The sequence below is a fragment of the Chenopodium quinoa genome, unplaced genomic scaffold (assembly GCF_001683475.1).
Source record: "Chenopodium quinoa cultivar QQ74 unplaced genomic scaffold, ASM168347v1, whole genome shotgun sequence".
Classification (NCBI taxonomy): Eukaryota; Viridiplantae; Streptophyta; class Magnoliopsida; order Caryophyllales; family Amaranthaceae; genus Chenopodium; species Chenopodium quinoa.
The window spans coordinates 21395584-21452649 of record NW_018742204.1 but is presented as its reverse complement, the minus strand read 5'-3'; the positions used below and the strand labels follow the sequence as shown (position 1 = coordinate 21452649).

The following is a 57066-nucleotide window of genomic DNA, read 5'->3' as shown; positions in this document are numbered from 1 at the left end:
GATAGAAGGAAATGGAAGGAAAAGAAGGGGAGGGAAATGGAGAGATGTGATATCTTTCATTTGGATAATAAATGAGGAAGTAAAGGAATAATTAGATGGGAGAGAAATGGAGAGATTAAATTGTAAGAAATTGATCCCTCCAACAATGGAGAGATTTGAAAGGAAAACTAATCATTCTTCTCTCCCCTCCCTTTCCCTCCCCTCCTCTTCTCCTCCATCCCCTTCTTTTCCTTCCACTTTTGTTATCCAAACACACTGTTAGGGTCTGTTCTCATTGATTGAACTCAGCTGAACTGAACTGAACTTATTAGAGTTGAACTGGAATGAAATGAATATTTTATAAGAGCACAAAATTAAGAGCTGGACTGAACTAAACTGAACTTATTAGAGTTGAACTAAACTTATTAGAGTTGAAATGAACTGAAAATAATCGTATGAGAACAGACCCTAAGTCATGAACCTCCAACCTAATGGTTGGAAGGTACTCTCCTTTCCACTCTTCCAAAATTATGATGGTTGACAGGGGCTTAAAATGGAAAGGTAGAATAGTCTACATACTCCACAATATGCATACATGCATGACTATGTTTTTTTTTTTTTTGGGTTTTTTTTTTATTTTATTTTATTTCTTATTTTATTAAAATATATTGTTGTATGCATAAATATAAGTTATAAAAATCTAATACTTCTATTAGATATATAGAAATGAATTTAGTAATATACCTCACTTGTTAACTTTCTTGTTATAATATTTTTTTTGCATGAATAATAAGTTATAAAAATTTAATTCTTGTATTACATATATATTTTGTGTATATAGAAATGACTTTAGTAATAGACCTCACATGTTTATTTTTTTAGTAAAAAATCATAAATATATATAGTTGCTTTTTTCATATATATATACTTCGTATATTTTACCACGAGTAATAATTAAGTGGGTAGAACCTCAAGGAATGAGGAAGAAGTTTATACACTAAATAATCATTGATGCTTGAGAATTTGACTTGGAATACAAGTGTAGAATAGTCTACACTACTTTACTTGAGTGAGGTAATCACACATTATGATACATGAAATAATTTTAACAACTGAAACAAGTCGACTAATTGGTATATAATGTTGTTGGCATTGTTACCACTCAATTGATATCTATGTTAAATATAATCGATTGAATAAACATGTTTATTTTGTAAGCTACAAAAAGTATATCATGGGTTCAAGGTGATGGTTAGATACTCAAGATTCATTTTTTTTTTTTATATATATTTTTCATCTCTCCATCCATTATTATTACAAGATATCTTGAATAAAAAAAAACCCAAAAAATAATGGCCATAAGTATTTATGGAGATGACGTTCTTAACCATTCATGCATGTTATCACAATATCACGTAATAAGAATGAAAGACTAGTCTACACTGGATAGTTTGACATCATTAAGAAAAGACATGATAATTTTGTATATTTCACAATTTTCATGCAAGTTGTACAAAATTCTAATTTCAATTAATACTTGTATCAGATCTTCAAAAACATTCTTTAAAAATAATAATAATTTATAATATCTAATATTAAAATTAATATACAAATGTTTTACTTAACAAAATTTGACCTAAAGAGTATTTCAGAAATTTTTATTTTCATTGCATAGAATTCTGACAAAGCTTCATTAAAATAAGATTATTCTAATGTATTTCCAATTCAATCTTCTTTTACCTCCAAAATTAATTTGAACATAATTATACTTTCAAAGAAGTAACTAAAATAAAGTATTTAATGATAATCCACTTATACAACATTTTTTTTTTAAAAGTAATTCCACTTTAAATGACATATTTGTTAACACTCGACTTTAAACTTAAGTAATTTTTTATAGAAAACTAGAGTTATTATATTTGAATAACACTGTATTATAGAAAAAATAGTATAAATTGTGAGTATATTAATTTCGTACAGATTAGTACATAATACTGTTGAAGTGAGTTTTGTTAAGTGTTAAAAAGTAAATTAAAGTGAATTCATAAAAAAATAGATAAGAGTGTATAATATTACCAATGTTTTTATAGTTTAAATGAAACAACAATTTGTCGATCTCTTATATAAAAAGTTTTAAATAAGAGATATCTTTTCAACATCCTCAATTCCTTAGTTTCCACCGATATATAGTGAGTATAGAGATAAAAAATAATAATAATAATAATAATAATAAAATAATTCCAATGGAGAGAACGCCATATTTGACAATTAATGATCATTTGTCTTATAATCTTACATGATGGCATACTTCTTTCCAAGAGGGGCTCAATCGATCAGTTCATATTCAAAGTAGATTCAGGATTGATCCATCTTCAATATTTAACAGTTGTTTTGAAGTAAAAGGTCCCATAATTGTGTACCATTCATATATACTTTGGGTCTGTTCTCATTCACTGAACTGAACTGAACTGAACTCAGCTGAACGGAACTGAACTGAACTGAAATGAATATTTTATAAGAGAAGGAAATTAGGAATTGAACTGAACTAAGCTGAGCTGAGCCGAACTGAACTGAACTGAAAATAAACGTATGAGAACAGACCCTTAATCATCCATTTCTAATCTAATGCACGCACAATATATTGATATATAACTTTTTGCTGATTTGAGGTTTTTTTTCCTTTGGTTTACAAGTAGTGAACTAGATAGTAGCTAACAGATAGAGTTATAGGCCGCTTAAGCCATGTGCTTACAAACTTATCCCCCATTTTTAAGAAGGATGTACAAATTAAAAGTGATGAGTTTACACCCAACCTCTACACTATGTTTGAATAGAGAGATATGGAGGGAATACAAGAGAAAAGAAAATAAGGGTTTCGACATCCTTTCTTGGATACCTAATACAAGGAGGGAAGGGAATAAAATGGAATTGGAAGGAACACTCAATTTTCTTCCCTCGCTCCCCTCCCCGGCCTTCACCTCCCTCGAGTCCCTCCCCTTCTTTTCTTTCCTATTTCATAATCCAGACACACCGAATCAACCAATCTCTCCATTATTGGAAAGTTTTGGAAGAAAAATGAAAGGTCACCTTCTCCATCCCTAGCTCCCTCACCTTCGGCCTTTCCCACCCCTCTTTTTCGTTTCCCTCCCTAGCTTTTTCTTCACCATTGTTATCCAATGCAAACATTATAGTGTCAAATAAAGTTTATCCCAAAAGTAATAGTAGAGTACGTGCAGCTTGGGGTTAATTGGGGAGCTGAGGTTGATTAATAATTTAAAAATTATCTAGAATAGATCCTTCAACACCTAAATTCACGGTCTGTGGTAGAGCTAACATAGCTTTCCTTGGCCATCATATTTGCTTCCCTGAAGCCCTTGGATAGCTTTGCCAATGGACTTTCCTTAATCACGTCCTTATAATATGGATAAGAATTGGCTATTTCATCAAGATTCAACAAGCATATTTATTTGCATTATTGATAATGCAGCCAGAATGAAAGTTGCCCTTTGACTATATGTATGATGTTGAATTTATTGCATTCCATAATTTCTCAAAATGTCTCCATCTGAAGCCGGCCATGATGGCTAGGGTTTCTTCCATAAGAAAAGTTATGCCATGCAATGCCTTAGATCCAGTTTTCTAGCGTGGCACTTGTAGTCGTTGTAGATACAAGCAATGCTAAATTTTGTCATATACACCCAGATATACAGTACACGAGGGATCATTTGCTCATTTAATCAACTAATTAGCAAATTGTAATTTTACACTTTTGTTTATTGAATGAGCAAATGACTCCGAATATACGGTACACTCAGTGTAGCTAATAAGCTCTCAAAAATGATAGAGAGTTTAAAGGGTTATTAAATAGTATATGGTTTTTAATAGTGGTTATCATCTTCTCTATCTAAAACTCTATTAATCACAAAATCGATGTACGTAGTATATATTTATTATCCTAATCTGTCATGCATGTATGGGTTTAATTGTAAATGTGTGCTCCATAGAACAATAAGCATTGTCTTTTTCATTTGAATAGTAAATGTAGAATAGTCTACACACAACATGATCTCAGTAAGACAATAAATACCTTATTTTTAGAACATTATATTCCAAAAACTTTGATTTTTCTTTAATTTGTACATACATGTCGTCTAACCCATCCACTTAAACATGTTTCTACACTATACATTATTATTAAGTTGAAATTAAAAATGATAATAGGTCTAAAATTTTGCCAAAGAAAATGATTTGTTTTGAGGAAAAACACTAGCTAGCTAGCTAGCTTAGGTTGCAAAATTTCAGGCCAAATTTTCCTGTTGAAAATTATGCCCAATTCAAGCACTTGATTAAAAACATGAGTAAGACAGCATTCCAATCATACCAATCAGTTCTGTAATTGCAATGTAATTTATAGCAACTATTTTAGCTGGTAAAAATCAGTTATTTTAATCTCAATTTTATAAAACACCGTACCAATCAGTTTTATGGAAGGATTTTTTTTTTTATTTTTTATTTTATAAATTGGTGAAGTATGAAAGAGTATTTTACGGCTATGTAATATTTAAATTTTGTTTATATCTACCAAATATTTCGTTGTTAATGCATTATCAATCTCTAACAGCTATACATTTTAACAGCATGGTATCTTGTAGTTAGTGTTACTTAAAAATCTAAGCATCTGCCATTTTTCAAAGCCGCTATAATTCTATGAAAAAACAAAATTTCATAAAACTAATTAAAATAAAAAATCACCAATATTTCAAAAATTTTGACATTAATAAAAATTCAAGGTAAAATATTGACCATTACATCAATCACTAAAAAAAAAGGCATTACTCTTAGTATTTATAACTATTCATAAGAACTTATTATACTTGAGAATAGGAAAATTTGTCAATAACTACCTTTTAATTTACCATTTTATTTTACTTTATTATCATTTTTTTGTGTTCTATCCCGTTTACCCTTTGGGCTAATCCGGATTTTGGGATCAGTTTTGGGCGGTTAGATTCCAGTCCCCTCCCAATTGTTATTGTGAAAGATCGAACCCAGATCCTCCCTACCAAATGTAGTCCCAATCACCACTACACCAACATCCAATTGGTATTTACCATTTTTATTATTTGCAAACAACTACGTACCTTTTATTTTAAAATTTGCAAACAAATTACTTTATATTGAGTTTTTGTTTTGGTACCACTACCATTTGACGGATACCGTCAATATATCCATTAATGAGACCCACATTCAACGATTTTAAACAAAATTAACTCTAATTACATACATTAGACACCATTACCTATTTTAATCACCTTAATGTTATATCTAGTTACTTTGAACCCCATATTAATGCTTTCGGTTTTAATTTGCCTAATTTATACCCAAATTAGATTAGTGTTTTCAATTTGGGGCTAACATAATATAATTCCGACATGCATTTGTGGTTTCAATTTACGAATTTTACTCAAAATTTACATCGAATTCTCTCCAAAACATTTCTCTTACTCTTCAATTATAAATTAGGGCTCTCAATTTGGAATTAACAAAAATATTGACGGAATTCGTCAACTAGTAGTGGTGCCAAAATAAAAATTCAATATAAGGTAGTTATTCACAAATTCTAAAATAAATGGTAATTGTTCACTGTAAAAGTGGTAACTTAAAAAGCTAGTTGTTGACAAAAAAATCCCGGAGAATATGAACAACAAAAATATCAAATAACAAAACTATATCAATGGAGATGTTGAATGTTGTACTAGCGTGTTATTCATCAGATATTCGCCTCATTCGAGTTTGAAGCTTTCTCTCTAAGAAGTATAGAAACATTAAATTCTATCACCAGAAGATCTTTAGCATGTTAATTGTTTCAATTTCTCAGAGAAATCCATTTTACTTTAAGTTTTCTATTCTCCTCTTGTATGGTGTCCAAGCGGTTTGTAGGAACTTGATTTCGTTTCATGATCTAAATTGGTTGTATAGATCATCTCATATTGAAGTCCCTCTCTACTACTCTACTAGGTTGTGACCCTGTTAATTTCTTATGTGTTATTTCTACTCGAAATAGACAACGTGATTACAAGACTTGTTTATCTATCTATTCTATTGTATTATATTAATTGAAAATTTTAATTTGAGGTCTCATTATGATTGCAAATCTTATGATTTTTAGTCTTAAATTATATTTGAAACTCGTTCATTCTTCTCTAAGTTTGTTTGGATGCACCACACTTTTTAATTGACTACGAACATTTTTTTTTTCTCTTTCAACACTTGATATAGTGTAATAGGAAGACATATAACAACACAACTTTATGCTCTTTTAAAAGTTAAACTTGTACCATAAATAGCATGCATATATAAGACCGAACTAACATTATTTATTCGATCATTTGATTACGTACAAACAAAGAAACAGCATACATTAACTTAAAATGCTCCTATATTATACATAGGAGCTTATTTGTAGCGGATAACAAGTAGTGAGGCACAAAGAGATTACTTAAGAGGTAACCCAGGCCATAATGATGAGTTGCATAGATCGATCAAGGGGCTTTAACACCAACCTTGCGAGTTTTAGGAAGATCGGTAGAAGGTTGTGCTTGAGCCTGCTCGACACCGCCACAGTAAGCGGGTCCGCTGCCACAGTAGCCAAACTGGCTACAACACAGCCCATTGGGGCAAGCCCCATTGACACATTCTCCTTGTCCCATTGATGTACCCACCAAAAGGGTCATGATCACCATGATTACCACAAAGCTCTTCACCTTCATCATTTTCACTCTTCTTATATTAACTTTTGTAACTAATTTACTCTTAGTTTCTTTTCTTCTCTTTGTTTTAGGAGTTTTTTGTGTGATGAATTTGGCTATGAATGAGGGGGTATTTATAGGATTTTGAGATGCAGTCATTTGGAAAAATGCATGGATTTTAATTAGTGCATGGGAGATTTTATTGGCTACACTACTTAGCTATATTATTGTAAGTGTACATTATCCTATTATTGGACCACATTTGACTAAGTTAAGCATTGAATATTCAAAACTGGTTGGGATAAGCAGGTTACAGAATACAAATATACATTCCCTTCCAATTTTCTTAAAGTACCCGATTTAATTTGCATGACCATATATTTTAATAACATAAAACATTTTGTCAAATTAAAGTGGTGGTGTATGTTTTTTTGGTGTTTAGAGAGCCACAAGGGCAGGCGAGGAGAATTGTTCCCAAAATCTCTTGGAACCAGGAGAGAAGCTCTAACCATTTAAGATATGTCTCACTCTCAAAGTGGTGTTTCGTTGTATGGTTTTGCCAAACGGTTGGGATACCTAAGAGGCTAAGAAAAATTGAGAAAGTACATACTACTTCTAACTATTACTACACTGTATTAATGAACTTTTGGTAGATGTAAATACTCATCGGTCCTACCAAAATTTTGTTTTTTTTATTTTAGGTAAGATAAGGCACGGATTAACCCAACTCGTATTAACAGGCTATACAATTTAAAAAAGTGGGGTTAAGGACTTAAGGTGAGGGAATCCTCTTCTCCGAAATGGTCACTAATGGGGATCTAAGCTCCAACCTTGTTTAAAGTACTCTGCTTTAATTTCCACTATGGCAAGACAAAGCTTGGTCTTCAAAAATCAAAAATATGATGGTTGATACTTGATTGGAACTTGAAATGGAAATGAAGACTAGTCTATAGCATGTGTACATGACTACGACGACCAGTTATTTATTTATTTATTTTTTCTTATTTTAAAATAACTATATGATGGTTAAGTATATGAACTAATGTATTGATATTATTACGTACTTTGAGGTGGCCCAATAAATTTGGCCCATTTTAATTTGGGGCTAAGGATTCGATTTGGGCCCAACTTCAAGATGAATAACCATGCCCAAACACACTATGTCGGGCCAAATTCGCATTGGGACTAAGAATATGTTCTGTTCATTATATTTTCACTTATTTCAGTTGTAATAAGTTCTGATAAATTCAGTTAAGTTCAGATAAATTCAATTTAGGTTTAATAAATTCTGATAAGGGATACCAAAGTACGGAGTACAAATTATAAGTAAACTAAGTTTTAAAAAGTTCAGGTATTCAGATAAATTCAGGTAAGTTAAGATCGGTTAAAATCAGGTGAATTGAACACACCCTAAATTTTAACTAAAATGATTTTATTAGGTTACCCAAAAAAAAAAAAAAAAAAAAAAAACTTTAAAACTAGGTGTGGCCGAGCCCAACTGTATTCGGGCCCAAATGTCCAAATTGGCAAACCTGACATTTTTTCAGGCCCGATAAGCTTTAATTTAGTCTAATAACATTGTTCATCTATACCTATACTAAAGTAACAATTTGAAACTCCTTCATTATTCTTTTTGTTTGTTTGATCATACATTAAGATTATGGAGAACTAGGAGAACATTTTGTTGTTGAAAAAAATTTAGTGATAATCCTAACTTTACTACTCAATTACTCATTCTAGGTGTTATATACTTCGTATCTTCTCATAGACTTACATGGTCGCATACATCTTTCCACATGGGCTCAATTCAATCGAACTGTTTCATTTGTGAAGTTAATTGTGGTCTAATTTATCAAAATGTAGATGAAAACTTGACAATTACTCGGTATTTTGAAGCTAGAGGTCCAATCCTATAACTAATTATTGTGTATATACAATTAATGGTACAATGAACGATTAATATATAATTTATTATCGAGCTTTGTACGGTCCATTTTTTTTTTTTTTTATAGGTAATCTACTAAACATCAATAGTTCACTTGATCACAAAACGGGCATAAATCATTTACTATCATCATCTGTCATGTTTGGCTCTAATTGTGAATGTTATTCTCCATAGTACAATAGGCTATATCCTTTTCACTTGAATTGAAACTGCAGAATAGTCTACACACAACATGATCTTCCTAAGATGATATCTCCTCCGTTTTTTTTTTAATTTATTGACACATTTTGACTTTTGTCTGTTCACAAATTAAACTACATTTTGATTAGTTTTGTAATTTATAGTTATGGGAAAATATAATCGTGTGATACATTGTACATTTGAATATCGTTTCAATGTAAAGTTTATTATTTTCTACTTTTTATTATTTCACAATATTGATGATTAATGATATTAATCATTAAAATTGTATGTAGAATATAATTTATGATATTAAGCATTGTAAAAGACACTGTACACTTCCTTCAAAAAAAAAAAAGACACTGTACACGTTAAAATTAATGGAGATAGAATATATTTTAGTGTACACAAAACATGCGTAAGATACACATTCCAATAACTTTGAATTTCTTTTAAGTTGTTATACATATATATCGTCTCACCCACTTAATTAATTAAAGCATGGTCTTGCAAGAGTGTGTAATGGAAAAGCAAATTTCTTCGGTGAATCTCAAGAAGCTAACTAACCGAGAGAATTCTTAACTTTCAGCATGAAAAACAAAATATTATTACATCGAAAGCAAGACTGTACCCACACTTATGGCAAAGAACACTAACAGTATGTTTTAAAGCCACTATTTTATTCTATGAAAAAACAAAAAATCATAAAATAAACTAAAAGTCATCCATATTTCAAAATTATTATTATTATTATTATTATTATTATTATTATTATTATTATTATTATTATTATTATTATTATTATTATTATTATTATTATTATTATTATTATTATTATTATTATTATTATTATTATTATTATTATTATTATTATTATAAAAATCTAGGTAGAATATTGATTTACATCAATTACTAAAAACAAAAGCCACTATTAGCATTCATAACTAGTGATAAGAAATTAAGAGCTTATTATATATTTGAAAATATAAACAACAAAAATCCCAAAAAAAAAATATATATATGTCTTGTGTTGAGATGTGTCATGTTAATTCCGAGTTAGAAGCTTTCTCTCCAGTCTCCATGAAATATATATAGAAACATTATGTTTTTGCACCAAAAGGTTTTTAATACCTTCAATTATATTGTGTCTTATATAATTTCGTGCGACCATTATGCATTGTTTTTGCACCACAAGATCTTTAATACCTTCAAATCTTCAATTGTGTCTTATATGAATTCTTGCGACCATTATGCAATGTTTTTGCACCAGAAGATCTTTTATACTTCAATTGTGTCTTATATGAATCCATGCCACCTTTAAGCAAGTTCGCTATATATTCTCCTCTTATATGGTGTCCAACCTATTTTTAAAAACATGATTATTCCCTTTCTTGATCGTATTCAGATCGACTCATATAAAAGTCCATCTCTACTAGGTTGTGACTTGTGACCCATTAATTTTTCTTATATGTTATTCGTAGCTCCTTCGAAATATACTGCATGATCACAAGAGTTGATATTTTAAAAAGAAGACATATAATAATAACGCAACATTCAAGATCTCTTAAAACTTAAACATGTACGATAACATATATAAGACGAACAATATATCTATTGTTCGATCATTTGATTACAAACAAAGTCACAACGTGCAATAACTTAAAATGCCCCTATATTATACGAGTATAAAAGGAGCTTATTTATAGTGGATAACATACAGGTAGCGAGGCACAAAGAGATTACACTATAAGCTAGGGTAACCCATCAGGCCATAATCAGTTGGTTGCATCTTTCAAGGGGCTTTAACACAACCCTTACGAGTTTGAGGAAGATCGGTAGATGGGTAGTCTTGAACCTGCTCGACACGGCCACAGTAGTCGGGTCCGCTGCCACAGTAGCCATACTTGCTACAGCACATCCCTTTGGGGCAGTCGCCCTTACTCTTACATTTTCCGTCATCTCCCATTGATGTACCCACCAAAAGGGTCATGATAACCATGAGTATCACAAAGGCTTCATCTTCATCATTTTCACTCTTCTTAACTTTTGTAACTAATTAACTCTTAGTTCTTTTTTTTTTTTTTTTTTTTTTTTTTTTTTTTTTTTTTTTGGAATGAGTTTTTTGTGTGATGAATTTGGTTATGAATGAGGGGGTATTTATAGGGTTTTGATCTGAGATGCATAGCCATTTGGGAAAATACGTGCATTTTATTAATTAGTAGTGCATGGGAGATATTATTGGTTACACTATTTAGCTATATTGTACGTGTACATTATCCTATTATTGGCCCACCTTTAATTAATTTAACCATAGAATATTCAACGCCTTTTCTTATTCCCTCTATACTCAAATAAGTGATGAATTATTGAATTGTTTCTCTTGTACATGTGTACTAATGCAAAATTTGATGTTATCTTCAACTATCAATAAGTAAAAATTATAATAACTAAACATTAATAAGGATTTTTTCATGCATAAACTAATCAATAAAGCCTATACTTTGTGTGAAACTATCCAATAAAAAAATTGTAAGAAACTATTTAATACTCCCTCCGTTTTTTTTTTATATGCATCACTTGTATTTACACGGAGTTTTAGGAAAGTTATTTGCTTCAATATTATATTGTGCAAGTGGGGCAAATGGATGATTAATTTATTTTGATAAAAGTGCAATGTGGGTCATGAAATAGATAGTATGTGAGAGAGAATGATTTATTTAATAATATAAGTGGGGACCATGAAAGAGAGTGAAATAATAAAATATTTTGAGTGGGGTATTTGAGAAGAGAGAGAGAGATAATAAAATATAGTATAAAGTTACCAAATATAGAAGTGATGCATATATAAAAAAAACACCCCTAAATAGAAAGTGATGCATATAAAAAAACGGAGGGAGTAAAAGGTGATTTGTTGTAAAATCCTACCTATAGTCAAATTCCCATGGTTAACCTAATTTTTAGCGTTGACCCACCTATTGGGGTAGTTCATCCCAAGTCTCACATTGAAGGAGTAGGGAGGTAAAGAACTCCTTATAAGTGAGTGCACACTCCATTAGTATGAGGCCTATTGGAAAGGTCCCCAAAAACAAGTTTGTAAAGGCTAGGTCTAAAATGGACAATATCATACTAATGTGTAATGGAGTGTGCATGCGATCCTTCAAGGTGGGTGACCCGGGCCCAACAAGTGGTATTAGAGCCAATGGTTTGGCCGGGACAATATGGGCGTTATGTGTGGGATGGTTCCCTCAAATGTGTGACCTCGTGATTTTGGTGCCTTGCGTCAAAAGTCCTCCTGATATTGTGGCTTAAGCGACATGTCTCGTGGTGTTATCGACGGTGCAAGATAGTTTCGCTAGAGGAAAGGCCATGAGTTATGTGGTCCTTTGGTCTAAGGGAAGGTGACCAAAAACTAATCAGTGCGGGTTAGGCCCAAAGCGGACAATATCATACTAATGTAGAGTGGAGTGTGCGTGCGACCCATCAAGGTGGATGACTTGGGCCCACCCAGAGTAATACCGTGAGTAGAACATCAAGGATTGGACGAAGTTTATATACTAAATAATCATCATTGATCTCAATAGATGGATTTCCTTTTAAAAAAAAAAAAAAAACACACACACGTACACTGGATAGGTGGTTGGATACATTTATCATTGAGAATCTAGCTTTAAGTGCAAGACTAGTCTCTAGTCTGTACATGACACTTTAATTGACTGAGGCAACCACACATTATATATGATACATGAAAATAGTGTAAACAACTATAACAAACCGACATACGTATTGAATTTTCTTTACTCCTCAGTCCTCGAATAATCAGCTGTTGATGTTGTTGGAATTGTAACCACTCAATCGACGATATGTATCTATGTTAGTTAGAGAATAGAGAGAGATAGGTATATATCGGTCTTAATGTCTCCGATAATAGATATTGTAGTAATTTTAGTGTTATACAGCTAATTTTTGGCCTCAACAATCTTCCGGGTCATGATAATATGAAAGTAAAAATGTTTTAATGTAATTATTTAAATTCTGAATAGGCTAGAGATGTAATGGATCGATACTAAAACACAAACATAATCAACTACCAATATTGCAACCAGGCCAAACTCTAAAATATATAATGAGTTCAAAAATAAAGAATAATATTTTGTAAATTAAATGTAATGAAAACTAAAGACAGTGTGTGTTGTACATGTGTGCAAACTCTTAAATAGTTTGAAATGATGGGGATGAAAGGTAGTGAAGGTGTCAAGGAATACGGGAGTCGGCTAATGTCCATTGCAAATCAAATCAAATTCTTATTCAAAGGGGATAATTATAGTACATGGGCTATCAAAATGAAATCATATTTGAAAGCCATGAGTTTATGGGAAGCAATTGAGAGTGATGTGTATCCAATTCCTCTTTCACAAAATCCAACCGTAGCCCAAACCAAAAAATATGATGAGGATATGGCAAAAATAGCAAAAGCACTTTCGTGTCTACATTCGGCAGTGTCGGATGAAATCTTCACAACTATTATGGGTTGTGATACTCCTAAAGAAGCATGGGAAAAAATTAAGGAGGAGTATGAAGGAAACCATCAAACCAAACTTATGCAAATTTTGAACCTTAAAAGAGAGTTTGAAATGATGGGGATGAAAGGTAGTGAAGGTGTCAAGGAATACGGGAGTCGGCTAATGTCCATTGCAAATCAAATCAAATTACTTGGTGGAGAATTTGACAATCAAAGAGTAGTGGACAAACTTCCTGTTAGTCTTCCGGAAAGGTATGAAACTAAACTCTCTTCAATTGAAGATACTAAAGACTTTTCAAAGTTGACAGTTTCGGAGTTGATCAATTCACTACATGCGGTGGATCAAAGGAGGTCCATGAGAAATGAAGATGGTAAAACAAGAATGAAAAAGCATTTCTAGCAAAGTCTCCTTATCAAAAGGGGAAAGGCAAGTCCCTACAATGCAACATTTGTCACAAAATTGGTCACGAGGATAAAGATTGTTGGCATAAGGGGAAACCTAAGTGTTTTAATTGTCAAAAATTTGGGCACATGGCAAGAAATTGTAAGTCCAAAAATGAAGAGCAAGAGACCATGGCACAAGTGGCCGTGGAAGAGAACCTATTTTAGAGTTGTGGGTGAGAAGTGCACCATGGAGGGAAGTAATCCAAAATTTGAAGAGTGTGTTGGTGAGAGGTGCATCAACAAGTAAACGAACATTAATGGTTGGTGATAATGTGCATCAACAACGAATTGTGTAGGTGATGAGAAGGGTATCACAACATTGAAGAGACGTGCTTCATGATTATCACAAACTTTGAAGCAAGGGGGTGTGTTGAAATTAGTGCTTCAAGTTTGTGGTTAATTAGCTTCCTTAGTTTTAGGATAAATATCTTAGTTTAAATTTGTTAATTAGAATTAGTCAAATTAAGTACGTTAGTCATGTGTTACCTATTGTAAGTGGATGTTAGTGGACTTGCTAACTAAGTAGTTGGAGTGTATCATGGAGTACCCACTTCCTAGTTAGTTGCTTTATTTTAGTTATTTGGTTTATCTTGTAAAGGTTATTTATATGGCCTAACTTTCTATTATTGAATGAATTAGAAAGCATCGGTTCATATTCAACGTGTTCCTACTATTTTTGCTTTCTTATTTCCAACATAAATATACTTGGTTTACATTAATGTATTGTGGACCATTAATATTGGAGACACTATGAATCTATGATCGTTTTATTAATAGAAAAAAGGTCACTATATTAAAATAAAGGTTATATTATTAAAATAGAAGTGATTGTGTTATAAAGGTCATAAGAGGTTAATTTTTTTTTAATGATATTTATTTATAATATACGAAGTACGAATCCAATATTAATAATACAGGTAACTATATCAAATTAGGGTCACTATATTCAACATATCATCGTACTACAAATTAAAATAATATTAAAAGTCACATGAGTCTCAACAAATTAAAGGTTACTCCCGCTGTTTTTTTTTTTTTTTTTTTTAAATACATCAGTTTAATCGGCACATTTGCCAAAACGTATCTTTGACCATTAAAATCTTTAATTGTCTATTAGTAAACTTATAGTAACAAAACTATATAATGAACCTAGACATTATGACAAATCTAATGATATATTATATAATAACATTTATTTATTTAAAGAGGTGAAAAAATTAAAGTCAACCGTGCATGATATGTAAATAGTGAAAAAAATAAAAGTAACACATTTTTAATAAAAAAATTGAAGGGAGTAATATGTTAAAATTAAGGTTACTATGTTACTACATTTAAGATACAATTAGTTGCAGCGCGCGTACATACGTATCTAGATCCACAATAATATTATTGTGAACTGGTCCACGCATGTTGTGCGCAGTTAATTATTTTAGAATTTGTTGTTTTTAATTATTAAAATTAAGTTTTAATTTATCTAATAAATCTTGGTAAGACATTTTGTTATTAGGTTCAAATCTTGGTAAGACATTTTGTTAAGAATGAGGAATTTTTGCAACGCCAAGTTTGAGGATCATTTGCCCTATCCTGTCATGTTAATGCTCATGTGACAATAAGTTTGAGAATAACATGTTGTTCCTTTGAGTTTTAAAATTATTAGGAAAATTTTACGGAATAGATGAATGCAAAAACTAAATTTATTTATAATCCAACTAAAAAAAAAAGCCCATAAACCCATAACTTAAAACAAAGTGGTACTCCGTAGCTTATTGAGTTATTTCTACGGACTTAATATACAGCAGTAACTACTAACTACATCAATCTTAGTCTTGTTATTCAAGGATTCCCAGCAGCAGCAGCAGCAACATTCTGAGTAGGAATTTTACGAGTTCTGAAAGCTCGAATACTCGGAGTTTGCTTAGCTTGAATCTGAGGCACATCTTCATGCTCACATTGGCTTTGGCAATGGCTCTTTCCACAGAACTCAACAGTTTTACCGCAGTACCCTGAAATATTACAGCAGAATCCATCAGGACAGGTGCTGTTATGCGCGATTTTCCCACAGCGAAAGCCTGTGGATTTTCCCATCCATATGATCATCAGCAACGCCACAAGTACTGCAATGTTACTCTTCTTCAACATTGTCATTGTCGTCTTCAGCTCTAAAATGATTTTTTTTAGATGTTTGATTGAAGTTGCTCTGTTTCTGTATCTATTGACCTCTATATATATGTTTAATGTACGGTCTTTGTGAGTTCAAACGTGTCGAAATGGGGCGTTGTAGAATGAATAGATGGCAACCGAGGGCGGATGCCATGTAAGAAGTATGCAATGGGAGTGCTCGTGCGAGTGATATATATGTATGTAGATGCATCGATCAACCAAGGCACAGCTTGCATTGAGATTTCATTTAATTTGTCTAGTAGTAGTTTCTAGTATTGCTAAGAATGCTAACCTTTTGTTCTTTTCTATTGCTTTTTTTTTGTGTGTGTGTGTGTGTGTGAGAGAGAGATATGATTTTTGCCAGTTATAGTGTTGTACAGTAAAGCTTAATGCGTTGGTATTTTGGATTGTATGTAAAATATCGTAGGATTTTTGGAGTACATTACATTTATGTGAGCGGTCAAGTTGTTGCTTTGTAGGTGGTAAGGTACTAACTACTAAGGTGTGAGTTTGATCACTTCGTTTCTTGGAATTTTGCCTTTAGATTCCGTATATGAGCTTGGATTCATGGAATACTGATATTGGTTGAATATGAGCTTGAGATCGATTGTAGTGGTAATTATGTTTTATGTATGCAGTATTAGTGTGATAAAAGGATGTATGTATTAATGGGGTATATATTGTACATATATATGTAATTAAAGATGCTCTGGCCGTGCCAATTCGTGCCAAACCCACCTGCTTTGGGGTTAGTTAAGCCTAGCCCATGGCTCGGCCCACCAGTTTCATGTCCGGCCGAAGTTGTCAAAAGGTTGGACTTTTAACGGCCCATGCCCATGTGTCATCGTGCCGGACTTGTGTATCTAAGAAAATTTGTATTGATTTTAGCATGCTATGCTAATATTGTGTCGAGCCTTATCATGCTTCTCTCAATTAAAGGCAGTCCATGACCCACACTAACAATACCTTGTCTGGCTTCGTGCCGGCCTCACTCAATGCCATCTTTATTTGCACATACATTGTGGTGCATACATGGATTAATAGAGGAAGGTTATTGGTTAAAAGAACACGAATTGGTAGACTAGCTAAACAAATGCCAAACGATGGTAGATTGGTAGTAGTTTGAGTCCGGCGGTACATACTGTGGAAGGTTGGTTAAAGAGGTGATCTGATCATCTTAAAGGCCGTGCTTCTTAAAGTGATCAAGTCAATGCATGTGGCTAAAAATGCTCAGTAATCTTATAGAATGAATTTTTCTACTCCGTACTATTGTACAAATGTAAATTAAACGAAGTATTGGGCTTTTGGATACTATCAAGTTGGGCCTACATTATTATACATTATTTTTTCAGTAGACTACTTGAGAGTTGAGGCCTTGGATGGGCTTTTCCATTATCCTTTAAAATTAATTTTGGGGTAAAATGTACGTATTAGAAACGTTTGCCAACAATTCTAGATTTTGTTACTCCCTCCATTTTTTTTGAAGTGTTAAACTTTTCATTTTCGGCCGTGTGTTGTTTTAAGTGTTATACTTCCTTTTTTAGCCAAAAAATACATTAAAATATTATATCTCTCTCCTCTTATGTTCCCTACCCAAACCCACTACTACCTTTTTTATTATATCTTTTTTCTCATATTGATTACTTTTCAATAAACTATTAACCCCACTATATTTCTTTTACAATTTTTTAATATTCCAACTACCCCACTTACCCCTTATTTTATTTAAGTCAATTAAATTGCCTAAAACTATGTGCCGGTCAAACTATAACACTTAAAAAAACACGAAGGGAGTATATACACTCGGGGGTACCGTACATCCGACTAACCAAGGATAGTTTTTAATTTCATTTGATGATTAAATAAAAAAAAAATCATTAAAATGAGAATAAAGTATTCATGGATGTACGGTACATCCGGATGTATATAACATTCTCTCAACAATTCTCGTGCAAAACATACATTGAAACTACGAAAAATTTGCCCAAAAGAAAAGAAAGTGTCTCCAATTTGTCATATATAGGGTTGTTCAACACTCAAAGACAGGACTAGATCGAATAGGATTGACTAAAGATTGAAAATTTATAATTCAAGATAAGAGGCCGAATTGATTTTGCTTGGACTAGGCCAATTGGACCGATAAAATCGTAAAAACAGATTGATACATTGCCAAGATCACAAGATTCACACCTCAAATTTAGTCAACGTAAAGCTTACACTCACTCCGTTTCAATTAACAAAGTAATTTCAATGATCATTATGAAAATTGTATCAGAGCTAGATAATTTATTGTAAATGGTAAAATGTAAAACTATGATATTCAACTTGGTATTGGAGGGTAAAACAATGGTAACAGCTATCAATACCCGTGCAATGCACGGGATGTTTATAAGGGGTACAATAGTAACTTTTGTTTTATAATATGTTTTAATTGGAAAATGAATGGTTTATAAAGGAGAATAAGGGGTGATAATTGAATGTAATTGTAGAGATATTAAGTTGGGGGAAAATGAATCAAATAACATTCATATATGTATTTTTTTTTAAGGGAATATTCATACATGTATTGAATTAAAGCTAGTTATTTTTTAAAATAATAAGAAAGGGGATTAATTAATGAAGGGAGGTGACATGTGGCATTAGTGAAAAATAAATTTTAATTACATGTGGCATGATGGGGATGATGGTTTGTATTTTTAAATACTAAGTATAGATATAGATATAGATTGTAGCTTTGTTATGATTAGTAATAATTACGTTATCATTATTTTTAGAAGATTGTTATAACAACTTCTTATACTCCGTATTGTTTTCAATGTCTGCAACTTTGAACTTTTTCACTATTATTAATAAAAAGTTTCATAATATAATTTTTAAAATGCCATTATTAATATTTAATTATATATATAAAAACAAAGTCAAACTAGTACATTGACATGTATATAAAGTTGACCATGTCAGATATTCTGAGACTGGGGAAGTACATTTTTAGGTATGTAAACTTTGCATCTCATACAATCATAGAATTCAATGCATGTTTAATACTACCTCCGTTACAAGTTACGTGCAACGATTTGACATAAAGTAGAGAGGGAAAATGTCTAATCGTTGCACATAACCTGTATCGGAGGTAGTAATTTACTCCACATTGTAAATTTGTAAGTAGCTTATTATGTATGGTTATCATTGTTTAATAATGATTACTATCTAGAGATGGATGTGGGTTATTATCTTTAATACAATTTCGTATAGAATACAAGAAATAACATCAAACGTGCATGTGAGATATATATAGCTAGTATAACATTAACATATACGAACTTACGAAGTATATCTATCGATCCTACAATGATACAAGCTTCAACTACATTTATTCGTGTAATTAACAACAAAAACAACGATAATTTAATAACTCAAATTTAAAAACTACTCCCATAGGAAGTAATTATTATTTCTTGTAGGCTTTTAGCTGAGCTAAGCTAGTGTCTCGTTCATTAGTACGCAGTGAGCTTCAAGGAGCTGCAGGTTTAGTAGCAGCATCAGAAGGAATTTTGTGAGTTTGAAAGACTTCATCTGTTGATGAATTGGTTTCAGCCTGCTCGACAACACCTCCACAATACTCGGGTCCGCTGCCACAGTAGCCAAACTTGCTGCAGCACAGACCCCCGGAGCATCTGCCCCTCTTACATTCGCCAAGTGCCATTGATGTACCCACCATAAGGGTCATGATCACCATTATTATCACTACGCTCTTCATCTTCATCATTTTTGTTACAAGTTTTTTTTGTTCTTTTACGTGTTGTGTGTTTGTATTGAATATTGATGATGAATTTTTTAGTATAAATTATGGTGCAATATGCAAGGATATATATAATAGTATCAATTTGGTTGATTTAAGGATTGATTTTTTTATTTTTTTTTTGACTGATGTGTTGTCGAAAAAATAGGCCATGTAGTGTAGGAGAAGTACTAATTAAGCAGGTGCGTGGTGGAGGTAGAGGAAAGGGTGCGTGGTGTGGCGCGGCGCAGTCGCAGATTGACCATGAAGTATTGAAACATAAAGATAGATGTTGCATGAAGCACAGAATGGCAAGGCAAAGAGATAGATGGTCGTATTAGAGGCTGATTCTTCAGTCTAAGTCAAGCAGTCAATGCAGGCGTCTCAAGAGTCAAACTGTATTGTTTGGAGTTATACTGATTAATGTATAGTTCTAAAATATTGGGCTTTTTTTGGCATAACTTAGTGTGTTATCTAGATATTGGGCTTACATATTTTTATAAGTTATGAGTTCCTCTGGAATTGGGTCTGACTGTCATATCTCAGTCAAACTCCCTCTATATTTTTTATTTGTCCCATATATAGACTTGACACATATGTCGCCATAGATTTTTGACCACTCATATCTTTGATTACTCCCTCCGTATTTTTTTAAGTGATACATATTGACCAGCACATAGTTTTAGGCAATTTAATTGACTTAAATAAAATAAGAGGTAAGTAGGGTAGTGGAGTATTAAAAAATTGTTAAAGAAAGATATTAGGGTTAATAGTTTATTGAAAAGTAATGAATGTGAGAGGAAATATATAATAAAAAAGTAGTAGTGAGTTTGGGTGGGGGCCATGAGAGGAGAGAGATATAATATTTTAATGTATTGTTTTGCCAAAAAAGGAAATGTATCACTTACAAAAACACGGCCGGAAATGAAAAATGTATCACTTAAAAAAACACGGAGGGAGTATCAATAACTGCAAAAATAATAATTAAATATTAATAAACTATTTATTGACACGATTTTTATAAATACCCACAAAACTACGAGTATATTTTTTCTTATGTATAAGACCCTGTTCAATTCACCTTACATAAAATACAGTAATATTCAGTTAAAATAAGGCCCTGTTTGATTCACCTTAATTTTGCTGAACTGAAATTATTTTTACTGAACTAAACTTATTTTTACTGAACTGAACTTAATTTTACTGAACTTAAATTATTTTTACTGAACTTAAATTATTTTTACCGATTTTCTATTATAGTTCTTCTTTAAGAAAACTGAATTTTACTGAACTGAACTTATTTTTACTGAACTGAAATTATTTTTACTGAACTGAAATTAATTTTACTGAACTGAACTTATTTTTACTGAACTGAAATTATTTTTACTTAATATTATTTTTTTAAGATGAAGAGAACAGGGCCTAAGTCCAGTTCAATAAAATTAATTTCAATTCAGTCAAAATAAGGTGAAGTGATTAGGGCCTGAATCACAAACATTGATCAAAGTAGGCTTGGTCCTAACAAGACTACTATAAAAACGGAGAGAATACTATTTTCATCACACAAAGTCATGCAACATCTATAAGACTATAATATTGTAAATATATATTCTCAATACTAAAATGATGTCAAACAAACCAAACAAATTTCTATGGTGAAAAAATTCAACATTAAATAGTACTCCTTTCGTTTTTTTATTTGCATCACTTTCCTTTTTGGGGTGTTTTTTTAAACACATCACTTCTATTTTTAGTAACTTTATACTACTGATAGGCGTGTCGCGTACCTAACAAAAATAAACCTAACTAGACCACTACTATGTAGACGGGCAAGCAAGGGTCGGATCCCAAGAGACTATGGTTCAACTAATTAAATAGACTCAAGCAATTACTAAGCAAGTAACCAATTCAAACAAGTGAGAATCAATAACTAAAGAACTAATTAAAACGATTAAATCAAAACAATATGACAAATCAATGCTAAAAACATCCAAGATCAAGCTTCACCACGAATACAATTAATGCAATAGTCGTTCTACCCCTAACACATAATTCAATTGATTTAAGAGGAAAAGTAATCCATGAATAATACCAAAGGTCTCTCTCGAGTTATCAATGGCTTCTCTAATCACAATCAAGCCTACTTCCGTGGAATCATGTAAATTAGAGACCTTAAGCACATTACTCTGACTTCCTAATCATCCATTCAACTACTCCCGTGATGAACTTCAAACCCTTAATTGATTTATTCAAATCCGTCAAAACCCAACTCCCGTTGTGATTAAAACAAAGGATTAATAACAATACCAATTATCTCTAATCTAGTATTGGCATAAGCATAATCAATTAAGCATATCAATTACAATTATTATCAGAGAATTTAAAGAATTAAATCATGCATTAATCATATTCGGGTTCCGCTAGATCTTGGAATAAAGAAACTACTCACACATATTAATGAAAGCAAAAACAATAATCAATGAAGAAAACATAACTAATAAGCAATTAAAAGTGAGAGAAGAAATAAAGATGAATAGCAATTTCTTGAATGAAGAAAAGTACCAATTGTTTATGAACAAAGATCAAAACTTGAAAGTGCAAATTAATCTAGATCTAGAGAAAATATTAGGGTTCTAATGAATGTTTAAAATCTAGAAAATAATAACTAAGTATGTTAAGTCGGGGTTTACAAAGGGTATTTATATCCCTTAATTAAGAAAACCCGAAAAAAATAGGAAAACGCGGTCTTCGACACTCCGCCCGGTCTGACCGGGCAAAGCCGCCCGGTCGGGCGCGAGAAGCAAATTCGCCCAATGCTTCTTTATCTAGCTTCCTCGCACAATACTTTGTCCGCCCGGTCTGCCAGGGCAATGTCGCCCGGTCCGGGCGGATGGAAGTTGAACTCTTCCATTCTTTCTCATAACTTCTCTTCTTTTTCTTCTTCGCCCTGGTTGCCAGGGCAATGTTGCCCTCCAGGGCGGACACGGGTAAAATTCTCCTCCATCTTAATAAGCTTTCGTGGCTATCTAAAACAAGTCCAAATCATCCGGAAATCTTCATATGCCTACAAAATCAATCAAATAGACCAAGCCACACTAGAGAGGAGGATATTAGCGAGAAATAGCTCCGTACAGCTTAGAAATCATACGAACATAGCTATGAAATGAGGGTAAAATATGGTATAGAATGTGTACATCAACTACTACCTCCGTTAATGGTTATTTGCAACATTTGCCATTTTCGGTTACTATCTATTATGTGCAACAATTTTTTTTCTTTCCATTTTTAGTAACTTTTTGCCAACAAAATGACCATATTACCCTTACTTAAACAACTTAGACATCTAATTAAATTACTAATATGATTTAACTCTTTACCTAATGAATCTGATTATTGTAATCAATTTCACCAAAAATCATACATCTTCATCAAAACCATTCATCTCCCTAACTCTCCTTCAATTGAAAAATCTCTAGAATTCAAACCCTAACTCTACAATTTTGTTCATCTTCCCCCTTCTCCCTCCTCTTGCGATTTGGGTTCGTGTGGCCGTGGGTTCGATTTCGTTGGTCTGGTCGTGGGTCCGAGTTCATGGGTTTGGTCGTGGGTCCGAGTTCGTGGGTCTTGTCGTGGGTTTGAGTTCGTGGGTCTGGATTCGAGTTTGTGGGTCTAGTCGTTGATTCGAGTTCGTGGGTTTGGGTATAGGTGGTGGTCGTGGGTTTATGGGGGTTGCGTGAGTTTCGTGGGGTGGGTTTCAGATCTAGTGTGTGGGGGTGGCCTGAGTTTCGTGGGGGTGGTTCGTGTGGGGGTGGATTGAGTTTCGTGTTGGTTAATTTGTTGGGTTCGTGGTGGTTTAGGGTGGGTTGCGGTGGTTTGCTGGGTTCGTGGGTGGTTTGTTAGGTTCGTGGTGGGGTGTCGAGGGTTTTGGCTGGGTTCATGATTGGGTTTCGGTGGTTTTGGGGGTGGTTTTGGGTTCTAAGCATCGGTGGGTTGGGTGGTTCTGGTGGTTGTCGGTGGTGTTGGTGGTGGTTCTGGTTATGGGTTTTTATTTAATTTTTTTTTTAAAGTAGGATTAACACTTAATCAAGTGCCCTTATTTTTCAATAATGATGCTTTAAAAGTTTTGCCTAGGAGTCTGCGCATAGCCCCTTTGTTGCAGATAACTGTTAGCGGAGGTAGTATATTTTATTATTTCTCTCTCTTACGTTAAACTCTACTCAACTTATTTTATCATTTCTCTCTCTTCCATGGTCCCCACTAAAATAATAAAAATATCTATCATCTCTCGCATACTTTCTCTTTCATGGTCCCCATCTTACTTTTATTATAATAATTTATTCACCCACTCACAATATTATATTACTCTCCTAAAACTTTGTGCAATCCAAAGTGATGCAAATAAAAAAAAACGGATGGAGTAAAAATTAGAAAATTTTGCTCGATGTTGGATCGTTGCATCTCAATAAAATTTTTACGAATGGATCCTTCACTCTATAAAATGGACAAGAGTATTCTATCGAATTAACTTACCACGTGTCAATCTTTCATATACCTGATGATCTCTTTTTGGACCCAAAGAGATCATCAGCTATATGAAAGAGATCATATAGCTGATGATCTCATTACTCTTTCGAGAAGGGAGAAAAACCTACCAATAGATGAGACGACATTCTCATAAGGCATATATAACGAGTGAAAATTATATATACATAAATTACTATATAGTTAAGATTAAAATAAAAAGGAATTGCTTTCATCACCTAATTGATGAATGGAAGCTCCTAACCAAGGAAAAAAAAATTAAGGCTTATTGTTTTGACTTTCATGGTCCCTATCCAAACTCACTACTACTTTTTCATTGTTTCTTTCAACTCACATTCATTACTTTTCAAAAAAATAATCTCACTATCTTTCTTTTACAATTTTTTTAAACTCCAATTACTCTGCTTACCTCTCATTTTATATAAGTCAATTAAATTGCCTAAAAGTATGTGTCAGTCAAAGTATAATACTTATTTAAACACGGAGAGATTAGTTACAATAAAATGGAAGAAAGTCAGCTCACTTATAAGTTCAATTTAAATAAGATTTTACTCTAAAACCAGTTGATGATAATAGTAATCCTTTAGCATATGGTGTTAATTGGCATTTTCGATTCAATTGTGTATTGGGTTTTCAATTATATAATAATGCAACAATTTCACATGCATGTGAAAAACTTTTTTAAAAAAAAAATGAAGTTTAGCTTGGTAAAAAATTCCAAGGTTGCTTTATTTAAATATGCTTATCAAAGCTCTAATAAGCTTAACATTCCAAGGTATATAGCCACTTACTAAACTTTTTATGATATTTACGAGCAAGTCTCTTCCCTTAACCATTGGTCATTGGACTATCAAATTAGAAACTTGGTTGAAATAAAATTTGGAGACATGCTCAATTGCTCATACATACATTTGTTCAAGTGATCAAGGTGGTTAAACAAAAGGTTGATTAATAAAAACGTAACAAGAAATAACATAAAACGTTCATGTGGTACATTACATTAAAACAAAAACATAAGTACATAACATTAACATATCATTACAAGCTTCAACTACATTTATTTTTGTAATTAACAACTAACAAAGCCACGATGATAAACTATAACTTAAAAACAACCCTCATAGATAGAAAGTTGTTATATATTTCTTGTAGCTTAACTAGTGTCTAATGGTTATTAGACACAGTAAAGCGAGTTTACTATTAGTAAACTCGCTTTATCGTTCATTAGTTTACATTGAACTTCAAGGAGCTGCAGGTTTATTATCTGCAGCAGAAGGAATTTTGGTAGCCTCAAAGACTTGATGAGTAGCCGGGTCATGAGCTTCAGCCTGCTCCGCGGCACGTCCACAATACGCAGGTCCTCTGCCACAGAAGCCGAACTTGCTACAGCACATTCCCCCGGAGCATCTGCCTCGATTGCATTCACCATCTGCCATCGACGTACCCACTAACATGCTCATGATCACCATGAGTATCACTAAGCTTTTCATCATATTTCTTATGTATGTTTTTCTGCTTTTGTATTTGTTTTGATAATGAGTTAGTGAGTGTGAATTATGGTGAGGAATAAAGGGGTATATATAGTGTTATATGTATGAAAATGATCACTTATGATCGGTGCATTCGTAAGAGGATAAGGAGGTTGTTTTTGTATAAATGACAGATGTTGAAGATGTAATGTAAGGGGGACCTAAACAGATGTTGGCCTGGAGGAAGATCGAGGAGCGGCGCGGTGCTGTTGTAGATTGACTAAGAAAAGAGATAGGTAAGCATAGAAGAATGGTTGATCAAGAAAATAGGTGAAGTGGGTGATCATACATGAGGTCGAGATATAGGAAAGAGGTCGTGGGATCAAATCCTACTGAAAAAATAAAAAACAATCCAACCTCTAAATTGCAACGACAACCTTCATACCTAGCAAATTAATAAGTAAATAAATCTTAAGCTTGAACACCACAACGTACAGACTCTTAATCTTTGTACAAATTTGAAACTTTTATTAATATTGAACACTTTAATTAACATAAAATATTCGGCGTGTAAAAAAAAAGTTATTGTATAATATATAGACTATATAATTTTAATGATTTTATATACTAAAAAGTTTAAAGAATATATTTCCTCCGTTTATATTTAGTTGACACGTTCAATTAAGGCATATGTATTAAAGAGAATGAAAGAGAATTGTAAAGCAAGTGAGACACTAGTAAATACGGCGTTTGGTAGGAGGGATGGGATTAAATGGGATAAGAAGGTGGATTAATAGTTGGGATAAGGATAAAAATAGTGCTTGGTAGGGATTGGAATTAGATTGAAATAACTAATAAAAGTACAAAATTACCCTTACGATCTTTTATTCACTCTCTTCTTCTTTTTCTTTCATTAAGGGTAGTAATAACTTTTACCCATTATATTTAATCCCCACCCCTTATACCACCCCCCCCCCCCCTAGTTATTAAGTTGGAGGGGATAACTCCCTTTTTAATCCCCCTCCTATCTCCCCTCATAATCCTCCTCCTATCCCCCCACATAATCCCCATCCTTCTAAACAAACAAAGGACATATTAAATCCCTCATTTTTTATCCTATTCCCCTCACTTTATTTATCCCTCTAAATAAACACCCCCACAAGGTATAAAATTACCCAAAAAGGAACATGTCAACTAAAAGTAACTTCTTAAAGAGGAATACGTGTCAACTATAAAAAACGAAAATAAGAGCATGTTCGCATTGACTGAACTCAGCTACTGAACTGAATTGAACTGAATTTCAACGTATGAGAACAAGCCCTTAGTAATTAATATTGGGCTCTTTCATACAGTTTAATTTAGTGTTATCTAGATTTTGGGCTCTCGTGTTTTCATTTTGTGGGGGTGTTTTTCCCTTTTTCTCTCAGATTTTTTAAGATCGATATTTGATCATTGTAGAAAAGACACAAGAACGCAAAGATAGAAATGATGGCAATTAAATAGAAGTAGATGAGCGGTTCAAAAGAAGGAAAATTTAACTAGTTTGTAAGTTTGATGGTGTTAGTTAAACTTGTTAAGAAACCTTTAAATTTGTTTGGCATTATTGTGATTTTCTTTTTTTGGTTTTTTTTGTTTTTAAAATCACATGATATATCTCATTTAATGAATCAAAAATTAGTCAAACTTATTAAAATTATGGAAATTTTGAAAATTGATAATAGAAAAGTGAAAACACCTTCTTTTTTTTTTCTGGTGTTTAGAGAGCCACATAGGCGGGTGATGAGAATCGATCCCAAGATCTCTGGTAAATGGGAGGGGAGCTCTAACCACTTGAGCCATTTTTTTTTAACGTAATGATTTGTTATCTTTAAATACTTGTTATCGTTTAGATGGAGTATTCAAAGACCCCTTATTATTTAATTAATTTGGATAGAATTACGTTTAAATAAATTGTTTTAAATGTAGTATATAATTAATTTAACATGATAATCTATTAGGATAAAATTAACTATGATAATAACACATTTTTCACATATAACTGTTAATCATGAAATTAAATATATTTGACATCTTAAATGTATAATATGCTAATTTTAGAATGACATGAATTTTTACTGATTTGTCTTAAAAAAAAATTTATGAACTATACTACTTTGTCTTTTTTCCCCCTTTTGACTTACAACACTTTTCAATTTATATTATTTGTCGATCTTTAATGTTTCTGGTGCGGCCAGCCATACGGTGCAGCAGGATGCCAAGTAACCCCTCCGACCTAGTAACCCCACCGACCTAGTAATTAACTCCTAACCAAGTGTAACCACTCCAACCTGGTAATCCTGACCCCCTAGTAACCCCTGACCAAGTAACCCCTCACCTAATAACCCCTAACCGATTTAGTACGTAACTAAATTCGACTTCAAATGTGGCTATAAAGGCCAAATTCGACCATGAAAACTTTAGATCTGAATTTGGCCTTAAAAACACCATCCACGAAACCACCCAAAACAACCACCACCGACAAATGAACTACTGACAATGACCCACGTTAGAGAGAGAAAGTTTGAAAGAGAAAATGAAAGGAGATATCTAAGAGGAGAGAAGAGAGAGAGGACAAATCTTAGAGGAGAAGAAGACAAGAGGGAAGAGAGAAGAGAGAGAAGAAGAATTTTTTTTAAAAATAATTATTGTGGTTGATCATATGGTGCGGCCAGCCGCATATAAAACTTTATGTTTTTCACAAGAGAAATCTAATAAGATCAAACTTGTTAATTTAAATTGATTGTATAAATTATAAAATATGGTCAAAGTTATTTTATTTTGACTACATGAATAGTAAGTGAGTTGAACTTTAAAAAACGGAGGTAGTATTAAACATGAATCATTTTCAAAGAGAAAAAAAAAAAAAAAAAAAGTTGTTTATTGATCTGATAACAAGAAATAACATACGGGGTACGTAGTAATTAAAAAGCTTAATAATATCATACAAGCTTGATTGCTTCAGCTGCATGCATACTTTTGACACTTTGTAGATATATTTTGGTAGTTATAACAAAGTTATCCGAAGTTTTATTTTATTTAGTGTCTAGCTATTAAAACGAGTTTATTTGGTGAGTTAACAACCCGCCTCATCGTAGATGAATACGCAGTGAGCTTCAAGGAGATGCTGCAGATTTATCTCCTGCAGTAGTCACAGGTAATTTGCGAGTTTTGAAAACCTTATCAGTAGGCGGTGAGCAAAAAGCCGATTGCGGGCCGCAGTACCCGAACTTGCTACAGCACTGCCCCGGAGGGCATTTGCCGTCAACGCATTCGCCCTCGTTTGTCAAAACTGATGATGTACCTACAATCAGGGTTACGATCACCATAAGTATCACTACGCTCTTCATCATTTTAGATTTATTGTTTTGATATTACAAGTATTTGTTAAGATAACAACTTTATTGAGAATGAATTATGGTAAAGGATAATATAATAGGGTATATATAGATATAGTTGTATATAGATAGTGGCCTTGTTTGGCAAGTGACTGTTGGCGGTTGGCTTGGCTTGTTTGACCAGCTGGTATGTTTTTGGATGTTTATAATGGCTTTTGAAATTAGCGGTTAAAACTAGCTATTTAAAAAGTGTTTGGTAAATTAATTGTTGGTAGTTGGTTGTTTATTAAATAATTTGTGGGTCAACAAGTCAAAAGCCAACAAAAAAGCTACTCAAAGCAGCTTTTTTATTTTGGAATAAAAGCCAGCTTTTTCACTGGCTAAAAAGCCAATCATCAAACACATTTTTTAACTATTTGACCACATAAAAAAGCCAAAAGCTAACCAAAAAGTCATTTACCAAACATGGCCAGTGTCTATTAAAGGCAAAGTAAGGAGTGGCGGGCTTGTCGTTGTCGTCGTCATCATAGATTAGAGACAAAGAGATAAGTGGTGATGGTGATCAATGATCATACATTCATAAGTTCATAGATATTTCTGCAGCTCTGATGATCTTATTCAATGCAGACGGCTCAAGAGTGAAGAAAGTTCTTCAATGAAAGAATTCAAGTTTGTACTCTATCGTCAATAATATTAACATTGGGCCTGTCCTCAAAAAAAAAAAAAAAAAATAGCATTGGGCCTTCTCGTACGAGCATCTTAATTTTGGGCTTTCTCTTTTGAAGTTGTAACTTCTAAGTGTGTATTTTGGGCCTTAGCAGTTCCATTTGGGTCCATGTTTAACCGTAATATTTTTATTTTTATTTTTATTTTATTTATTTTTTTTTTGACAAGAGCTAAGTGTCATACAAACCTCTACCCCTTTTTCAACAACTGGGATTGCAAACGGCTAACTCGTACGATACGTCTGTCATAGCTAGTCATATTTAGAGAGTTCTTTCTGTTGTTGCAACATTAATGATGTTATACATAAAAAAAAAAAACAAATATTTTTAATGGTTTAAATATCTGCTTACTGTTCTTAATAGTTTCAAAAACATAAATAACACTAATGAGAACAAGGCCCTGTTCTCTTCAGATGATTTTCAGTTGAGTTCAGCTCTAATAAGTTCAGTTCAGTTCAGCTCTAGCTAATAAGTTCAGTTTAGTTTAGTTCAGTTCAGCTCTAATAAGTTCGGTTCAGTTCAGCTCAGCTCTAATAAGTTCAGTTCAGTTAAGTTTAGCTCTAATAAGTTCAGCTCATTTCAGTCAATGAGAACAAGCCAAACACTATTCATAAAAGTTAAACCATTAAATCATACAAGGAAATGCATAGATGTAATTAACATTATCTAAATAGGGCCATATTGGTAAACAAACATGTTAAATATATAATTGTCCTCATACTTCGTACTATTTATAAGTATTTTCTCATACATGTAGGGATAATACTTTCTCTTATTAATCTTGACTTCAACAGGAGCCACTCACTCTCTCTTTTGTTTTTCTTTCCTTTTATCAAATTATATACATTCTCTATTTTTTCAATAGTTTTGAATAAAATTATATCTACATGTTTCACCTTGACAGCCTTTAATGATTTATATATATTCAAAAATAGTTATACAGTATCCTGTTAAATTCATTTTGTTTTATATCATGTTAATATCAAATATTTATAATTCCTACATATTGGTAATTAAAAATATCAACTTGGGTAAAAAGAGAAATATTTCAAGTATATAGTAAAATTTTACAATTGTATTTCGAGGTCAAAGCACGGTTTGTACACGCACTAGTTATAAAATTAGAAACTCGTCTATCTATGACTTGGGACTAGAGACTAATAGTTGTCCACTTGTCGTCCCAAATTAATTTAGGCATATTCTCTTCCTTACTTTCATTTAAGTTAAGCTTCATATCTTCATATAAGATAGGAAAAATTATACTAACTTCTGATAATGATTACTCAAATTCAAAATACAACTAGATTTTATTTTAATTAAGCCTAGTAAGTTAAAATAAGTTTATACCCCAATTAATTACTTGTATTACTTAATTTTAATTTCATGACGAAACTTGATGTGCTTAGGTGGAATTTACATGCATTAGTTGAACGTCTTATTACATTGATGAGCATTTGATTTTAGCCTATTAGGGATATCCATCTTAGCTTCCATCTGATCTCATGACATAATTTTATTTTATTTTTTTTTACTGGCCTAGTGGCAACAAATTAAGTCATCTGAAATCTAGGAGTTTACATTAATTCAAAAATCAATCAATACTAATGATCAGCTGTGTACAACCAACAGTTTCCTTTTTTGCTAATCATACATGCATTATTGTCCTATATATTCCATTCATATATACACCATTATTTATAATGAACATATATAGATGTTACATATTCGTATGTAACCACTATTTAATCAAGGGTTGAGCAGAATGAGCACATGCGCAAGTTGGACATGACAAGCTAACTAGCTAAGGTTTGCCTTATTATATACCTAGCTAGCCTCTAAGCATGTAGCTTGATGCCTACTTAATTACTAGACCAAACTATATATTATATTATTCCTTATAATCTTACTTGTATAATATATGGTCTTAATTTCGATTAGGGACATCTCGGATCCGCTGCATAAGGCGTAAAGGTAAGGGTGATAAACAAGGAATTTAGGAACGTTCCATTCAGTTTAGGTGTTCATGTGCTATTATATATGGTCTTTATTGTTGTATATTTCATATATCTCCAATTTTTTGCACGTTCCAGTTGAAACTGTCATTAACATGTACTCCCCTCTTAATATTGTCTTCCAAATTATTTATTATTTTTTAAAGGTACTAAAGTGAATTTAAGGTGAAGCTTTATCTGTTATTTCCATAATAATAAAATTGAATAGAATAATTACGAATTATGATTATAATTGGTTGATGATGATTGTATTTACAATTTATGTAGTTGATTTTGCAAAAAATAAAAATAAAAATAAAAAAAATGATACTTTGTAAATTTGTGATAAATCGTCTCATTTATTCGATCACTGATACGGAGTAATAATATTGTTCGTTGTATTATTGTTCTTGTAAGATTAGTTCATCCTAATTTAATCTTTTGTAGTTCTGTACGTACTTCATAAAAATTGTTCCCAGGCCATATCAAAATTAGGTTATACGCCATTTTAATTTCATATTTAATATATTTTAATAAAGAGAGTAGTTCACAAACCATATTATAATTGAAGAAATAAAAATGCAAAGGTAGCCAACAAACTTTATAAACTAATCCCCTTCCTACGTACGTAGTACCATCTTCCAATGTGGGGTACTTGACTACTTGTTCATCACCACACACACACATGAGATTCCTAACACATACCTCTTAATCGAACCAAATAAAATTACAAATATATATGTTGGAAATAAAATGTGTTTTCAAAGCTAAGCTACACAACGACTTTTTCATCACCAAAGGTCACAACTCACAAGTAATAATGACAATAAAATAGTTATCATCATTGACCTGAAGAATAATGAAAGGTTTTAAAATTTATTTCCAAGTAATCAAGAGATTAAATAATCCAAATATAATGGAACAATACTCAATTAATTAATGATACATATATATTAAACATGGCTATTATAAAGGATAACTAGAGAGAAAAGATGAAAGTCAATAATTCAGTAAACAAGCTCATCTAGGCCACAAGACGGGGAAAATTTTAACCATGAAAATTCAACTTTGTTATATGGCCGACATGTAGTGGCGGATCTTGACCGAAAATACTCCGTATTAGAGGGATGGGTTTTAAATATTTTACCACTTGCTCAAAACTAATCCTGTACTCCAATATTTCATAAGTAAATATAGGTTATTTAACTTTATTTACTAATTAATTACAATAATTTAAAAGGGGCCTGACTCGGAATGGCCCTAGTGAAAGGTCCCCTCTGCCGACATGGCAAGTTCTTGCATTCCATAGGGCAAGTAAACAACCTTTTATTTTTTCATCACCAATGAACTGATTGTTGTATGCCCAATAAGGCAACTTCGCCAGGTCATATATTAACTTTTTCAAACTTTAGTCCAACAATTTACTATTTTAGTTTTTTTTAAAAAAAAAATTGGTATTTAGACAGGACGATGAAAATCGAATCAAGATCTCTTGAAATCGGGGAGGAAGCTTTAACCACTCCAGTTATCCCTTACTCACAATAAAATCAAATTTATCACATTGTCCTACATGCATTAAATTATATGGGAGAATAATTCGTTCAGAGATTTTACAGCATGCATGCACCAAACAGAAGAAGTTGAACAAGTAAGTTAAGGGTTTCCTTAAGCGTAGGCTAAGGTATGCTAATCTGACGACGCCACTAAATATATAATGCAAATTACATAATTACGTTACTAAAGCAGTGCCATTTTGCATAATAGCATATGTACCAAAATTATACTTACTTGAAACTCAAATAATTAAAGTCTTTTGCTTTATACATAATGACGATTAGTAAACTAAAAAATGACACTTTTTGATAATTTTCTGACAATTGGAATAGAATATTAATGAGTTTAATCACCTTGAATTTGGAATAATTCAATGTTGTTGTATTCTCCTGCATTATATTTGTGCTAATTGCTTTTTTATGCTTTAATTAAAACAAAGATTCAAACGGCAAGTGATTACCACAAAGAATATAGATCCACCAACTATTATGCTTTGCTTGCACCATGATTAGTGTGTTAATGCGGAGGTTAGTATCCCATAATCAGCTTTTTCTAATGTCGCTTTTCTAAGAATATTCATATGCTATTTGTTTATCAATAAGTTTTATATATAAGATCAATGTTAATGATATTGTCTTAAATTTATATAATTATATATATATCAATGTAAAAGTACTTCATGTTTTAAAGTAGTATGCATTATAACTTTACAAGAACTCCTGTTAAAAAAAAAAAAAAAAAAAAAAAAAAAAAGAATAAGCCCGTCAAAAAAAAAAAAAAAATAAGGTAATCTAAGTTGTTAAGGTCATATATATTCAATCGGTTCACCTTAATTAGTTTCACTTATTTTGGGATAAGGGTTAGTGTAAGAATTATTCAAGTTCAATTTACAATTTAAATGAGTTTTAATAAGGCTTGATAAAATTCAGATAAGTATATATTGTATAAGTTTTGATAAGATTAGGTAATAAGTTTGAATACCTAAGTTTTGATAAGATGGATGTATGTATGTTAAGCTAAGGAAATAATCAAGAAAGCACCCTAAATACTAAAGGATACATGGAACATTATTAGGAGTACCTTTTTTTTTATTATTATTTACAGAGTTTTTACGTTATAATGATGTATGTAGAGCCTATTGTAAGGGCAAATGCAATTCCTAAAATGGTATAAATTTGATTATTTATGACAAAAACACATGTTGAATTCATTGTATACTTAATATTTCTCTTTTTAGTATCTTACATGTAGCCACCTTTAGGGTTATATTTATTATTACTCTTTTAATTTTGTCATGGCATATAATACAATTGTTAGTATGTAGAATGGATTTATAGGGAAATAAAATCATATATGTGCATCATTTAATTTGTTAAATCAATAATTCTATAAATTCAATCTGATTAAGATAGTCACTCGATTAAAATAGTAGTGCTAGTTATTTTCTTAAACAGGAGCAATAATAATGGAATTACAAACAAATTAGTAAGATTTCTTGGTGAACTTGAGTAAGCATGCAACAAGAAGTGCCCGATTTAGACGAAACAACTTTAATTTTATAAAAGGTACATAAAATATATTTCAATGATGAATTTGTACAGTTGATGTAGAATAAAATTGTATAAAATAGTGACCTTCGATCCTCTAATGAAGCAACAACAGTAGTAATTTGGACACTTTAGATTGACTCTTCCACTAGAACAAACGAGGTGTGGACAGCGTTATCCTAAATCTAGTAATGCAACCTTTGTCTAGTAGTAATCAAATTAATCGAGGACCCTTATATGATATGAGAAAAGATAAAAGGTAACAAAATTATATATATATATTTGTTTGATAAATAAAAGATGCAATGAACATGATGTTATGGAATTGATCCATAACAAATGCACGCCTCTACTTTACAATCGGTTAGGGTTTCTTTTGCATTTCCATAAAATTCTATTCATTATGAAGTTTTTTTTACAATTTTTTTCTATAAAAGAATTCCCTTTTGTAATTGAAAAGTAGTGGAATAAAATTTTTCTTTATTTTAAAAAAAATAGACTTAAATTTAAACCTCATATGAACAAATTCAAAAATAAAAATAAAAATAATAAAAATATTAATAATTAAAAAAGGATGGTTGAGATATGTGAATATAATACTTTGCATATGTACATATACGTTTAGTTTTTATATGAAACTTGTTCTTTTTTTAGTGGTGAGTTGCATAAATTGCATTAATCTTAAGTTTAGGAGACCAATTTCTAAGCAAAATTGTTTTGGAATTGAACATAGGGACCCTTTCTTGGAATAGAGACATAAAGTGCTAGAGCTAGCTTATACCTAATCTACCATGCACCATACAAATAAAATGTGTGATAAATTTAAAGTTGAAACTTTTTATTTCTAAGGTTAGTTTCTATATCAATCAAATATTCGACGTCTTGAATTTAAAGCATAAGATGGCGTATACTTTTTTTGTTAAAAAAGAGACTTCTGATTGGAAGGCGAAGAGGGAAGGAGAACCACTCAAATAATGAAGCATATGTACTGCCACTTAAACACTATAAGCTCATAAAACTATTTTTCGTTTACTTCTATCAACAATATAACAACCACAATTACCTTAAAATAATGATTCACAAGCTTCCAAACATAGAGGACTTTTAGACATACATAAATATAAAGTACCCCTTATTAGTTATTACTATTCATATAATATAAATTTCATAATATAAATTTCATATAATTCTTGATTAAATTAGTATGTTGTGTAATAGGGTTTCTTTGTCCAATAAAAAAAAACATATGAATTTGATTAGTTAAGAACAAATCACGTATAGTACATGCTGCTGCCGACCAAATGTAATGGAGAAATAATCATTTTTGGGTACCATGAATTTGGGAAACTTTGGATTTGTACAGTAAATATAAAAGTCAACGGGATCAAACAAATAATTTTAAATTAATAAAAAAAAAGAAGGCAAACGTGGGAGCCAGATTAGCAGAAGGACCCATGCATGTTGTACACTATTACTCGATCTCTTCTTCAATTCACTGGATAATTTTTATGTTTTCTTTTTGCCATTTTCCCATGCATTTGTCTACTGTTTTCTTCTTCTATATTACTATAATATTACATGATCAATTAATTATTTATATTATTAGTCAATTAGGATATTTTTGATTGGGGAGAAACTGAGAAGGAGCCAACAAAAATTGGTCGTTGTACCTTGTAATAACATTGGAGAAATTAAATTATGATCAAGTTGCATTGTGTAGATATTTTAGTTATTAGGATTTTGCAATCATGCAAATATGAGGACGTTCACAAAATATTAATAATAAAAAAAAAAAACCTCAAGTGTCAAAATTCAAAAGTTTACAAAATTAAATGTAGTGATAATAGTTTCACTAGTTTTAAATTACTTACATTTTTTTTACCATTTAAAAACACGTGTCAAATGTTTAAATCTCAATAGTGAAATAGTACTAGGTTATGTTCTCTTCAAGATTATTTTCAGTTCAGTTTAGTTCAGTTTTTAATTTTCTTTTCTCATAAAATATTCAGTTCAGTTCAGCTCCAATAAATTCGATTCAGTTCAGCTCAGTTCAATCAATCATAACAGGCCTTTAAACTACACGAGTACTTATTATAAACTAGTAAAAATAGGGTCAAATCTCAAATGTAACTTCACATAATGATATAGGACAGAGGGAGTATGCGTATATATCATACAAGGACATTAATGGTGGAACCAAGTTGGAAAATGTGCATCTATGAAGGTAGCAGGAAGAGAATTAAGTAAAGATGTCGCGGATACGTAAACAAGATGAGAAGTGTACATACACTAGATTGGTGACGGATTTAGCAAATCAAGAAGTGGCATGAAATAATACTAATAGATCAGATAGATGGAGTTAATTAGAACGAAGTTGTCAATGAAAATAAAAAGTCAGAGGAGATGGAGTGACATCAGGTGGCGGACAGTGGAGCATTGGCAGTCGCAGCCGACAGTGCTGATGGGGCTAATGGTGGTCATGGAGGTGTACTTATAGATAACTGTTACACCACTTTTTTTTTTAAAAAAAAAAATATATATATAATAAAAAGTCCAATATTGTTTACTCCTTTTACTTTTCTCATTTTTTCCACTTTCTTTTTTTGGTGCAAAATATTCTTCCCTTGCCTTTTTAATGATCTCATTAGTTACCTTTTTATAGAAAAAAAAAATGGTCTAAGGGTCTGTTCTCATTGACTGAACTCAGCTGAATTGAACTGAACTGAATATTTTATAAGAGAAGGAAATTAGGAGCTGAACTGAATTGAACTGAACTGAATTTCAACGTAAGAGAACAGACCCTAATTTTGTACTGTATTAATTAGGAGGGAGTCACATATCTATGAGATGCAAATTACTTGTATAATTTTAATGTTAGGATAATTCATGTACTCTTTTCGGTGTCTTTAAAATTCATCATGTTTCGACGGTAATTGGCTTATAAAAATTTAAAGTCAAAACAATAAGCTACAGAGTATATTATTACTTTTAAGAAGCTTTGATTATATATATTAGGTATTACATTGAGCTTTCAATTTTTTGCAATATGCAATATTATACACATAAATTTGCTCCCAGCTTCTTAATTATTACAATTAACATGTCAATTTCAACTTTTAAAACAAATAACAATAAGAATTTATCTTTCTTTTTGTAAGAGATTTTTAGTTAAACTTACATTTTTTTTTTGTTATCATTTGTTGATAATCTTAGGTGCATGGGCTTTGAGGAGAGAAGTATTTGTCATTAAATGAGTATTAACAAAACAAAAAAATTTCAAAAATTAAAACTAAAATAATAATTAAGCACTTGTTTTGGCAAATAAAATAGGGTTAAATGTCACATTAGTTAATTTTTATACCAATTTGTCACTATTTGCTAACTTCTATACCTAGTTAATTATCGCTAATTTTTATACCAATATGTCACCAAGGTGCTAACTTTTATACCAATGTGGCAATTAGCCTCACCTAGTTACACACATAATATGGTTAACATCACTACATTAGAGCTAAGAACTCAATTGACACTATCCGTGACACTGCCTGACACGAAATTTACTGAGAAACTCAAACATTATATGGTAAAACCCAACCCAATCTAATCAGATAATGAAATAAATTTGTTTGTGCAATGATCCTACTTTAACATGATATTGTATTTTTCTATATTTGATTAACATTCCGAAATTAATCAGGAACACAACTCGTTTATCCATTTTTGCCATCACTAAGTTGACCTACGGATAAGTACACTACACAACAATACGTACTTAGGTATATCCACAATAATTTTATGTACTTTTTGCGTGTTATTATTATTATAAATAATACAGTATTATTTTTCATTCAACAAAATATCTTAAAATGAGCAGTTGAGCAGATAGGAAATGTTTATGATTGGATAAACCCATATACTATTACAGGCTAATACATACCAGGAGTACATATTGTCACATACTTCGTATATGATATATTAAACAAACTTGTATAATATGGATAAAAGAAATAAACATTATCCAATACAAAATTATTACATCATCTGTCAAAAAAAAATAAAAAATGATGCCATCATATATTCATACCACATTTCCTAATGCTTTATTTTTTTCTTACCATTAAAAAAAATGCATACCACATACCTCTTCAAAACTCTAAGATAAAACCACGATAATTTTATTATCTAATTTTCATATTTTATCCGTTTCATAATAATTAACACAATTTTAGACGTATTGTTTTTTTTCTTAACTTTAATATCAATATCTTTGATTACACATTTAAAATCATATAAAAAATAATTAAAAAACTTACTTATTACTCGTAACACTTTATTTTATATACTAGCGAAAAAAAAAAAAGTCAAATCATGTCAATTATTATATAGCGAATAAGAGGAATTATTATAAAATAATGTTATGCTGATGAGATAAATTCAAAATCACATGCAACAATAATTTAATTAGATAGAAAAAGTGGTTAAGAAAAGACGAGAAATCATATAATGTAATTTGGACCGAAGAGGTCATATAATTCGATAAAACAAGGGCATATATGGCCTACAGAATATGTATTTAGGGGTTTAATTATTTTGGATGGACAAGAGCTTTCTATTCCCCACCCTGAAACTGAAAAGAACATGAAAGAAAAAAAGTACTACTAGACCTAGTTTTATTTTGGTTTTTTCTTAAAGTGGGGACGACTATTATTAGTTCTCAACTTCACAACAACATCATTACAATTATTATAGTGCTCTTCTTTAATCGGAGAACGATATATATTATACGTGGATTTGGTATGAATGTGGTTTTTTTTTTTTTTTTTTTTTTTTTTTTTTTTTTTTTTTTTTTTTTTTTTTTTTTTTTTACATGAGGTACGTTATGCTAATTGGATTTTTGTATAATTGAGTCATTTTGTCAATTAGCCTATGTACACTTAGAACGTTAATTTGTTTATGGTAATAATTCAACTTCATCCTCTAGTATACTCTTTTTACAAATTTATGTATGTGGCTGGCCACATGGTGCGGCAAGGGTTACTGGTTTTGTTAGGGGTTACTTGTAGGTGTTACTTGTATTCTGGGGTTACTTGTATGGGTGTTACTGGTTTTGATCAGGGTTACTTATAAGGTGTTACTGGTTTTGTCAGGGGTTACTTATAGGTGTTACTTGTATTCTGGGGTTACTTGTATGGGTGTTACTAGTTTCGGCCGGGGTTTCTTGTAGGGTGTTACTGGTTTTGTCAGGTGTTTTTTTTTTTTTTTTTTTTTTTTTTTTTTTTTTTTTTTTTTTTTTACATGAGGTACGTTATGCTAATTGGATTTTTGTATAATTGAGTCATTTTGTCAATTAGCCTATGTACACTTAGAACGTTAATTTGTTTATGGTAATAATTCAACTTCATCCTCTAGTATACTCTTTTTACAAATTTATGTATGTGGCTGGCCACATGGTGCGGCAAGGGTTACTGGTTTTGTTAGGGGTTACTTGTAGGTGTTACTTGTATTCTGGGGTTACTTGTATGGGTGTTACTGGTTTTGATCAGGGTTACTTATAAGGTGTTACTGGTTTTGTCAGGGGTTACTTATAGGTGTTACTTGTATTCTGGGGTTACTTGTATGGGTGTTACTAGTTTCGGCCGGGGTTTCTTGTAGGGTGTTACTGGTTTTGTCAGGTGTTACTTGTATTCTAGGGTTACTTGTATGGCTGTTATTGGTTTTGATCAGGGGTTACTTGTAGGGTGTTAATGATTTGGTATGGGATTTCGGTCTGGAGTTACTCAGAATACAAGTAACCCATACAAGTAACCTCATAATACAAGTAACCGTGCCGCACCATGTGGCTTGCCACACTAAAAAACCTCTGTACTCTTTTTATTTTTGAATTATTGACACACTTTACTCATTTGACAGTAACTAACATAAACGAAACGAGAGTATTATTTATGTTTGAAACTACGAGTAGTTATCATATTATAACTTTTTTTTTGAAACCTATCATATTATAACTCATTGCATTTTTTTTTTACTTAGTATTATTATTTTTGTTGACCATTGTTTCAACTCATTGTAGTTCATATATATTATTCAAAATATGACTTAAATTTTTTTTAAGGGTAGTAAAAATGATATATGATGTTCTTTTACGCAATGCCATGCGTTAAAATTCATGATTATAAATATATAAGATATAAAATAAAATGAATTAAATGCCAATATGAGTTTGTCATCAGTCTCATCACCAACTATGAACAAAATTATAAAAGAGGACTAAATATGGTTAAGTGGGGAACGTGGCCTACTCTCATAATCTTGCTTCAAAATCACACTTCACATACTTAAATTGACTTGATAAATGATAAACAAACACAATCTCACCAATGTATCATCAACTAAACTACAGAGTACTAGTTTTAAAATAGTGAGGAAGTTATCTACTAGTAATTAAGATTTGAGATTAAATTTCGTCTTTATTATTGTAATCCCTTGATATCTCTTAGCAAAAACCCAAAAGAAAATATGGAGCCAGTGGAATAATTTGGAGCTCTTTTAATTTCCAAACAAGTCAAATAAAATAGATTTGCATAGCGCACATATACCAATTCAATTCAATGAACAAGAACATAATTACCTAGCTAGCTTACTTTAAAAAGAAAAACTACATATACCTAGCTTACTACTATAGGAAAAAGAACATGGAAATAGTTTTGAGTACAATAAAGTCAATAATGTAGTCTATAAGTGACTCTTTCAATTCTAAAGTGGAAGAGACAAATTAATCAATCAAGTGTTGATCTAGTGGTAGTAAAAGACATTTTAATTTTTTGGTTAGAGATTCAATGGATTTAAATTCCTATCACGGTTTGAGGATGGGGATGCCCTTATATTTCCTTACTCTCAAAGACGCAAGATTCTAAGTGTGTAGTCCGATCCATTAATTTGGATTGGATTGATGTATGAAATTAAAGGTTCTAAACCGGTGAGTCGGTATATTATGTGCTCTTAAATCTAGTAGATATAATGAAAAACTTTCAATAAATGATGAAATCATGTGCATTTCCCTCATTCCATGGCTAATAATTGCTTGAATAGATGTGGGGTTTAATTCTTAATTGCACCATATAATATTTGATTCATTAACCCTTAATGGAAATATTTGATTCTTATTTATTTGATTTGCAAAACTAATCCCTGTCTATCGACCTTCAATAAATAATTAAAAAAAATATATAAACAAAAAAGAAGAAGACGAAGAAGAAGAAGGAAGTTTTAAGATCCAAGCATTTGCATGCTCTCGCATGAAGGAAGAGAATGAGTATATAACAAACAAAATCGTGTAAGACTCCTATATTAATACAAAGTATAAGTAATTAAGTATTGCAAAAGGCAAACGCAAAGTAAGCAATAAGTACATTTTTTTTTAATCCTCAGTTAATGAAACACCTAATAAGATCATCAGCAAGCTAATTTTAGAGATTAGTTACACTACGATATGATTTTGGTCGCACATACAAGTAGTGTTACAATTTTCCTCAAGATAATAATTAATTGTAAAGCAAGTAATAACAAAATTATACTCCTCTTTTTAAAATATGATGCTAGCTAGTCATGCTACCCTTTAATTTGTAAATATTTAACTTTGATTATTAATATCCACACATATTTATGGAAAAAATTGATTTTTTTTTTTTTTTTTTTTTTTTTTTGACAAAAGGAAAAATTGATAATTTTAAAGCATAAGTTGAAAATAATTCCATTCTCATTTGTATATGAATCAATTAACGATTTCTTCAAGGGGAAAAAAAAATTAGTCAATTAATAACTAGGTCAACTTTAGTATATAAATAAAGTGTAGATTTTTGTTTTTAACCGAAGAATAATTTTATTGATTTATGGAGAGTTGTATAGTAATATCAATTGTTCTGGACCAGGTGAGCTCCGGTAACTTGAGTCTTAGGATCCGAAAAGGTTTATCGGCCAATTAAGTACCTGCACAGTCAATGCAAATTAGCTAATTCGGGGAATTATTTAGGGATAACCTCTCCAATGCTAAAGTCAGCAATTTGATGAGAAGAATAAGAGAAGAGATAAGAAGGTGTTTTAAGAGAAAGAGAGAGGTAGAGAGATAAAGATCGATCGTACCTTAATAATGAATTATGCTTGGGTATATATGGGAAAACGACCAAGCTAGTGCCACCTATCAACATAGGTGGCAAGTTGACTTCGTAGGCCACAGGTGCGTACGTAGTCGAAAGCAGCTCTGAGCTCTCCATGTGACCGTGATTAAGGTCGTTATGGAGAGTAAGTTGATATACGTACGTAATAATGGATAACTAACAGTGTAATGTATTTTAGTGGACAAACCCTAACGATGTCGGTACTATCTTTACATCAATGTTTACAACTTTTAATTGCATATATATTATATATTGATGATTAGAGTTATATATGCATTACATAAGTGACCGCTTGTTAAATCAATAATGTACTCGATCTAAACCTAAAAAATTGTATATCCAAATTTACCAAACCCAAATGTTAATGTGATTAAAATATCATATAACAAACATTTAAATTAAAACTTTGCAAATTGAAGTACTGCATGCAGTGTGATCAACCCAATGTTCAAGCAAATAACTTATAACGGAATAAAATAAGGCTATGTAAAAAATAATATAGTAGAATCAACCTAAATTGAAACGAATTACTTATCAATGGAATAAATAAGACTTTGCAAAAAGCAATATATACAGAGGAATCAACCCAAATTGAAGAGAATTACTTATCAATAGAATAATTAAGACTTTGCAAAAAGTAAAACAATGGAATCAACCCAAAATCAAAGTGAATAACTTATCAACGGAATATAACCCCAAAATAAATCATAGTACTTGGTTTTCGATCATTTATTTATTAGCATTGATGATACCAAGAGCAATTTTTTTTTTTTTTTTTTTACTCTGGTACTCTTATTTAGATTATCTCATCACTCATCTCTTGTATTCAATTAGAATGTACCGTCATATTATTTCGCAACCATATACTATGTATTATTTTATTTTATATTGGTGTTCCACTTGATTCATCCTTTAGGCTATTCCGATTTCAAGGATCAATTCTAGGTGGTTAGGTTCCAATCCCCTTTCAATTGTTGTTGCGGGAGATCGGACCAAACACGCAATCTTCATTCTCTATCAAGTGCGGCAATCTCAATCACCACTACACTAACAACCATTAGGTATTTCACAACCATTAATGAGCCTAATTCCTACAACTTTACCCATTAAAGCTCTAATTTGTTTACCATGCATTTTTACAGTTTACACTTCATATATGAATGAAATAATAAGTTCAAATATAAGTCTAATTTAAGTATATAGTCATTGTTCTAGTAATAAGTGAAATCAAGTGAATATATATTAGTTGCATATTATATTATACAAGTATTAAATAAATTATTATATAAGTAAAAATCAAATGAATAAAACGCACAATAATCTGTCTAATAACCAACTAACAACCATCCATACATTACTCATAATAATAGAATTGAATATACGTGTATATAATATTATAATAATACTCTTAGTACGTACTAATAAAAGGATAACAAGGAAAGGTGGGAGGAAAGAAGAGAGTGTTACAATTGACTTTCCAGATTGGAGGTTTACATTAAATTAAACAAAAATAATAATACAATGAAAGAATCCATCTCACTTTTTTGATTGATTTAAAGACACGAGAGGTTCACCCTTAACATCCAGTCACATCATTTTGCTAACCCATTTCATTTCTTATTACAACTTCTCGTCAACTTCTTCCTCCTCTCCCTCACTCTCTTCGCTTCCTCAATCTTTAGCTTTATTGATCATTATTTCGATCTACATGCTTGTTTTGTTCGAGTTTTCATATCCATCAATCAAATTATAATCCTCGTTCTTCGCTTTCGATTTGAGTTAGGTCTCCGTGGCTACTCTATCTTTCAAAATTAATACACCGTAAATCAAATTTAATAAAAACCCTTCAAATTATGTAACTTAAGTTTATATCTTCTATTTGATCTTACCAAAAAAAAACCCAAAAAAATATTTTTCTTTTGATTATCATCTTGACATTATGATTATGTCTATCTAGCTCTAAGTCGCTTTTATCTTATTTTCATTGTTGTTCGCGGTGGCTAGCATTCAAACGAAGCCTTAAACAAAATTTTATAAAAACCTTCAAATTATGTAAATTTAAACCCACAATCCTTTAGTTTTCCATCACCCAAAAAAAAAAAAAAAAAAAAAAAAAAAAAAAATCCACCAAAAAAAAAACACACACACTATGAACCCTCAAGCCGAGCCACCGGCGGAAGTGTCGTTATCGGTGCCTCCGACACCGGAAGGAACACCGGCGCCGTTGATATCGAGTCGGCGAGTTGACTCACTGTCGTACGAGCGATCTTCGATGCCAAGGTGCAACTGTTTTCCGGATGGCCCGTTGGGATTCGGGTCGGGCCCAGCTTGCTTCACTGATTTTAAAGTTCCCGACGTCACCCTCACCCGAAAGGTATCTTTTGTTGGCCCCACTTTAACGGCTTATGTTTTTCTTTTATTATTTTAATTTTTTAAAATCATAGTGTAGTAAAAAAAAATTTATATACGAGTTAAATTGCTTGCATTATAATTTTGGTTTTTTTTTTTTTTTTTTGTTAAAAATAACTTCCGTTAATTTTAGAGTATAATTTTGTAGTATTTCATAAGACGGGCGAGATTTCATAATGATAGAGTAATAAGTCCAAGGTCGTAAGTTTACGTATGACATAAACTCATCTATGTTTTTTTTTTTTTTTTTAATTTCATTCTTGTACTAAATTATTTAAATAGAGTTAAGTAATGAGGTGGTACAACAATATAAAATTTTGTTTAGTTTTTATGTCGCCTTCAATAATTTTGAAAGAAATGCAAATAGGTGTACGATTCTGAATTACTGATCAATTCATTGAATTAGAACGAAAAAAATAACTATATTTCGATATAAAATTGATAAATTTAGACGCTTTTTGTTGTCTAACCTCAAAGATTTAATATTTTATAACACTTAAAGTTAAAATCAATAGTGTATCAAGATTGTGGCCGACGGTTTATTACAACTAATAGAAAAAAGTCGTCTCAATTATCACCAAGTAATAAAACTATGACTCATTCACAGCCATACATATAATGAATATATATAATACAAGTAGTAAGTAATGCAAAAAAATAGTTCTATTTTTTAACGGTGAAAATTTTAGTTTTGATGGTGTCATGTTTAGTACTTGATACTAGTTATAAAGTTAAAGGTGGCAAGAACTAATAAAATTTAACATTCTACCTATATTAGTGTTTAATTATGTCCTTAATTACAATTTGATCATCTTTATCACCAGATTCAGAGTTTCAATTATTTTAAGTAATAAAGTAAAGTCACCCGATTTTTGCGCTTTGTGTCTAAACATTGTGCTAGGTAGTAGCTACCACATGAACTCGCATTATTTGTCTATTGTTGAGGTAAAAGGTGTGAACAAATGTTGATGAAAGAGACAGCCAAGTAGCCACAATAATGATACTATGATATTATTTCGTTGTATTTAAGTATACGAATGTATAAAAATAAAAATAGACGCCTAGGCAGAGAGTGCAGGATAGCTCAACTGGTTAGAGCTTTCCTTTCAGATTCAACTGATCATGGGTCCATGGGATCGATACTATATTATCCAACGGAGAGATCTATTGTCATGTATTAGAGGATTGAACACTTGGTGTCATATTTTTGTAGTTATTATAGGAGTTGTTATATCATTTAAGCTAACGTAATGTTGAATTATTCTTTCGTTTCTAAGCATTTTCTGTTCGTAATCAGATGACTTATTTAACTAATACTTGGTGTGAGGATTATATGCTTAGCATTTAAATTAGTTCCGCGTGACGTAACGTGGGTACTGTGTAGCGTACATGTATATGCAACTTTATTGGCGGCTTTCTAGGCTTCATATATAAATGTACATAAACTAAGTACTTCTGTACTTGTTTGGTTACCCATAAAATTAAATTTGATGAAATGAAAGACTTGAAAAAATTGAAAGAACCAATGTTGGGCACGTGCAGCTAATTACTGCTTTGAGGAACTTGTTCATACTTGCTTAATTATTATTAGTATCCATTAGGAAATTAATTGGAAAAGTGGAGGGTTTATACGAGGGAGAGGGAGATCAAACATGACTTGATTAGAAGGAGTTAACAAAGATATGAAGTATATGGATTTGCATGAGGATGAGACATTGAATCGTAGGGGAAAAGGAGGAAGCTTTTGGTCAATTTAGATCAATCTCATATCAAATTTGGTTATAGCCAACTCCACTTATGGGATTAAGGCTTTGATTGATTGATTAGGAAATTGTTAACTTTTCTAATATTCACTGTGAAATCAGATGTTATAACTGCAATTTAGATGATAATGCATTGTTGGATTACTATAAAAGGGTACAATAGATCTTCTATATTGTTAACTTCCTCGTAGTCTATCGCGAGTGTTAAGTGTGTTTAATATATGAATTATGAAGTCACAATGTCTTTTACTTAGTACTAATGATGTTGGTGTTCTAGAGAATACATTGTCATCCATGAAAATTAATGTCAATGGCTTTAAACTACTCCCTCCGTCCCTAAATTACATTCCTCTTCCTCTCTATTATTTGAGGAATAAATGCTAGAAAGAGGAATGTAATTTAGGGACGGAGGGAGTAGCTGTTATAACTAGTGTTCCAAAAGCGTTGATAAAAAAAATTACATTCGGGAATCGGATGTTACAATTAATAAGCCTTATTCAATGTGAGATTTACTAATTTTTGGTCATTTGTGTAATCAGCTTGTTGCAGAGTTTGTGGGAACTTTCATCCTAATCTTCGCGGCAACAGCTGGTCCCATTGTAAACGAGAAGTACAATGGTGCAGAGACATTGATAGGAAATGCTGCTTGCGCCGGACTAGCAGTCATGATCATAATTCTATCAACAGGTCACATATCAGGAGCTCACTTGAACCCGTCTCTCACCATCGCCTTTGCAGCTCTTCGCCATTTCCCATGGGTCCAAGTTCCTGCCTATATTGCAGCTCAAGTTGCTGCTTCGATCCTGGCTTCTCTCGCCCTCAAGGGTGTCTTTCACCCGTTCATGTCAGGTGGAGTTACAGTTCCTTCAGTGGGTACTGGACAAGCGTTTGCCCTGGAATTCCTTATTACCTTCAACCTCATGTTTGTTGTCACTGCTGTTGCTACTGACACTCGAGCAGTAAGTTATTATCATATACAATATTACAAGTTTTAAATTTGTTTTGATAGTATTAAAAGTAATTGTTAAAGAGTTTCATATACTGTTAAGGCTTCATTTGCTTTCCCTCACAAAACCATTATCTGAACTTATTTTAACTCATTGGAGCTTATCGGAACTTATATGAACTTATTTTAGCTGTAGATTGAACGTTAGTAGCCCAACTGCGAAATTGGAAATTAGTTTAACTTGTAGGAAACATATATCCTTAGGGTGGAAAGAACAAAGCCTAAATTTCATCAATGTAGCAAATGATCGGATCTTACGTCTTGCTATAGTAATAGACTTCTTTCTGATGCTAAGTACACCATCTAGGTATCTTTTGCCACATGAGTTCTAATGTAAGGAAATCTTCTAATGAGTCGTGGTTTACGTTGCAACAGGTTGGGGAACTAGCTGGTATTGCAGTTGGAGCCACAGTTATGCTGAACATTCTTGTTGCAGGGTAAGTTTTTATGCATTTTTTTTAACAACTATTGATTCTGTTGCACAATTATTGATTTAGTCAATTGGTGCAAGTAGCACGCAGGAAAAGCTATGTAATTTTTGTGCAACTTATAAACAGATTAGTTAACAGAACAGTATAAGGACAACGCGAGTTATTGAACATGTGCTTTTCTTAGAAACAAGAGTGAATTTCTGAAATTGAGTATAAATTCTGTTTAATGGTGCAGTCCATCAAGTGGTGCGTCGATGAATCCTGTGAGGACTCTAGGCCCGGCAGTTGCAGCAGGAAACTATAAAGAAGTGTGGATATACTTGGTAGCGCCAACTCTTGGTGCTCTTGGAGGAGCAGCAATCTACAAGCTAGTGCAGCTTCAGGAGCATGAGGTTGAGCCAGCACGCCCTATCAGAAGCTTTCGCCGCTAGTTGAACCTTGAATTATTGTGCACCTCTACGGCCTGGCCTCCTGCCGTGTTAATACTACCCCAAAGGAACATTTGTGCCATGAAACTTTGAAGCATTATAAATTGACTAAGGATGACAAAAACTTGCTATGTCTTACTTAGTGCTATTGTTGGCCATCTACATTTCTTTAAGGCCTTTAATTTTCTTTTATGTGCATGTGTATTAAAAATGTGGTGTGGGTTGGTTTGTAATTGTACAACAGTGTTTGTAATTGTAATGTGTTGCACATTTATAACATAAAATGGTAATATAAACTTTTTTATACGTACATACTATCTATTGTAATTCTCATTTAAGTCTGGCTAATTGTCTAACAGTTAAGCAACTAAAATTAATCGAATTGTTCCTTTAACTCTACGGCCCGCGATTTTTAGCCCCACCATGGCATGCAGCTAAGCTGGATTCCAAACATAACAACACCACTCTTCAATGAATATACATACACACTTTCTACAAGAATCAAAAGTCTTTCACATACTTTTGGATGGAGAATCTACTTTTGTTTGACTGTCTAAATCTAGAAAAGGATAAAGTAGGGCAAAGGAGAATATATACCATGAGGCCCATAACCAAACTGAGCCACAAATGGAAGACAATATTTTCCACGAGTGATGAGTACAAACTCAGAGAAAGTAATTTAAAGTAAGTAAATGATGGTAAGTGCTACTTTGTTGTCTGATTGATGACAAATTAAATGAGTGTAACAGTAAATAAGTATTAAGTCCACAATTTGTAAGGTTTAAAGTCAACTAAAGTTTTGTTCTTTTTCATTTGAGGATGGTAAATGGGCCCATATTGCCTTGTTGGTTGGTAGAATATGGTGACCATCATAGATTTGGTTTGGTTTGGTTTGGTTTCAAGCTGTTTTCATTGTTCATACATCTGATTTTGGTGTTCATTTGGTCTATCATAGAAGTCACTTTAATTTCTAATCAGGTAGTGGATGGTAAAGTGGTCATAGTGTAGAGGACCTTAAGAGGATAATCACATTTAACTCGGTCTTATGGAGATTGTGGAAATTAATTTTAGCACACCACTAATTGATTTTAGCACATCCCTTGTGAGAATAGCATAAAAAAATGTGATCTCACATACAAGTGTGCCAAAATCATTTCTCGGAGATTGTATATGGAGATATTCAGATAACACGGCTTTACAAATATTGTTTATGAACATGTAAAATCCTCACATTGGATCGTTTACTAGGATTATTCACACATGAATCCATGGCCTAAGCATGTTCGGAGTCACTTTGGCCGGTCATCCATCAGGTGGGAGTGGTAAAACACGCTGAAAGGTCCAGTATGTCATTTCGGCCATGTCGTGTTCGGGCCACGCTCAGGTTGTGTATGTCATGGGAGCTAATCAAACTCGACTTTCTTTCACTCTTAACACTATCCTGGTCATGATAAAGCACCATATCTTAAGTTTTGTCAACCGCTACGATTCTAGCCTTTGGCTTAATCGACAAGCTAGTTTAAGCAGATTCAAGTAATCAAACCAAAATACTGAAGATCATTTGTCTTGTTGTTATTTGTTAAACCTAGTCAAATCACATGAAAATCAATCACTGATTTCAATCAATCTTGTTTCATGACCTGTTAAATCTAGCAATGCTCAATCTTTGTCTTACTGATGAATAACGACACATGTAATACCAGACAAATCAATCTCATATCAAATGATAAAAACAAATATCATTATTTCATGTCTTAAAATATAAAATTAATAAAGAACACATTAATTTCATTTCCAAACTAAAATAATAGATAAAAATCACTACATTTACAAAAGTGGAGGCTACCACTTTCTGTTCTGTACTTCCTAATACTACCCCCTCTAATAATCTCCTTTTCATTTTGTACAAAACCATAATTTATACTCAAACAACAAAATAACAGGATGAAATCTCCTACTAAGAACCAAAAAATTAATTTAGTACTATCGATGAATAAGAAGGTTGTCAATTAAACATATCACTTTATCAATTCTTTTGATATTAAGTAGCGGAAGGTGAAATTGTGAGGCATCCATTCGATAATGCTCTTGCGAGATTTTCCAGATTGACACTTCTTAAGACTCTTCTTTAGTGGATCAGGGAGTGATTGTTGGATCATTTCGATGATACCGGCTGAGCATAAACCAGTGTCCTTGGCATATGCCTCGACTACCTTTGGCAGGACAACCTTTTGGTCCTTGCGTACACCAAAGGTAGCACGAATGTACTCATCTTTAGCAGATTCGAGATCTTGCAAAACTCTTTTCGGGGTATATACACGAAGCTGTAAATTACAAAACAAGAAAAAACAGGTAAATTTTTTCAGATAATAACTCATAAGTTGGTTAAATGGAACATAAAGAATGAGTGCTGCAGTAGATGAAAAAATGGTTTGAGATAAGTAATGTACCGCAGGATCAGAGTGGCTTCCAGAACATAGTGAAAAGTGTAGTAGGGGTTCTGGATGCTCGATTGCATAAGCCTGGCGGGCATCTCCTGTTTTGAATTTTGTCCTAGGAGAAAGCAGCATGCGTAGCCACTGGAAAATCACGAATAAGAGAAAAATAAATTGAATACTCTACTAAGATTGCATAGATAAAATCTAGTCTAAATTACAATCTGATTGTCACAAAGATAGTTCATGCTGAGGCTGACACAGGAACGATAGGGGTGTAAAATAAAAGAAACGATCAACTGATAAACACACTTGAAAAAAATGTATTTGTTTTACAGAATGCCCAACCAATATACTACCCCAAAAACCTTTACTCTTTCCTGCAACTAGAAAAGGATGAATCCTCTGAAAGTTTTTGGCCGGGAAGTCTATGACAGGGTCGACCTATGATACTTGGACATGCAGACGAGTATCAGTGATTTTCCAACACTACTTTCAGTTTTTAGGTCTAGTTTAATTGTTGTATGATTTGTGTAAGTGCTAATTGTAAAGAAACGAAAAATGCATTCAAGCAGCACATTCCATCATAGAATCAGAACCCATTAATTGAGAATCTACTTGCAGAATACTAACAATTGTTGAAGAAATTAAAATATCAAAATACTGTGCTCAGATGTGAAATTTTTAGCTGAAAATTTTGGGAAACTTGCAGCTATAACTTGCTATGGGAACAAATAAGGTCCCTGCACTCAAGTTTTAGTCTAAAATAAGTTGCCTGCATAACCCTTATTTTCCAAAGGAGCAAAGATTTAGAGGATGCAAAACTAATCACACTCATCATCACTTAGTTCAACTATTTAATGACAGCTCAAAATATGAGATGTCAGACATCTTTATGCAGGAACAAAAACCAATCTAGGAACGAACCTGCCCTGGACGAGACATCCTACACCCCAGGATAGAGCTCTGAATGGTGTCAGCACTTATAGTATGACCCCCAACATTGTAAGCAGCCTGCATAGATGCAAGAGAAATTAATACAACAAAAAGTTACAGCTTCTCCATCCAAAAGAATTCTATTCACTGTCTTTTACCTTCAAGAGTAAGAAGACTCTCTTCACATTATTCTGTGGAATTCCATACGCTAGAAATGCCTACATGCACAGAGCATAAAATGTCATACAGTGTACAAAGGTCAATGTTAATAAAATTAAATAATCAAGTGTACTGAAAGTGTGATCATTACATGCATCACCAAAGCATTGTGAACATTAATCCAAAATGCAACTTTCTCCTCATGTTTCAACTGCTTCGGATCTACTTCTTGTAATTGGCAAATGAGTGACCTTAATTAAGAAAAATAAACATAATCAAGTTAGAAACATTTGAGTTGTAAAGTCCAATTCTTTAAATATTCCCCTGTTTCCCCATCTTAGCAATGGGTAGCATACATATCATGGAAGCCTAACCTGAAATTCTGTAACATATGTTCCACTTCTCCCAATTTCTGGCTCTCTCTATATATACATGGGACCTCAACCATAGTACTATAAGGACCACTAAACTCCTTAAGCCCGTCCACATTGAATGGATTATCCAGACGCGCATCAAAAGATGAATCTTTTCCATAACCTGGACTCCATGCATCACATTGATACTGAGGAGAAAATGCACCCATCGAGGATGACGAAGAATTGGGTGATGAGAGGCCATTGTTTGCTGTAGGTGACTCTCCCAACTTGCAAAATATGGCTGCCATGCACTTCACCATATCTTCTGAAATTCTGTTAGGAGTCTCTGGAACATGGTCTGAGATACGTGTGCCAAGATGCTCAGCAAGGCTAATGACATTTGAGGCTGCAAACTGCGCAAAGAAACATATGATTATGTTATGCACAAATAAGTACTACTCCTTTTACGGATCAGGTTTCTTTAAATAATTCAATTCATGTAATTCAGAGAACAGCTAAGCAGAATGCTGCAAGTAATAAGTTCACCAACTTCATAGAAATTCAGCTTATATTCTACTGGGAAGTACATTCTGATTGACAGTCATAAGGCAGAAAGAGCTACCTCAGACATGGACAATGGCTGAGAATGACATGCACGCAAAGCTTTAGCTACAGAGTCCGGAGAAGGCCTAGTAGGGTGTGCTGTACGATGTGATAAAGAGGAGTGGCAGCGATGAGCATTAGAGTCAAGTATCTTGCTTTCACCGGTTTCTTTGAATGTGTTAGAAAGCGTCCTAGGAACTGGTTGAAATGTTGATTGTTCAACCTTTGTTGCAGTTTCAGCTGCATCTTCATCTACAAAAAGTCGACGTGGAATAACTGGAGGAGACTTGAGTCTTTGATCTTTGACAGTTGGAGACGTAGAGGATATTTTCTGATTCTTTACAGTCGGAGAAATTGATGACGCTTGGTGATCCTTAGCATTTGGAGATACCGTAGACACCTGCTGATCAAAAGCTTTTCTGTACAGTGACAGAAGGTACTGCTCCAGATACCCAACTTCCAACTCTAGCACTGCAATTTCCTTTATCAAATCTGTTGCAGGCTGAAACCAAGTAATAGGCAATTAGGCATAGAGTGAAGAAAAATTACAAAAAAAACATCAAACTTAAAGAGAATTTCCTTTTGATTATCATATAATTTGTAGTACCTACCTTTGGAACTGTAGACGGTTCATTTTTCTCATAGGAAGACACTCCAGAGCCTAATGCATTTTCTAAAGCACGCCGAACAGCGAATTGGTCCTGCAACCTTTTCTCGAGTTGTAGAATCTACAAACAATGTCAAGACAGAAAATAAGTAGCCGACAATCTGATAGAGGGATTATTGAAGAAAAGGGACCTCAATGCAGAAAGTTTAAGCAGAATTCACTTCTGAGCTCTGACCTCTTGTTTCAGTGAATGAGTTTCAACCCTTGGAGATTGCTGTTTCTTAGCCTTAACAGAGCCTTTAAGTCGTCCGACATCCTGTTATCCAATCAAATTAAAGCATCAAAATCAAATAAGAAGTGGTAAAACAAGAACACAACACCCATTGAAGTAAACTAATCAAGCCGCTAACCATTTATTGAGTTAATATGGCAGCTATTTCTGAAGAAACATAGGGAAATTCACAATTTGCACGCTCGAAAAAAGAAATTACCACTTTATACAAGCATTGGTAGTATGATACATCAAAAGATAACCATATCCAAAGTTACATAAAAGAAATAATAACATGAAAAAAAGGCATAAAGTGCACATCATTATCATCATAATCCATGAAAATGGAATCTGATAAGATTCATGAAAGTTTATAGTCAAACAAACACTATATAATAAACCAAACTAAAGCATTATATACCAAGCTTCTTTATTTATTTTTCATAAAGAAATTATGGAAAGGATCAAAAAATCAAACTGGAAAGAAGAGAAACTAAAGAAAGAAAAAAGGTGAGCTTACCAACTTTAGACGAGGAGACTCTTCAAGGGAATCACCATTCTCAACTCTTCTTTTATCCGGAAAGCTGACAATTAGAAAGCACATTAACTTCAATTTAATTCCAGATGATTAAACTCTTTAGTATCAACAATTTCACCCATTCACAAACACAATATACAAAATATTCTCTCCTCAATTTCTTGAATTCCTTTTTCAAAGCAAAAAAAAATAATAATAAAGCAAAAGATAATTACTTTACAATACCCTTTTGAATTTAATGAAACACCCTTTTAAATTATTGTAAAAGAGTTTTAAAATGGTGATAAAATAATTAAGCAAGAATCATTAGTGTATATATCCATAATTAGTGAACTCAACCTGCTTTTCCAGCATCTCATATCTCTAAAATTTGATTCTTAATTAACAAAATCTCCTTTTTTGTACTGAATCTTTATTTAGGATTGCTAAAAATGAAAATCTCAGCAATTAAATGGGGACCAAACCAAAGGGTAATAGGCTAGTAGCAGACTAACAGGGGCAAATTAATTAGGGCATATTGTAGATAGTAAAATTAAATGGAGTCATGAAAGACAAGTACTTGAATTTAATGAGTATTCTTCCAATCTCATATTGTCTGTCTTAATTCCTCTCACTAATTTCAGTGCCATTACTCACTTGTAGCAACACCCACTTCAACAACTCATTACTAACCCACAACAACATTGCCAAAGCCTTAGTCCCAATAAGGCAAGGTCAGGTCGGGTTGGGTCGGGTCAAATGCATGAACCAAGATTTTATCTCTGAATAGTCGTCCACAAATATACTTTCCATCCATTACCTTTTATGAAGTGTCACTAACACAAAATAAAAGTTACTTAGACAAATCAAAGACTTCACACCTAAAAATTGCAAACCCATAAACCAAAAACCTAGAATATTACTAAATATAATGCAAAATTGAAGATTTTAGCTTACCTTTTTGAACGTTTGTGTCTTGAAATCATTCTGAGTGCCAACATTTGCCCATCTCCAATGTCTTCCAAACCCATCTCTGAAAATAAAATAAAATAAAAATTAACAAAAAAAAACAAAATTGTGCTAATGAAAAAAAAAAAAAATTGGGATTTTTGAGTAATAATGGTCAAAACAAAACCTTGGAAAAATCAGAAATAGTAAACCAAGTTGCCTACCTAAGTCTGAAAATCAGAAATGAGTATGAACCAAACAGCAGAACCTCAACCCAGAACCAAAAACGGGTCAAAACCCGGGTTCTCAAAAAACCCACCAAAATCAAACTCTTATAACTCTCAAAAAACATTCAATTTGCTGTTTTCATTGAATTTACAGCAAAATCAAACACCATTAGAAGCAAATCATGTGAAAAAAATCAGAGAATGCAGAAAAAGAGAGTGAGGGTGTAATAATGAGTAAATACAGGTGCCACTAAATAAAGATTATCCCTTTTGACCAAGGATTTTATATCTCTAATATAGTGTATTTCTCTTCTTCTCTTCTCAAATGAATGGAGAGAGTTTACCAAATCTTGTAAACTTTTTGCAAATACTGCCCTTTTTGCATCAAAAGATGGTGAGCAGATTTTATTTTTTTATTATTGTTTTAGTACAATAATCTATGTTACTATTACCAATGGTTAAAATGTCAAAGGATCAAAAAGGCATCAGTTTTACTTAAATTGGAATTTGGAAAGGATGAAGGGAGAAAAAAAAGGTAGTAGATGACAAATAAGAAAGAAAATTAGCACTTGGCAATGAATTTCTGTTTAGTTAAATACAAATGATTTTTTATGTACGCAATCCTAGCTCAAGTGTATGCTACAAGTTTGACGGGTTTTCTTACACAAAGTATGAGACTATTTTTTGAGTACATGCTTGTACATTTTGACTATGTAGGTAAAAAAACGATATTGATTGTATAACATAGGATACAATCATACAATAGTTATAATAACGGAAATTTCATGATATACCACTGAGTTTCTTCAAAATTCACCATATACCACACAAAATTTTCTA

General features: G+C 32.2%; 3 protein-coding genes across 3 annotated transcripts; 1 reads left to right on the top strand and 2 right to left on the bottom strand.

Annotated features, from left to right (window-relative positions):
* Positions 1-15649: 15649 nt before the first annotated feature.
* Positions 15650-15961, bottom strand: LOC110686856 (lectin-C-like). The gene has a single exon (XM_021863485.1). The coding sequence runs from the start codon at positions 15959-15961 to the stop codon at positions 15650-15652; it is 312 nt and encodes a 103-aa protein (XP_021719177.1).
* Positions 15962-44616: 28655 nt separating this feature from the next.
* Positions 44617-49479, top strand: LOC110723180 (probable aquaporin NIP5-1). Its single transcript, XM_021902513.1, has 4 exons — positions 44617-45504; positions 47842-48261; positions 48684-48745; positions 48975-49479. The coding sequence occupies exons 1-4, from the start codon at positions 45280-45282 to the stop codon at positions 49168-49170; spliced, it is 903 nt and encodes a 300-aa protein (XP_021758205.1). The 5' UTR covers positions 44617-45279; the 3' UTR covers positions 49171-49479.
* A 1412-nt stretch (positions 49480-50891) lies between these two features.
* LOC110723172 lies at positions 50892-56841 on the bottom strand. The gene is made up of 12 exons (XM_021902501.1): positions 56224-56841; positions 56009-56084; positions 55055-55118; positions 54499-54579; positions 54268-54384; positions 53676-54158; positions 53072-53466; positions 52849-52948; positions 52697-52756; positions 52530-52616; positions 51618-51746; positions 50892-51491 (listed from the first exon to the last, which is right to left on the bottom strand). The coding sequence occupies exons 2-12, from the start codon at positions 56080-56082 to the stop codon at positions 51186-51188; spliced, it is 1896 nt and encodes a 631-aa protein (XP_021758193.1). The 5' UTR covers positions 56083-56084; positions 56224-56841; the 3' UTR covers positions 50892-51185.
* Between the last annotated feature and the right edge of the window lie 225 nt (positions 56842-57066).

What these genes read in the sequence shown, in the direction of transcription:
- LOC110723180 (XM_021902513.1), top strand. Translation starts at nt 45,280, where the DNA reads ATGAACCCTCAAGCCGAGCCACCGGCGGAAGTGTCGTTATCGGTGCCT. An exon ending in ACGTCACCCTCACCCGAAAG is followed by an intron (nt 45,505 to 47,841) that starts GTATCTTTTGTT and finishes TTGTGTAATCAG; the next exon opens with CTTGTTGCAGAGTTTGTGGG. An exon ending in CTGAACATTCTTGTTGCAGG is followed by an intron (nt 48,746 to 48,974) that starts GTAAGTTTTTAT and finishes TTAATGGTGCAG; the next exon opens with TCCATCAAGTGGTGCGTCGA.
- LOC110723172 (XM_021902501.1), bottom strand. Translation starts at nt 56,082, where the DNA reads ATGGGTTTGGAAGACATTGGAGATGGGCAAATGTTGGCACTCAGAATG. An exon ending in CTCATTCACTGAAACAAGAG is followed by an intron (nt 54,385 to 54,498) that starts GTCAGAGCTCAG and finishes CATTGTTTGTAG; the next exon opens with ATTCTACAACTCGAGAAAAG. An exon ending in GGATGTCTCGTCCAGGGCAG is followed by an intron (nt 51,747 to 52,529) that starts GTTCGTTCCTAG and finishes GTGATTTTCCAG; the next exon opens with TGGCTACGCATGCTGCTTTC.
- LOC110686856 (XM_021863485.1), bottom strand. Translation starts at nt 15,961, where the DNA reads ATGACAATGTTGAAGAAGAGTAACATTGCAGTACTTGTGGCGTTGCTG.